The sequence below is a fragment of the Hyla sarda genome, chromosome 4 (genome assembly GCF_029499605.1).
Source record: "Hyla sarda isolate aHylSar1 chromosome 4, aHylSar1.hap1, whole genome shotgun sequence".
Classification (NCBI taxonomy): Eukaryota; Metazoa; Chordata; class Amphibia; order Anura; family Hylidae; genus Hyla; species Hyla sarda.
In genome coordinates this window covers 32,350,346-32,417,952 of record NC_079192.1, presented here as the reverse complement: position 1 = coordinate 32,417,952, position 67,607 = coordinate 32,350,346, and the positions used below count along the sequence as shown (strand labels likewise).

Sequence of the window (67,607 nt, the reverse complement as noted above, 5' to 3'; positions counted from 1 at the left end):
AAAAACAGTGTACCATCCTATGTATTTTCGGTTTTAAAAATGTGGCTCTCAAAATAAATTTCAATCGTGGTTTTGGCGAGATTTGGCTCAGTTGAAAAGAAAGGTTGCCCACCACTGGGCTATGTAATGCCCCTGCTACATTACAGCGTCTGATGGGACGGTGCCTGGGCCATCTGAATTTTCAAAGTGTCCTATTGGACCTGATCAAAGATGCATTGAAGATTAAGCCGTCGAAGTGTAATTTGCTTAAGCCCCTGGTACACTACCTAGGTCAAGTTGTCAGTGCCGAGGGAGTCCAGCCCAATTCTGAAAAGGTGGAGGTTGTCAAGAACTGGCCTACCCCCACGGTGAAAGATGTCAGTAGCTTCCTGTGATTTGCCGGCTACTACTGCCGCTTCATTCCCCACTTTGCCCAGATTGCAGAACCCCTCACAGCTCTCCTACAGGGTACGGCGAATCTACAGTGGAAGACTACCTGTTGAGTGGGCCAAAGAGCAAGAGACAGCGTTCCGAGCTCTTAAATGTCTGCTGACAGAACCACCCATCCTGACGTATCCAGCCGTTCAGGCTATATACTGATGCCTGTTTCGAAGGTCTGGGAGCTGTCCTGTCCCAAGTGCAAGAAGAGTAAGAGCATTTGATAGCCTATGCCAGTCGTAACCTGTGAGGAGCAGAAAAAAAGATGCAAACTACAGCTCCTTCAAGCTGGAACTTCTCGCCCTCGTATGGGCCGTAACTGAAAAGTTTAAGGACTACTTTGCTGCCACGCCATTGACTGTCTACACAGATAATAACCCGTTGGCCCATCTGAATACTGCCAAGTTGGGTACCATCAAGCAGCGTAGGGCCTCAAGATTGGCCAATTACAGTTTCACCAAGTACAGGAGCGGCAAGTCAAATGTCAACACCGATGTACTGTCTCAGATGACCCCCGGCGAAGAACCACCTGTCGAAGACGAGTGGGAAGACGTGGAGATGCCCTCATTTTACCAGAAGTTTGTGAATCAGAATGTTGTGACTGCCCTTGAGGACGGCGAACCCAGGTCCGAGAAGGTCCAAGAAGACATATACACCTGAAAGACTTCAAGACGAAAGTCGAGTCATGGGGGATCTGTTGGACTACTTCCTGGTGAAAAAGGTACCAACCCGTCTACACCAGGCCCAGTGTGACTACGGGTTGAAACGTTTGTGGTGACAGAGGAAGCGGCTGTTCATGCATAAGGGACTGTTGTACCAAAATTCTTTGGATCCGGTCTTTGGTGATCGACTTCATCTGGTTCCCCGAAGAGACGCGGTGATGGTCCTCATATCATGATCAGTCGGGTCACTTTGGAGTCCACAAGACCGAGGCTACTGTCAGGCGAAGATTTTACTGGATTGGAATGCGGAGCGACATTGAGAAATGGTGCAGTGAGTTTGGAGTCTGCAACATCACCATGAATGTATGCAAGGACGCAAGAGCACCCCTCCATTCCATCCAGAGTGAAAAGCCTAATCAGTTGGTCGTGCTAGACCATGTGAAGTTGTCTCCTATCCGGTCCGGGTACACTTTTGCTCTCACCATGGTGGATCACTACTCCAAATGGGTTGTTGTGGTACCCGTTAAAGACCTCACAGCCAAGACAGCCCAGGTGTTCTACTCCAATTGGGTGCAAACCCTTGGTTGCCCCTAGTCTGTCCTAACGGACCGTGGAACAGCCTTCGAGGCCCAACTCTGGGCTCTGTGAGCGCATCAATCAAGTCTTCATCCACATGTTGTGAGCAGCTTCTGTATCAAAGCATGAAGAGTTGCCCACGATTGTTGCCCGAATTGTTGGAGATTTATAACAACATGGTTTATTGTTCTACAGGGTACACCCCTTTCTATCTGATGATGGGGCGGCATGGGCAGCTGCCGAAAGACCGGACATTTGGGCTTCAGGCCCCATTCAATAACTCCCCGCAAGCCTCCATGGAGTGGGTCTCTGACCATCAAAGAAGGGCACAAGAAGCAAAAGAGATTGTTGGCAAAAAGATGGGCGAGGCTCAGTGAAGACAACAGTAAGATTATAACCGTCATGCCCCTGCCAAACCCCTCCAGCTAGGTGACAAAACCTGGCTGCGGAAGTTCCCGAGAACTCATAAACTGGACTCTATCTGGGAGACAGAACCATACACATTGACGGCCATACCCTATCCAGACTCTGACGTGTTCGAGGAACAAAAACTCGGGTACGAGACGCAAGTTGTCCATCGTAAGAGAATTAAGCTTTGTCACAAAAAAGACCTACCTGTGCTCCCCGTACCTTCTCCACCAGCAGTCAGACCTACACGGGAGTACGTGTCAGAAGAGGGGATCCATACATCCATGGATGTTCCAATGTTCTCTCCTAGCCAACCTGTAATCTTCTGTATCGCGCCAACCCCAAAAGCGGTGCAACCAAAATTAGTCGCCACACCAGCCCCCGTCCTGTCACCGTTGGCGCCAGTCTATTCTCCAGTTTCCAGACGACCTGTCTCACAAATGTCTCTGCCAACAAGTCCAAGTCCTGCCAATCCAGAACAGCTATCTACTCTAGAATTCGACAAAAGAGAACCTGCTCCAAATCAAGTTGTATCGAGAGCTCCCGAAGAAGTAGGCATTCCTGATTCTCAAGAAGTGGTGCTGCGTAAGTCCCAATGGTCCACTCAAGGCCAAATCTAGGCCAGGTATAAAGATTCAAGTACCACCTAAAGTTAATTGTCACACATAGTTAACTAATACTACATAATGTACATATGTCTATATCTACATTAGGGCTGCAGCATTTACAGAAAAACCAGTCCACAAATGTCTATAACGTCTAATATTTTCTTGTGTCCATGTGCCCAGGATACTTTACTGGCTAGAAGGTATTCCTGTTAACTAACAGCACACATACAGTAAAAAGGTAACATAGGTATATAGAGTTCTGGGGGAAATGGTGTCCAACCGAGAGACCCCAGTAGCCAAGGCATTGGGTAAAAAGCCTCCGGCAGCCCAATCCGAAGAAATCATGTATATTGTCATGTATATTGTCCTTTGAACGAGTTACTACAGCAGTTACAAGGCTACAAAACCTTTACATGTTTATGAGCGTGTATGGACATTTTATACTACATGGACTCTTTGTCTTCATCCACTCACTAATTGCAGACCTGGAATATGGACGTTGTTTGTAATGCCCCAGGAACTGTCTGTGGCCCCTGTGGTCATTCTGGTTCTCCGCCCTCAAGGACTGGGCATCGAGGATGACTCCGTTAAAGAGGGGGAGTTTGTGGTGGCCCAGTACGGGATGGTGTTTCTCCACACCTCTCTTGCCCTGTCAGGCAGTGTCCCTTCATATCCCCAGGGCCCCCTCCAGTGTTACCCACAGTGTACATATGTTATACATAAAAAATTTACTGTTTCTTTAATAGCTGTTACCATGTGATTGTTACCCAGGAGGCGCTAGTGACCAGGTGACCCCCCAAGTGACCTGTGGGCTCCTTGCACAGCCCCCTATTAAACCAGGGGAGGGGCTGCAATCTCTTCCAACATTCCTGCTCCTGCTGAGGTCCAGTACAGTCGTCTCAGAGAGTGTGTCCGGAGCATTGGAGGCCTCAAGCCTAAAGTCTGCAGCCACAAGTCAGCTCAAGTAAGCTAAATTTATCGTCTTGTCAGTCATCAGTCAAGTCAATTGCCTAGTCACCGTGGCCTGCACTAAAGTGTCTCTACCTACTGCAAGTCCCAGCAAGCCTGCGAGGTCCCCCAGTGTCACTGTTCACGTCCTTGGGATATTGGCTTTACTGTATAGACTGTATCACCGGTCTACCCTCAGTAAAGCTACTCTTTGTCCGTAACTTGGCATCGGTGTCTTCATTGTCCCCGTGCCTAGCCCAGGACCAGCGGTATTACCTTCGGGTGGTTAAAGGGGTACTCCGCCCCTGGCATCTTATCCCCTATCCAAAGGATAGGGGATAAGATGTGAGATCGCCGGGGTCCCGCTGCTGGGGACCCCGGGGATCGCCGCTGCGGCACCCCGCCATCATTACTGCACAGAACGAGTTCGCTCTGTGCGTAATGACGGGCGATACAGGGGCCGGAGCAGCGTGACGTCATGGCTCCGCCCCTCATGACATCGCGGCCCGTCCCCTTAATGCAAGTCTATGGCAGGGGGCGTGACGACCGCCACAACCCCTCCCATAGACTTGTATTGACGGGGCGGGCCGTTACGTCACGAGGGGCGGAGCCGTGACGTAACGATGCTCCGGCCCCTGTATTGCCCGTCATTACGTGCAGAGCGATCTCGCTCTGTGCAGTAATGATGGCGGGGTGCCACAGCAGCGATCCCCGGGGTCCCCAGCAGCGGCACCGCGGCGATCTGACATCTTATCCCCTATCCTTTGGATAGGGCATAAGACGTCTAGGGGCGGAGTTCCCCTTTAAGACTAAACCACACCCTGGCGTCACGGCAAGAAAGGGTTGATAACCTCTGCCCCTTGGGTTATAACATCTGCCCTGCATTGCACCCCGCTGACACCACACAGTGTTTGCCAAACCGAGTGCCTCCAGCTGTTGCAACACGACAACCTCCAGCATGCCCGGACAGCCGAAGGCTGTCCGGGCATGCTGAGAGTTGTCGTGTTGCAACAGCTGGAGGCACCCTGGTTGGCAAAGATTGGTCTAGAGAGAAGAATACTACCATGGTAGAACATTGTAGCCCACGGCTGTGGGTGCAACCCTGCCGGGGAGACTCACAGGTGTGGCTGCCAAAGTCTACGGCAGAGACAGCAGCCTGGATGGTGTGTATGGCATCAGACTGTGCCCTCTGCCAAGAAAGACCCTCAAAAACCAAGCCTACTGCCCCTACAAGAGACTGAAACCATCAACCTGTCGCCTCACATAGGAATACTATTACCAAAATGCTTGTGTGCCTCTCCGAGAGTAACGTTGCCTTATTCCCCTTAAACCACAAATTTGAAACCCCCCTCCAAAAAAAAAAAATTCAGCTATTTTTTTCTTTCCAAAAACAGCGCCACCCCTGCCCTCAGGTTGTGTGTGGTATTACATCTACAATGGAAATGAGCTGCAATACCATACACAACTCTCTGAGACTAACATTGTCTTATTCTTTCTAAATTCCTTCGGTGGGGGGTGCCACACACGCCTAACGCAGTCCTAAATTTTTTTACCCACTGTATAAATGATCCATGCAGAAAAAATAAAAAATAAATAAAACAACTATGTAAACCACAAAATTGAAAACCAAATAAATAAATAAATAAAACAACTATGTAAACCACAAATTTCAAAACCAAAAACAAATCAGCTATTTTTTTCTTTCCAAAAACAGCGCCACCCTTGCCCTCAGGTTGTGTGTGGTATTACAACTACAATGGAAATGAGCTGCAATTACCATACACAACTCTCTGAGACTAATGTTGCCTTATTCTTTCTAAATTCCTTCGGTGGGGGGTGCCACATACGCCTAACGCAGTCCTAATTTTTTTTTTACCCACTGTATGAATGATCCATGCAAAAAAAAAAAAAAGCAACGATGTCAACAAAAAAATTGAACAAAATAACAATAAATGAAATTCAGCTATTTTTTCTTTCCAAAAACAGTGCCACCCCTGCCCTCAGGTTGTGTGTGGTATTACAACTTCAATGAAAATGAGCTGCAATACCATACACAACCTAAGGACAAGTGGGGCGCTGTTTCTAGAATGCAGCTATGTATTTTTATTTATTTTTTTTAATCCTGCTTTTTGTAATGGATTGTAAAACCCAGTGTTTCCCGACCAGGGCGCCTCTGGCTGTTGCAAAACTACAACTCCCAGCATGCCTTTGGCTGTCCGGGCATGCTGGGAATTGTAGTTTTGCAACAGCAGCAGGAAAACTGGTTAGGGAACAGTGGTATAACCTGTAAAATAGTGTATAAAAATAGAAATACCCTTTAAAGGGGTACTCCGGTGAAATCCTTTTTTCTTTTAAATCAACCGGTGGCAGAAAGTTAAACATATTTGTAAATTACTTCTATTAAAAAATCTTAATCCTTCCTGTACTTATTAGCTGCTGAATACTACAGAGGAAATTCTTTTCTTTTTGGAATGCTCTCTGATGACATCACAAGCACAGTTCTCTCTGCTGACGTTATTATAATAATAATAAGTCTTTATTTATTGTTGTCCTTAGTGGGATTTGAACCCAAGTCCCCAGCACTGCAAGGCAGCAGAGCTAACCACTGAGCCACCATGCTGCCCTTAGCATACATCTGCTATGCACGGTTGCTAAAATGGACAGAGATGTCAGCAGAGAGCACTGTGCTCGTGATGTCATCAGTGTTCCAAAAAGAAAGGAATTTCCTCTGTAGCATTCAGCAGCTAATAAGTACTGGAAGGATTAAGATTTTTTAATAGAAGTAATTTACAAATATGTTTAACTTTCTGCCACCAGTTGATTTAAAAGAAAAAAGGTTTTCACCGGAGTACCCCTTTAACCCCTTAAGGACACAGGACATAAATGTACGTCCTGGTGAGGTGGTACTTAACGCACCAGGACGTACATTTACGTCCTAAGCATAACCGCGGGCATCGGAGCGATGCCCGTGTCATGCGCGGCTGATCCCGGCTGCTGATCGCAGCCAGGGACCCGCCGGCAATGGCCGACGCCCGCGATCTCGCGGGCGTACGCCATTAACCCCTCAGGTGCCGGGATCAATACAGATCCCGGCATCTGCGGCAGTGCGCGATTTAAATGAACGATCGGATCGCCTGCAGCGCTGCTGCGCGGATCCGATCATTCAGAACGCCGCACGGAGGTCCCCTCTCCTTCCTCCGTGCGGCTCCCGGCATCTCCTGCTCTGGTCTGTGATCGAGCAGACCAGAGCAGAAGATCACCGAAAACACTGATCTGTTCTATGTCCTATACATAGAACAGATCAGTATTAGCAATCATGGTATTGCTATGAATAGTCCTCTATGGGGACTATTCAAGTGTAAAAAAAAATGTAAAAAAATGTAAAAGTTAAAGTAAAAAAAAAGGGAAAAATCCCCTCCCCCAATAAAAAAGTAAAATGTCCGTTTTTTCCTATTTTACCCCCAAAAAGCATAAAAAACATTTTTTATAGACATATTTGGTATCGCCGCGTGGGTAAATGTCCGAACTATTAAAATAAAATGTTAATGATCCCGTACGGTGAACGGCGTGAACGAAAAAAAATAAAAAAAAGTCCAAAATTCCTACTTTTTTAATACATTTTATTTAAAAAAAAATTATAAAAAATGTATTAAAAGTTTTTTATATGCAAATGTGGTATCAAAAAAAAGTACAGATCATGGTGCAAAAAATGAGCCCCCATACCGCCGCTTATACGAAAAAATAAAAAAGTTATAGGTCATCAAAATAAAGGGATTATAAACGTACTAATTTGGTTAAAAAGTTTGTGATTTTTTTTAAGCGCAACAATAATATAAAAGTATATAATAATGGGTATCATTTTAATCGTATTGACCCTCAGAATAAAGAACACATGTCATTTTTACCATAAATTGTACGGCGTGAAAACGAAACCTTCCAAAATTAGCAAAATTTCGTTTTTTGTTTTAATTTCCCCACAAAAATAGTGTTTTTTGGTTGAGCCATACATTTTATGATATAATGAGTGATGTCATTACAAAGGACAACTGGTCGCGCAAAAAACAAGCCCTCATACTAGTCTGTGGATGAAAATATAAAAGAGTTATGATTTTTAGAAGGCGAGGAGGAAAAAATGAAAACGTAAAAATTTAATTGTCTGAGTCCTTAAAGGGGTAGTCCAGTGGTGAAAAACTTATCCCCTATCCTAAGGATAGGGGATAAGTTTGAGATCGCGGGGGGTCCGACCGCTGGGGCCCCCTGCGATCTCTCTGTACGGGGCCCCGGCTCTCTGCCGAGATAGCGGGTGTCGACCCCCACACGAAGCGGCGGCCGACACGCCCCCTCAATACATCTCAATGGCAGAGCCGGAGATTGCCGAAGGCAGCGCTTCGGCTCTGCCATAGAGTTGTATTGAGGGGGCGTGTCGGCCGCCGCTTCGTGTGGAGGTCGACACGCCCCCTTCCCGCGGGCTGTCGGGGCTCCGTACAGGAGATCGCGGGGGGCCCCAGGGGTCGGACCCCCGCGATCTGCAACTTATCCCCTATCCTTAAGATAGGGGATAAGTTGTAAACCACTGAATCACCACTGGACTACTCCTTTAAGGCCAAAATGGGCTGAGTCCTTAAGGGGTTAAATACTCTTTATGCCAGCCATGCCCCAGTTACTCACCAATTACAGTAGGTGGCGCCTCATAGTCTTCCATTCATTGCCTTCCGTCCGTCTGCTTCTGACATTGGTTTTGGTATAGGGAGTCCTATGTGCCCTTTATGTAAAGGTACCTGATTCTGTCCCTTAAATCCCCAATGTGAACAAGGATCAATCACTTGCAGTACCAAATTTCACCACTAAAGTTGTGGGCAACAATTTCCATAGATTTCAATGCAACAGTGCCCCCAGCTGTTAGCTAGGTGCCAAAAGAATTTAAGTATTTACCAGATATGGAAATGCTTTTATACTATGTGGTTGTTTTGGTTTTTGATTGTTTTTTATATTTTTTATATCTAGATCCTTTTATAATTGCAGGGAAGGTTATGTGCCCAGGTAGCTATGATCTGATACAGCAGGCTCTTACATGAACTGGATGGACAGGTCTGACCAGGAAAAAAAAACACCCAAAACGCACCATATCCAAGGGGGAGGAGGCGGAATGGGGGCAGAGACGGGCCTGGCATAAAGGCGGGCACCAGAGACAACTCCCCATACAGGGGACTGCAGAGACTGGATGCGATTGTAGCAAACCCTCAGGTCTGGATAGGGTTTCATCCTATTCACTGACAGCAAGCAGAGATCTTGTCAGGGCTGAACAGCAGAGGCACGAAGTATACTAGTCTAAGTCGGTGTTTCTCAACCAGTGTGCCTCCAGCTGTTGCAAAACCACAATTCCCAGCATGCCCGGACAGCCTTTGGCTGTCCGGGCATGCTGGGAGTTGTAGTTTTGCAACAGCTGGAGGCACATTGGTAGAGAAACACTGGTCTCAGTGCCCATGCACATGACTGCATTGCAGATCTATTAAGAGTTTTTAAAAAACAGCGCCACACCTGTTCTCAGGTTGTGTATGGTATTACAACTTGGCTTCATTCATTTCAATAGAACCGAGCTGCAATACCGCACGCAACCTGAGGACAGGGGTGGCGCTGTTTCTGGAGGAAAGCAACCAGGTTTTTTATTTTTATTTTTCCTAATGCTGGATAACTCCTTTAATGGAGATATTATATTATCAGTCCTTCTGAGGCACAAATTCCCTTTCAGGGTTGGGGAAAAGCTGGGTGACAATCAGTATAGCAACCTTTTTAAGTCCCCACAAGTTGTCGTTCAGTTCCCAGAATGGTATGCTGCAATACAAGAGAGAAGGATATTGCTGCATGCTGTGGTAAAAAGAAAAGAAAAATACCATTCAGGGTTGTGGAAAAGCTGGGTGACAACCAATATGGCAACCTTTTTTAAGCTTCATCAATAGTTGTTGTTCAGCCTTATGGGTTCCCAGAATTGTATGGAGCAATGCAAGACTGAGGGATATTGCTGCATATTGCGGTAAAAAATGTCATTCAGGGTTGTGAAAAAGCTGGGTGACATCAAAGTTGTCATCCAGCTTACTTTAAGAATGTTAAGCAGCAATACAAGAGTTAGGGGTAAAATTACCATTCAGGGTTTTGGAAAAGCTAAGTGACCACCAAGATGGACACCCCAGGAGAGAGAGAGATATCGCTGCATTCTGTGGTAAAAATTCCCATTCAGGGTTGTGGAAAAGCTGAATGACAACCAATATGGCAACTTTTTAAGCTCCCAAAATAGTTGTTCAGCCTTATGTGTTCCCAGAATACTATTCAGCATTACAAGACTGAGGGATATCGCTGCCTACTATGGTAAAAATTCCCTTTCAGGGTTGTAGAAAAGCTAGATGACAACCAATATGGCCATCAGAGATTGTGACCCAGCTTTCTAAGATCTCAGAATGTTAAGCAGCAATACAAGAGCAAGAGGTATCAATGCATATTGAGGTAAAAATTACCATTCAGGGTTGTGGAAAAGCTGGGTCAAAACTAATGTGGCAACCATTTAAAGCTCCCACAAGTTGACGTTCAGTTCCCAGAATATTATGCTGGAATAAAGGAAAGAACATCGCTGCATGCCGTAGTAAAAATGACCATTCAGAGTTGTGGAAAAGCTGTGTAAAAAAACAATATAGTCATCAGAGGTTGTTACCCTGCTTTTTTTGGGTCTCAGAATGTTAAGCGGGAATAGAAGAGTTAGGGTTATTAATGCACATTGAAGTAAGATTACCAGTCAGGGTTGTGGAAAAGCTGGGTGACCACCAACATCTTTAACGTTCCCCCAGTGGTTGTTACACAACTTTCCAGTGCTGAAGCTGTTTATGTTGCAGGACAAGAGACAGGACCGTATACGGCAGTGGTCTCCAACCTGCGGACTTCCAGATGTTGCAAAACTACAACTCCCAGCATGCCCAATAGCTCTGAATCAAAACAAATGGCGCCCTACGCTCCCCGCCACAGTATAAGTCAGCATCCCGACCTATATATAATGGAAAAGCTGTAATGTGCTGCCATATCGGTTTTCACCCAGCTTTCCCATACTCCTGATTGGTAAAGGATGCCGCAATACAGTCTAAGATGGATCATACTTTGGCTGTATCACCATTCAGAAGTATGGGAAAGCTGTATGATTGACAATACTGCCGCCATTAAAGGGGTTTATATGGGGTTCAAAAAGCAGAGCTAATTTCTTAAAAAATAAATAAATAAAACAGCGCCACCCTTGTCCTCAGGATGTGTGTGGTATTGCAGCTCAGTTTCATTGAGGTGAATTGAGCCAAGTTGTAATACCACACACAACCTGAGGACAGGGGTGGTGCTGTTTTTGAAAAAATCAACTGTGTTTTTGAACCCTGATAACCCTAGTAATTTGGTACTAAGTTATTGGTTATATCACTGCCTTTTAGGAATGAGGAAAAGCTGGGTAGAAGGTGTAATGAACCGCCATATTGGCTGAAACACAGATTTCCTAGGTGCAAATACAACAAAAAACAACATCTGCAGAGTCTTTATGATGACGTCTTAATTATATTACTCGCCTGCCATTTTGTCGGAGTCCCGTAATGCATCATGAAACATCCCAATGGACTTCGGTAAAATGGCGCCTGTAAAAAAAAAAAAATATAGAACAGAGCGGAGAGTGGACCTCTAGTGTCTGGTAATAGTTCTGGGCGGGAGGTATGTCTTAGTGCTCCAAGATGGCGGCGCCCATAGGTGTAAAGTGACAGTGAGGGTGACAGTGAGGATCCGGTGCAGGTAGAGGATGTGTGAGTGGGGATGGGAGTGATGGCGCCCTCCTCTGGGTGTGAGGACATATGACAGGGCGGGCAGTACATTGTATCCTCTGGAGATGATGTAAAAACTCTGATCGGCTGCACTGAGCTGTGTCCTGAGGACATCATATCCAGAACACCAGTACTGCCCCCTAGGACAGGGACAGGGGATGTAAAGTGCCCCCAGTACAGGATCATCCAGTCCCAGTGCCCCGAGTACAGGATGATCCGGCCCCAGTGCCCCCAGTACAGGATCATCCAGCCCCAGTGCCCCCAGTACAGGATCATCTGCCCCCAGTACAGGATCATCCAGTCCCAGTGCCCCCAGTACAGGATCATCCAGCCCCAATGCCCCGAGTACAGGATGATCCAGCCCCAGTGCCCCCAGTACAGGATCGTCAAGTCCCAGTGCCCCCAGTACAGGAACATCCTGCCCCAGTGCCCCGAGTACAGGATGATCCGGCCCCAGTCCAGGATCATCCAGCCCCAGTGCCCCCAGTACAGGATCATCCAGCCCCAGTGCCCCCAGTACAGGATCATCCAGCCCCAGTGCCCCCAGTACAGGATCATCCAGCCCCAGTGCCCCCAGTACAGGATCATCCAGCCCCAGTACAGGATCATCCAGCCCCAGTGCCCCCAGTACAGGATCATCCAGCCCCAGTGCCCCCAGTACAGGATCATCCAGCCCCAGTGCCCCCAGTACAGGATCATCCAGCCCCAGTGCCCTGAGTACAGGATGATCCGGCCCCAGTCCAGGATCATCCAGCCCCAGTGCCCCCAGTACAGGATCATCCAGCCCCAGTGCCCCCAGTACAGGATCATCCAGCCCCAGTGCCCCCAGTACAGGATCATCCAGCCCCAGTGCCCCCAGTACAGGATCATCCAGCCCCAGTGCCCCCAGTACAGGATCATCCAGCCCCAGTGCCCCCAGTACAGGATCATCCAGCCCCAGTGCCCCCAGTACAGGATCATCCATCCCCAGTGCCCCCAGTACAGGATCATCCAGCCCCAGTGCCCCCAGTACAGGATCATCCAGCCTCAGTCCCCCCCAGTACATGATCATCCAGTCCCCCCAGTACAGGATCATCCAGCTCCAGTGCCCCCAGAACAGGATCATCCAGCCCCAGTGTCCCCAGTACAGGATCCTCCAGCTCCAGTGCCCCCAGTATGGGACCATCCAGCCCTAGTCCCCCCAGTACAGGATCATCCAGCCCCAGTGCCCCCAGTACAGGATCATCCAGCCCCAGTGCACCCAGTACAGGATCATCCAGCCTGAGTCCCCCAGTATAGAATTATCCAGCTCCAGTGCCCCCAGTGCAGGATCATCCAGCTCCAGTGCCCCCAGTACAGGATCATCCAGCCCCAGTGTCTCGCAGTACAGGATCATCCATCCCCAGTGCCCCCAATACATGATCATCCAGTCCCAGTGCCCCCAGTATGGGATCATCCAGCCCCAGTGTCTCCCAGTATAGGATCATCCAGCTCCAGTGCCCCCAGTATGGGATCATCCAGCCCCAGTACAGGATCATCCAGCTCCAGTGCCCCCAGTATGGGATCATCCAGCCCCAGTCCCCTCCAGTACAGGATCATCCAGCCCCCCCCCCCCAGTACAGGATCATCCAGCCCCCCCCCCCCCAGTACAGGATCATCCAGCCCCAGTGCCCCCAGTACGAGATCACCCAGACCAAATGCCCCCAGTACAGGATCATCCAGCCCCAGTGCCCCCAGTACAGGATCATCCAGCCCCAGGGCCCCCAGTATGGGATCATCCAGCCCCAGTCCCCTCCAGTACAGAATCATCCAGCCCCAGTACAGGATCATCCAGCCCCCCCCCCCCCCCCCAGTACAGGATCATCCAGCCCCAGTGCCCCCAGTACAGGATCATCCAGTTCCAGTGCCCCCAGTATGGGATCATCCAGCCCCAGTACAGGATCATCCAGCTCCAGTGCCCCAGTATAGGATCATCCAGCCCCAGTGCCCCCAGTATGGGATCATCCAGCCCCAGTCCCCTCTAGTACAGGATCATCCAGCTCCCCCCCAGTACAGGATCATCCAGTCCCCCCCAGTACAGGATCATCCAGCCCCAGTGCCCCCAGTACAGGATAATCCAGTTCCAGTGCCCCCAGTATGGGATCATCCAGCCCCAGTGCCCCCAGTATGGGATCATCCAGCCCCAGTCCCCCCCAGTACAGGATCATCCAGTCCCAGTGCCCCCAGTACAGGATTATCCAGCCCCAGTGCCCCCAGTACAGGATCATCCAGCCCCAGTGCCCTCAGTACAGGATTATCCAGCCCCAGTGCCCCCAGTACCAGATCATCCAGACCCAGTGCCCCCAGTACAGGATCATCCAGTTCCAGTGCCCCCAGTATGGGATCATCCAGCCCCAGTACAGGATCATCCAGCCCCAGTGCCCCCAGTACAGGATCATCCAGCCCCAGTGCCCCCAGTACAGGATCATCCAGCCCCAGTGCCCCCAGTACGGGATCATCCAGACCCAGTGCCCCCAGTACAGGATCATCCAGCCCCAGTGCCCCCAGTATGGGATCATCCAGCCCCAGTGCCCCCAGTACGGGATCATCCAGACCCAGTGCCCCCAGTACAGGATCATCCAGTTCCAGTGCCCCCAGTATGGGATCATCCAGCCCCAGTACAGGATCATCCAGCCCCAGTGCCCCCAGTACAGGATCATCCAGCCCCAGTGCCCCCAGTACAGGATCATCCAGCCCCAGTGCCCCCAGTACAGGATCATCCAGCCCCAGTGCACCCAGTATAGGATCATCCAGCCCCAGTGCCCCCAGTACATGATCATCCAGCCCCAGTGTCCCCAGTACAGGATCATCCAGCCCCAGTGTCCCCAGTACAGGATCATCCAGTCCCAGTACAGGATCATCCAGTCCCAGTGCAGGATCATCCAGCCCCAGTGCCCCCAGTACAGGATCATCAAGCCCCAGTGCCCCCAGTACAGGATCATCCAGCCCCAGTGCCCACAGTACAGGATCATCCAGCCCCAGTGTATCCCAGTACAGGATCATCCAGCCCCAGTGCCCACAGTACAGGATCATCCAGCCCCAGTGTATCCCAGTACAGGATCATCCAGTCCCAGTGTCCCCAGTACAGGATCATCCAGCCCTAGTGCCCCCAGTACAGGATCATCCCCAGTGTATCCCAGTACAGGATCATCCATCCCCAGTGCCCCCAGTACAGGATCATCCAGCCCCAGTCCCCCCCAGTACAGGATCATCCGGCCCCAGTGGAGTGTAATGTTATGTCTGGTTGTCATCCCCCTTGTCAGTATCTCTGCTGCTGTTGATTCTGTAATCCCATCCTGACCTAATACGTCTCCCAGTTGTGTCCATCATAGACCAGTAGACAATCCTTAGTGGATGCCCCAGCAGCACAATACTCTCTGATGATCTGTTACAATGTGTCAGCGCAGGTAGACGACATTAGTCTGAAGTCCAACCAGTTTACGTTACAAAGGTTTTTTTTTAATCACATATGAGAAGTATTGTGTTCGTCCGCGTTGACTGACAGCAGAGATATTGAAAGCTGTGAGGAATGGAAACACACAGGGTTAATTCAGAACATTACCCATAATCCTGTCTCCTATTAACCCATGGATGACCTTCTTGTTGCAGTTGATCATAGAAGATGAGGAGCCTGCGCTTGTTGATCACCGCCCAGAAGCTATGTGCCCGACTCCGACAAATGCCAGCGGTGGAACCACATGGAGCGAGAGTGAGTGTGAACACACACCTGTGTCTGAGACCCCGCACTGTCATCATTCTGATACTGAAAAATTCCTTTATTCCGTCAATAATGGAAGTGATCGCTGCCAGATTATTAAAGGGGTATTCCATGAAAAAAAAAAAAAATCTTCATCAACTGACTCCAGATAGTTGAACAGATTTGTAAATTACTTCTATAAAAAAATCTTAATCCTACCAGTACTTATCAGCTGCTGAAGTTGAGTTGTTCTTTTCTGTCTGACCACAGTGCTCTCTGCTGACACCTCTGTCTGTCTCAGGTACTGTCCAGAGTAGGAGTAAATCCCCATAGCAAACCTCTCCTGCTCAGGACAGTTCCTGGAACAGACAGAGGTGTCAGTAGAGAGCACTGTGGTCAGACAGAAAAGAACAACTCAACTTCAGCAGCTGTTAAAAGGAAGGATAGGGGATAAGATGTCTGATTGCGGGGGGCCCGCTGCTGGGGCCCCCCACAATCTCCCTGCAGCAGCCCGCATTCTGTGTGTAGCTGCGTCTGATGTTTCGGAAACTGCCGGGCTTCCGAGACGGGGACGTGACGTCACACCACGCCCCCTCCATTCATTTCTATGGGAGGGGGCGTGACGGCAGCCGTTGGCTGTCCGGGCATGCTGGGAGTTGCAGTTTTGCAACAGCTGGAGGCACCCTGGTTGGAAATCACTGCTGTAGTAGTTTTACAACAGCTGGAGGCACCCCGGTTGGGGAAACACTGTCATACCGTATGGCTTTATTCTATGTACACTCATCTCCCCATATGTTGTTGCAGTCGCAGCTGCTCCGTGCAGTCCACACCTCGTCTTCACCCGGCCCCCCGAAGTCCGACCCGCCGAAAACTGTGGCTCCATTCGAAGATGCGTTTGCCAAGGATCAGAGGGATAAAGCCTCGTTCGTCCAGGTCCTGGACATGTTCTGTGGGCGCGATGTGCGGAGGAGGGGGCACGTTGAGATGATCGAGGCCGCGCTCCGGTGGATGCCTCACTTTGGAGTGGAGAAAGACATTGAGGTTTACAACAAACTGCTGGATGTCTTCCCCAAGGAGGTCTTCATCCCACGAAACTTCATCCAGACCATGTTCCTCCATTACCCCCGGCAGCAGGAGTGTGCAATAAGGGTCCTGGATCAAATGGAGTACTATGGTAGGTGTATTTTATTTTTCTGTGGAAACTGTGTCTTAACCCCTTCATGACCCAGCCCATTTTCACCTTCATGACCTGGGCATTTTTTGAAAATCTGAACACTGTCACTTTAAACATTAATAACTCTGGAATGCTTTTACTTATCATTCTGATTCCGAGATTGTTTTTTCGTGACATATTCTACTTTATGTTATTGGTAAAATTTCACTGATATTTGCATCCTTTCTTGGTAAAAAATCTAAAAATTTCATGAAAATTTTGAAAATTTAGCATTTTTCTAACTTTGAAAGTCTCTGCTTGAAAGGAAAATGGATATTCCAAATAAATTACATATTGATTCACATATACAATATGTCTACTTTGTGTTTGCATAAAAAAATTGACAAGTTTTTACTTTTGGAAGACACCAGAGGGCTTCAAAGTTCCGCAGCAATTTTCCAATTTTTCTCAAGATTTTCAAAATCGTAATTTTTCAGGGCCCAGTTCAGGTTGGAAGCGGATTTTAAGGGTCTTCATATTAGAAATACCCCATAAATTACCCCATTATAAAAACTGTACCCCCCAAAGTATTCAAAATGACATTCAGTAAGTGTTTTAACCCTTTAGGTGTTTCACAGGAATAGCAGCAAAGTGAAGGAGAAAATTCTAAATCTTCATTATTTACACTCGCATTTTCTTGTAGACCCAATTTTTTAATTTTTACAAGGGGTAAAAGGAGAGAAATCACCCTAAAATTTGTAACCCAATTTCTCTCGAGTAAGGAAATACCTCATATGCGTATGTAAAGTGTTCAGCGGGCGCAGTAGAGGGCTCAGAAGGGAAGGAGCGACAAATGGTTTTTGGAGAGTGAGTTTTGCTGAAAGGGTTTTTGGGGGGCATGTCCCATTTAGGAAGCCCCTATGGTGCCAGAACAGTGGACCCCCCCCACATGTGACCCCATTTTGGAAACTATATCCCTCATGGAATTTAATAAGGGGTGCAGTGAGCATTTACACCCCACTGGCGTTTGACAGATATTTGAATCAGTGGACTGTGCAAATCAAAAATTTTATTTTTCATTTTCACAGACCACTGTTCCAAAAATCTGTCATACACCAGTGGGGTGTAAATGCTCACTGCACCCCTTATTACATTCCGTGAGGGGTGTAGTTTCCAAAATGGGGTCACATATGGATATTTATTGTTTTGCGTTTGTCAGAACCGCTGTAACAATCAGCCACCCCTGTGCAAATCGCCTCAAATGTACATGGTGCACTCTCCCTTCTGGGCCTTGTTGTGCGCCCCCAGAGCACTTTGCGCCCACATATGGGGTATCTCCGTACTAGGGAGAAATTGCATTACAAATTTAGAGGGTCTTTTTTCCCTTTTACCTCTGGTGAAAATGAAAAGTATAGGGCAACACCAGCTTGTCAGTGTAAAAAAATTATTTTTTTACACTAACATGCTGGTGTAGACCCCAACTTCACCTTTTCATAAGGGGTTAAAGAAGAAAAAGCCCCCCAAAATTTGTAAGGCAATTTCTCCCGAGTACGGCGATACCCCATATGTGTCCCAAAACTGTTGCCTTGAAATACGACAGGGCTCCAAAGTGAGAGAGTGCCATGCGCATTTGAGGCCTGAATTAGGGATTTGCATAGGGGTGGACATAGGGGTATTCTATGCCAATGATTCCCAAACAGGGTGCCTCCAGCTGTTGCAAAACTCCCAGCATGCCTGGACAGTCAATGGGAGTTATTATTTTGCAACAGCTGGAGGCTCCGTTTTGGAAACAGTAGCGTACCAGACGTTTTTCATTTTTTGGGGAGGGGGGCTGTGTAGGGGTATGTGTATATGTAGTGTTTTTTACTTTTTATTTTAGGTTAGTGTTAGTGTAGTGTAGTGTTTTTAGGGTACAGTCACATGGGCAGAGGTTCACAGCAAGTTTGCCGCTGGAAGTTTGAGCTGCAGCGCAAAATTTGCGCCATCTCAAACTTGCAGCACTCACTGTAAACCTCCGCCCATGTGAGTGTACCCTGTACATTCACATTGGGGGGAGGGGGGCAAACATCCAGCTGTTGCAAACTCAGAGCATGCCCTTTGGCTGTCCGTGCATGCTGGGAGTTGTAGTTTTGCAACAGCTGGAGGAACACTGGTTTGGAAACACTAAGTTAAGTAATAAACTTTCAAGTGTTTTGCAACCAAACTTAGTGTTTCCAAACCAGTGTGCCTCCAGCTGTTGCAAAACTACAACTCCCAGCATGCATGGTCTGTCAGTGCATGCTGGGAGTTATAGTTTTGCAACAATTGCAACAGCTGGAGGCACTGAGGTAGGAAACGGACAATGTTTCCCAACTAGTGTGCCTCCAGTTGTTGCAAAACTACAACTCCCAGCATGCCCAGACTGCCCAGGCATGCTGGAAGTTGTAGTTCGGCAATATCTGAAGGATCAGATGTTGCCAAACTACAACTTCCAGCATGCTTGGGCAGTCTGGGCATGCTGGGAGTTGTAGTTTTGCAACATCTGGAGGTCCACAGTTTGGAGACCACTGTAAAATGGTCTCCAATCTGTGCTCTTCCAGATGTTAGAGAACTACAACTCCCAGCATGCCTGGACAGACTGAGCATGCTGAGATTTGTAGTTTTGCAACATCTGGAAGAGCACAGATTGGAGACCATTATACAGTGGTCTCCAAACTGTGGGCCTCCAGATGTTGCAAAACTACAACTCCCAGCATGCCCAGAAAGCCAAAGGCTGTCTGGGCATGCTGGGAGTTGCAGTTTTGAAACTCTCAGAGGCAGCAGTGAGATCGCTTTACGGCGATCTCACTGCTGCCAATGAAGATGCCGCACTGCTGCCGGAAACTCACCTCCGGGACGCAGCACCGCCGGGACCGCCTGGAGGACGTCGCTCGCGCCGGGACCGCTCGGGACACCGCTCGGACGGGTAAGTGACGCCGGGGGACGGGTCAGGGACACTTAGCAGAGCGGTGTGTGTCCCGATCCCCGTGATCCGGACTCACACACCGCGCTGCTAAGTATTTTCATAGCGAAACGCTGCTATCAGCTAGTCAGATTTGACCAGCTGATAGCAGCGATCGCTGGGGGGGGTGGGGGATGAAACCCCCCGTGGTCGCATGGTAAGATGGCTGGCTATCAGTGATAGCCACCATCTTACCGGGCGCTGCGGGATGCCGCGAGTAGCGGCAAAAATGTTCATGACGTACCTGTATGTCATGGGTCGGGAACACCTTGCCACCCATGACGTACAGGTATGTCATAGGTCGGGAAGGGGTTAAAGGGGTACTCCACTGGAAAAAAAAAATGTAATTAACTGGCTCCGGAAAGTTAAACAGATTTGTAAATTACTTCTATTAAAAAATCTTAATCCTTCCAGTACTTATCAGCTGCTGTATGCTCCAGAGAAAATTCTTTTTTTTTTGGAACACAGAGCTCTCTGCCGACATCATGACCACAGTGCTCTCTGCTGACATCTTTGTCCATTTTAAGAACTGTCCAGAGTAGGAGAAAATCCCCTATAGCAAACATATGCTGCTCTGGACAGTTCCTAAAATGGACAGAGATGTCAGCAGAGAGCACTGTGGTCATGATGTCAGCAGAGAGCACTGTACTTGTGATGTCAGCAGAGAGCTCGGTGTTCCAAAAAGAAAACCATTTCCTCTGTAGTATTCAGCAGCTAATAAGTACTGGAAGGATTAAGATTTTTTAATAGAAGTAATTTACAAATCTGTTTAACTTTCTGGCACCAGTTAATTAAAAAAAAAAAGTTTTCCAGCGGAGTACCACTTTAAAAAAAGCTTTTGACATGTCCTAGAGATTCATCAGTATTCCCGCTTTTTGGGTCTGAGACCCCAACCAATCAGGAGAAGTGTGCGGCAGTGCAGTTCACTCCCAGCTTGAAGTGATCTTTGTCTCTCTGCCCAATAGACTTATAATGGAGAAACAAAACAGAGCGCGCAGAGAGCCAGGGAGTGAAAAGCCCTACTGAGCACTTCTTCCCTCTCGTTCTCCTGATCGGTGGGGGTGTCAGATCAAAACTTTTGACATGTCTCTAGGACGTGTCAAAAGTTATTTTTTACTTATGTTTTCTCAAGTTATAGGATAAACTATGCGACATGGAGTCTGCTCCTCCCACCACAGGGTGATATAGACAGGAGGGAGGAGCTATGTGACATGGAGTCTGCTCCTCCCACCACAGGGTGATATAGACAGGAGGGAGGAGCTATGTGATATGGAGTCTGCTCCTCCACCACAGGGTGATATAGACAGGAGGGAGGAGCTATGTGACATGGAGTCTGCTCCTCCCACCACAGGGCGATACAGACAGGAGGGAGGAGCTATGTGACATGGAGTCTGCTCCTCCCACCACAGGGCGATACAGACAGGAGGGAGGAGCTATGTGACATGGAGTCTGCTCCTCCCACCACAGGGTGATATAGACAGGAGGGAGGAGCTATGTGATATGGAGTCTGCTCCTCCCACCACAGGGTGATATAGACAGGAGGGAGAAGCTATGTGACATGGAGTCTGCTCCTCCCACCACAGGGTGATATAGACAGGAGAGAGGAGCTATGTGATATGGAGTCTGCTCCTCCCACCACAGGGTGATATAGACAGGAGGGAGGAGCTATGTGATATGGAGTCTGCTCCTCCCACCACAGGGTGATATAGACAGGAGGGAGGAGCTATGTGATATGGAGTCTGCTCCTCCCACCACAGGGTGATATAGACAGGAGGGAGGAGCTATGTGACATCAAGTCTGCTCCTCCCACCACAGGATGATATAGACAGGAGGGAGGAGCTATGTGACATGGAGTCTGCTCCTCCCACCACAGGCTGATATAGACAGGAGGGAGGAGCTATGTGATATGGAGTCTGCTCCTCCCACCACAGGGTGATATAGACAGGAGGGAGGAGCTATGTGACATGGAGTCTGCTCCTCCCACCACAGGGTGATATAGACAGGAGGGAGGAGCTATGTGACATGGAGTCTGCTCCTCCCACCACAGGGTGATATAGACAGGAGGGAGGAGCTATGTGATATGGAGTCTGCTCCTCCACCACAGGGTGATGTAGACAGGAGGGAGGAGCTATGTGACATGGAGTCTGCTCCTCCCACCACAGGGCGATACAGACAGGAGGGAGGAGCTATGTGACATGGAGTCTGCTCCTCCCACCACAGGGCGATACAGACAGGAGGGAGGAGCTATGTGACATGGAGTCTGCTCCTCCCACCACAGGGTGATATAGACAGGAGGGAGGAGCTATGTGATATGGAGTCTGCTCCTCCCACCACAGGGTGATATAGACAGGAGGGAGGAGCTATGTGACAAGGAGTCTACTCCTCCCGTTATGTGTTGACCTATACAGTAGAGTTATACTGCTTAACCCTTATTGCTAACAGACAGTAAGGCTGCGTCCACACCAGCAAACACATACATCCGAAACCTTATCCTTATCTGTTGGCCAATGGACACACTGGCCCTCATTTACTATTGCAAACCTGACATGTCTTGTCGGGTTGTGCGCCAGAAATTCTGTCTGCGCCAGAACTTCAGTATTTTTCTTCCGTCAAAAAAACAAGAAAAAATGGATACAGTAAATTTAACATTGAAGTCTATGGAAAACGGATGAGCCTTTAATGTCATCCGTTTGCATCAGTTTTTTCAATCAGTTTTTTGATCCGTTTTTACTTCTGAGCATGCTCAGAACAAAAAAAAATTGTTTTATTTGGTTTATTAACTGAACAATAACGGATCCAAATGGAAACACATGAATAACATCCGTTATTGTCCGTTTTTTTTTGTTTTTTTATTTTGACGGGAGAAGAAGGGGACGGGTCTAGACGGCCGTGTGAACGCAGCCTTATATGGATGCAGCTCAACAGTTTTTCGTCTTTCCAGGGGTCACTCCTAACAGGCACACCTACTTCCTGTTGGCCCAAACATTTGGGAAGCTCAGCCACCCCGTGAAGAAGTACCAGCGGATGATGTATTGGTTTCCCCGGTTTAAGCATATCAACCCTTACCCTGTGCCCGTTGACCTAGAAGCTGATCCTGTCGCCCTGTCAAAAGTTTGCCTGGCGCGGATAGCTGCGGACAGAGATGCCCAAGTGACCGTGTACCAGGTGACTATGTGCAAAGTCATTTATAAATAAAGTCCTAGCAGAAGAAGATCTCCAGGAGGCCATTTTCACGTAGATTAAAACAATGAAAACAGTTTTTTAATATCTTACTTCTGTGCTAATATGGAAAGGAAATGCAGAAAATGCGGGGGTTCTGACCTCCGAGCGCTACTGAGATCCTGGAATTGTGCAAATTATGCGAAGATGCCAAAGGTACATAGAAACTTTTTTATTGAATAAAAGAAACAACTGGACAGCGCGTTTCGGCGGTTTCTCATGCTTCCTCAGGTCCATAAAGATAATTTTATGGACCTAAACCTGTTCTGGTTTTCCTGTATATTGGACGGCCAGTTCACAGGAAAACCAGAACAGGCTACCATAAAATTATCTTTATGGACCTGAGGAAGGCGTGAGAACACGCCGAAACGCGTTGTCCAGTTGTTTCTTTTATTCAATAAAAAAAGTTCCTGTGTACCTTTGACATCTTCGCATAATTCGCACAATTCCACTATCTCAGTAGCGCTCGGAGGTCAGAGGTCATTTCCTTTCCATATCGTCTTTTCCGTACCCTGTTTGGGGCAACGGACAAGGGGGCACCGAGCAGCAAGCTGAAACATCACACCTCCTACCGGAAACACCTTCAGAGCTGCGCCTTATTCCATACACCGCTCCCATAGAGAGCGCCCCGTATCCCCTCCTTTTTTTTTCCCCTCTCCTACTCTTCTGTGCTGAGATATCACCCCTTGAAATTGCAGGCCAAAAGCCTGAGGCTGCACTACTGAGGCATTCTGATGTCCACACAGTACTGACAGTATTCAAGTCAGTAAAGATGTACATATTGGGGGAGATTTATCAAAACCTGTCGAGAGGAAAAGTTGCCCAGTTGCCCATAGCAACCAATCAGATGACTACTTTCATTTTACATAGGCCTTTTCAAAAATGAAAGTAGCGATCTGATTGGTTGCTATGGGCAACTCAGCTACTATTCCTCTCCACAGGTTTTGAGTAAATCTCCCCCATTGATCTTAGTTGGTGATCTGGAGCCATACAAGGTCTCCCTGACTGGAATCAGAAGGGGGGATATGATGCCTCGAGAATCTTTCAGTAGTGCAGCCTCAGGCTTAAGGGCCTGTCAATTCACGTGACTGTATCTCAGCCTAGGAACAAGATATTAAAAAGCGGCTTTCATATCTTTAATGTTTATTTAGGGACCCTGATCCTAGACATGAAGACGAGGCCCCTTTACATGATTTACACGGGGCCATCCTTATAATGGTAGCCACATAATCCTACAGCGGACTGAAGCCTTAGAGGAGTCAATCTGGCACCGTTCTGGCGTAGGGCCAATTTTTATATAGAGCATGTAAAAGTTTAACCCCTAGAGGACACAGAACGTAAATGTACCTCATGGCCGCCCATTATTTAGCGCTCCGTGACGTACGTTTACGCCCTGCGGTGTTTAGAGTTCAATCAGGATCTGGCCTTGCTTCATAGATGGCGAGTACCGGCTGCTGTCAGCAGCCAGGGCCTCACTGCTGACAGCAGACATCAGCTAACCCTTTAGATGCCCTGATCAATATATATATATACTATATGGACAGTAGTATTGGACACTAGTACATTACATCTACAGGGTGCCTCCAGCTGTTGCAAAACTACAACTCCCAGCATGCCCGGACAGCCGTTGGCTGTCCGGGCATGCTGGGAGTTGTAGTTTTCGCAACAGCCGGAGGCATGCTGGTTGGGGAATACTGGTATAGACTGTATTGGAGAGGGACTGTGCATGGGCAGCCACTTATTCGCTTATTTATAGAATAAAATGGCTACCAAGCAATTGGATAATTACAGATCTGACGTGTAAATATGGTTTTTCCACAGTTGCCGTCTTCCGAGGTTTGTGAAGATGGGACGGTCCAGGAGCACCAGCCTCTTGTGGGTATGTACCTCTGCATGAGAGACCCTTATAGGGTACATAGAGGGGCGCATTATAGGGATAGATCTCCATAGAGCCTGTACTGTATAGGTAATACAAGGGATTAAAAAATCCTTTGGATACGGCATAAGTGTCTGAACGATGGGGGTCCGACCACTGGGACCCCCCCTAACGATCTCCTGTACGAGGCCTGGATCTTACCTCAGGGTCCCCAACCAGACCATTAAAAGGGTACTCCGGTGGAAAACTTTTTGGATAGGGGATAAGATGCCAGGGGCGGAGTACCCCTTTAAAGGGATGGAAACACAGAGCAAATTTCTTCCAAAAGTAGCACCACCCCTGTCCTCGGGTTGTGTGTGGCATTACAACTTGACTTCAATCACCTCATTGGAACTGAGCTGCAATACCTACACGCAACCTGAGAATAGGGGTGGCGCTGTTTTTGAAAGAAATTAGCTCTTGTGTTTCTATCCCTGGATTAACCCTTTGACTTTCCTCTCTCAGGTATCCAGTCTCCGGATCAGATTGCTCTCCTGGCCGAACATGATCCCAAATACCCTGTAATAGTGGAGGGTCCGTTCCCGCTCTGGCTGAAGAAGATCTGTGTCCAGTACTACGTCCTCCGCGCAGAGCCAGCCGCTAGAAAGAAGGTGGGTACCCTGCGCCAGCTGTAGTGCCATCCGGGCTCCTCGCTGGTAAGGAGGGGGGATAGTAATCCGTCTGTTCATTGCTCAGGAGGAATTAGACCCCGAGAGATGTTTCTATTACCCCCTACAACTTGACCTGGATCTGGAGCGAGACCTCGGGGATGACCACAGCTTCAATGTGGATGAAGGTACGAATGGTGGAGGCCGAAAGGCGAAATGTTGTGGCTGCTTCTGCCTCCTTTCTGTCAGTGTATTGCAAACAGTGTGCCTCCAGCTGTTGCAAAACTACAGCTCCCAGCATTTCCGCCTCATTACACCTTCTACCCAGCTTTGCCTAATTACTGAAAGAAAGTGATCTAACCCGTAACTTAGTACCAACTTATCAGGGATATCCAGAAAAATACAGTCACTTTCTTCCAAAAATAGCGCCACCCCTGTCCTCAGGTTGTGTGTGGTATTACAGCTTGGCTCCATTCACTTCAACAGAACTGAGCTGCAATATCGTACACAACCTGAGGACAGATGGTGGCGCTGTTTTTGAAAGAAATCAGCTCTGATCCATCCTCGACTGTATTTGCTGCATAATTTTACCAATCAGGAGATTTGGAAAGCCAAGCAATATACATTTGTTTCGATTGTGCACTATTACGTTTGGTTAAATTGGTGTAGAGACACCCTTTAAAGAATGGCACCCGCTGCCACTGTATATGTTGGCATCTCATTCTCGGCGGGATATGGGTATATACCTATAACAACACAGTATTATCTCACACCAGTGTTTCTTAACAAGTGTGCCTCCAGCTGTTGCAAAACTACAACTTCCAGCATGGCCGGACAGCCTGCGGCTGTCCGGCCATGCTGGAAGTTGTAGTTTTGCAACAGCTGGAGACACACTCTTTGGAAAACAGTGCTCTGGGTTATGTAGAAGCTGTAATGTGCTGCCATATTCATTGGCTTTCCCAAACTCCTGATTGGTAAATTATGCCGCCGTACAGTCAAGGATGGATCATACTGTGGCTGTAGACCCATTCATGAGTATGGGAAAGCTGGATGATTGACAATATGTCCGCCATTAAAGGGGTTAAGAAAAAACAGAGCCGAATTCTTCCAAAACAGTGCCACCCATGTCTTAGAGGTTGTGTGTGGTATTACAGCTCGGTTCTGTTGAAGTGAATGGAGCCAAGCTGTAATACCACACACAACCTGAGGACAGGGGTGTCACTGTTTTTGGAAGAAAACAACTGTGTTTTTCCAACCCTGGTACTAAGTAATGGGTTATATGACTGTCTTTCTGGAAATGGGAAAAGCTGGGTTGAAGGTGTAATGAGCCGGGCATGCTGGGAGTTGTAGTTTTGCAACAACTGGAGACACACTTGCGCACTAGGTCCTAATATAGGTTTTCCTAGGCAGACTGACTTAAAGGAGTACTCCGGTGGAAAAAAAATGTATTTATTTATTTATTTAGTTTTTTAATCAACTGGTGCCAGAAACTTAAACAGATTTGTAAATTACTTCTATTAAAAAATCTTAATCCTTCCAGTACTTATCAGCTGCTGTATATTACAGAGGAAGTTGAGTTGTTCTTTTTTGTCTGACCACAGTGCTCTCTGCTTCCATGTTAGGAACTGTCCAGAGCAGGAGCAAATCCCCATAGCAAATCTATCCTGCTCTGGACAGTTCCTGACATGGACAGAGGTGTCAGCAGAGAGCACTGTGGTCAGACTGGAAAGCATTACACAACTTCCTCTGTAGTATTCAGCAGCTTATAAGTACTGGAAGGATTAAGATTTTTAAACAGAAGCAATTTACAAATCTGTTTAACTTTCTGGCACCAGTTGATTTAAAAAAATAGTTTTCCACCGGAGTACCCCTTTAAGTACCATCTTGGCGTCTCCCATTATGTTTTTCTCTTGTTTGCAGTGGAGGAAGGTCCAGTCTACGCTATGTGCATGGCAGGATCTGGAGATGAGAGAATGTTGGGGAAATGGATCCAGTGTCTTCAAGAAGCCAACCCGGTCCTCGGCCAGCTGCCGGTCCTTTTCCGACTGACCTCTGGCCCGCAGGAAGTGAGTCTTCCTGCGCAAGAAGAGGCCAAATCGGCCAAGGAAGAGGCAAGACAGTCACCCACAGAGGAGGAAGAGGAGATGAGGCAGCATCGGAGGATGGAGCAGTAGTCGACCCCATACGCTCAGGTCCGGTTTCATGTCTCCAGGGACAATAACTGGACCATAATAGGACTGGTAGAGGAATCATGGAGACAATGACATTTAAAGGGAACTCATCCCTGGGTCCGGTTCTTTCATATTGGGGGAATTCGATAGACTCTGTAACAACAATGAGAAATAAAATCAATGACCGGTGTCCCAAAGTGGCAAAAAACATAAAAAAAAAAAAACATGTCCCCTCAGTGAGTCTTCAACCACTCAGCACAACCCAGAGTAGTCACATGACACATAGGGGGTAAATTGAAACTGAAAACTAACACACCTCTTCTGTCCCCCTGATTGCAATCGCAACACCCCTATAGTAGTGTTTCCCAACCAGGGTGCCTCCAGCTGTTACAAAACTACAACTCCCAGCATGGCTGTCCGGGCATGCTGGGAGTTGTAGTTTTGCAACAGCTGGAGGCACACTGGTTGAGAAACACTGCCCTATAGTTATGCCTATACATTTAGGCACCCCCATGGGATGTAAAACTGTCGCCATGTTGGAATTCTTTCAGAAACAGATCGCCGTTTGTTTTGTGGATCTTAGTCCTGTACTTCCAGAAGTTGCAATGCACTACAATTCCCAGAATGCATTGGTTTCCGTCAGCTTTTCATCACAGTTCCCTGCTAAAGCTGCAGCAGAACATTGCATTTTTACAACAGACTATCAGGGAGGTTGCAGCACCTGCTATTTATTCCCTGTCTGCTCCTTTGCCTGTGGCATAGCTCAGCATGAGGCAGCATGCTATACACACAATAAAGTTTTTTTTTTTTTTTTTTTTTTTTGTAAATCAACTGGTTCCAGAACAGATTTGTAAATTACTTCTGTTTAAAAATCTTAATCCTTCAAGTACTTATCAGCTGCTGTATGCTCCATAGGAAGTTCTTTTCCTTTTGAATTTCTTTTCAGTCTGACCACAGTGCTCTCTGCTGACACCTCTGTTCATGTCAGGAACTGTCCAGAGCAGGAGAGGTTTGCTATGAGGAATTGCTCCTGCTCTGGACAGTTCCTGACATGGACAGAGGTGTCAGCAGAGAGCACTGTGGTCAGACTGAACAGAAATCCAAAAAGAAAAGAAAACTTCCTGTGGAGCATTCAGCAGCTGATAAGTACTGGAAGGATTAAGATTTTTAAACAGAAGTAATTTACAAATCTGTTTAACTTTCTGGAACCAGTTGAAAAACGTTTTCCACTGGAGTACCCCTTTAATTGAATAATACGAAGGAGGATCACACCATACTGGACTACCTCAATGAATGTCAATGGAAACCATGTGCAGTGCTGTAGCCTCACATGTCCGCAGCCCCTGTCTATATGGCCTATAAGGGATATGGATGTCATAGAATGGGTGGGCTGCGTTCAGTAGACCCCTGTATGAGTCTATGGGGGAGATTTATCAAAACCTGTGCAAAGGAAAAGGTGCCCAGTTGCCCATAGCAACCAATCAGATCGCTTCTTTCATTTTGCAGAGGCCTTGTTAAAAATGAAAGGAGCAAGCTGATTGGTTGCTATGGGCAACTGGGCAACTTTTCCTTTTTGATAAATCTCCCCCCATGTGAGGAGCCACCAATAAGCCGGTGTTCTGGTTGTATCAGATCCAGAGGATAGGGCTTCCTTCTTTATTCACCTTGTAGTACAGGGTGAACTAAACAGGGGCAGCATTAGGGGTCCCACAATACAGTGGTCCCTCAACATACGATGGTAATCCATTCCAAACGGACCATCGTTTGTTGAAACCATCGTATGTTGAGTGATCCGTGCAATGTAAAGTATAGGACAGTGATCTCCAACCTTCGGACCTCCAGATGTTGCAAAACTACAACACCCAGCATGCCCGGACAGCCAACGGCTGTCCGGGCATGCTGGGAGTTGTAGTTTTGCAACATCTGGAGATCCGCAGGTTGAAGACCATTGGTATTGGACGTTATACTCACGTGTCCCCGCTGCTCTGGACCGTCACCGCTGCCCTGCATGTCGCCTTCCATCGCTGTCGCCGCGTCCCTGAGGTGTCCCCGATGCTCCGGCAAGGCCTTTGCTTCCCCGGCATCCTCGCTCTCCGTCGCCGCCATCACGTCGATACGCGCGCCGCTCCTATTGGCTGACAGGACGGCGTGCGCAGCGACGTGATGACGACCATGGAGAGCGCCGACGATGCAGGGGATCCCGAAGAGGACGCGACGGAGCCCCGAGGACAGGTAAGTGATCGTCAGCGGACCCCACGGGGCACCGTAAACGGCTATCCGGTGTCAGCTGAAGCAGTCTGCGCTGCCGGATAGCCGTTTATGCGATGGCCCCGACATACAAAAGCATCGTATGTTGATGCTGCCTCTGAGAGGCCATCGTATGTTGAAATGATCGTATGTCGGGGCCATCGTAGGTCGGGGGGGTCACTGTACATCGTAATATAATTACAATAAAGATCTCAGGGGCTCCCAGCAGTTGGACACCCACCAATCGGGATAAGTTTTAGTCGACGGAATACTCCTTTAATTATAAACCATTAAAGCACTCTAGACCACCAGGAGTATGATAGGCGTACAGTCACCATCCCATTCAAGGCTATGTGCACACAAGGTATTTAGTGCCACATTTCAGTCAGTATTTTAACCAGAACCAGATACATTTATATATCTATTTATGAAACCGAATATTTTAGTGGGAAACGTACAATTTGAAGAAAAAAAAAAAAAAGAAATACTAAACACAAATGCGGAGGTGGAGGTTTGGATTTCTCTCTGCGCGATAAAACTGACATGAAAACGTTATTCTTCTGATCAGTACGATTACAGTAATGTTACATTTTATATGTTTTGTGTTATGTTTTACCACTTTTAAAAATAATAACACAGATTTAATCCAGCGAGGTCATCAGCGCCTGGACTGAACGGAGGACAACATTCCAGTGCAGAATAAGATAGAGGAGGAGGAGGAGAGGGGCATTAAAATGATTCCTCTTTATTCCAAAACTAATTCAGTAAACCTTGTGGCAGAGAAAAAACAACAATGACGCTCTTGTCCTCAAATCCTGTCTTCACATCCTGTCCCCATATCCCAACCTCATACCCCGTCCTCATATCACGACCTCCTATCTCATCCTCATATCTCATCCTAATTTCCCGACCTCATATCTCATCCTCATATCCCGACCTCATATGTCATCATATCCCAACCTCATACCCCGTCCTCATATCACGACCTCCTATCTCATCCTCATATCTCATCCTAATTTCCCGTCCTCATATCACGACCTCCTATCTCATCCTCATATCTCATCCTAATTTCCCGACCTCATATCTCATCCTTATATCCCGACCTCATATCTCATCATATCCCAACCTCATACCCCGTCCTCATATCTCGTCATATCTTGTCCTCATATCACGACCTCCTATCTCATCCTCATATCCCGACCTCATATCTCATCATATCCCAACCTCATACCCCGTCCTCATATCTCGTCATATCTTGTCCTCATATCCCGACCTTATATCTCATCCTCATTTCCCGACCTCATATCTCATCATATCCCAACCTCATACCCCGTCCTCATATCCCATCCCCATATCTCATCCTCATTTCCCGACCTCATATCTCATCATATCCCAACCTCATACCCCGTCCTCATATCCCATCCCCATATCTCATCCTCATTTCTCGACCTCATATCTCATCATATCCCAACCTCATACCCCGTCCTCAAATCTTGTCATATCTCATCCTCATATCCCAACCTCATACCCCGTCCTCATATCACAACCTCATATCTCATCTTCATATCTCGTCATATCTTGTCCTCATATCCCATCCCCATATCTCATCCTCATATCCCAACCTCATACCCCATCCTCATATCTCGTCCTCATATCCCATCCCCATGTCTCATCCTCATTTCCCGACCTCATATCTCATCCTCATATCCCGACCTCATATCTCATCATATCCCAACCTCATACCCCGTCCTCATATCTTGTCCTCATATCCCATCCCCATATCTCATCCTCATATCCCGACCTCATATCTCATCCTCCTATCCCGACCTCATATCTCATCCTCATATCCCGACCTCATATCTCATCCTCCTATCCCGACCTCATATCTCATCATATCCCAACCTCATACTCTGTCCTCATATCTCGTCATATCTTGTCCTCATATCCTGACCTCATATCTCATCCTCATATGCCGGACCTCATTTCCCGACCTTATATCTCATCCTCATATCCCGACATCATGTCCCGTCCTCATATCATATCCTCATATTCTGACCTCATAACTCATCCTCATATCCGGTCCTTGTATTTCATTCTCATATCCCGTCCTCATATCTCATCCTCATATTCTGTCCTCATATGTCATTCTCATATCCTGACTTCACATCCCGACTTCATATCCTGACCTCATATCCTGTCCTCCTATCTCGACCTCATATCTTGTCTTCATATCCGTACCCCTATCCCTGCAAGGAAGTTAAATTGCGCTGCTGAGCTTGCTTCAAAACTGGTAAGAATTGGCGATCACAACTATGTCCAGCATTAACCCTTTAGATTCCACTATCAAAGTTGATTGCGGGACCTAAAATGGATAAATTACAGTTGCCTGTAAGTTAAAGGAGTACTCCAGAATAGGAAAATTGTACTCCATACTGCCAGCAGTAAAAAAAATAGAGAGATACATACCTTCCTTCGCTCCCCCGGTGCCTACGGTAACCCACTCCGGTCTCCGCCGCGATCCTCTTCCTGGTTGCCGCTTGTCGGGGGGTCATACTGCACCGGCCGCAGCGAAGTCCTGACTCGGCCAGCGATAGGCTGAGCGTCAGTGTGACTTTTTCGGCCCCGGGGAGGAAAACGTCACACTGCCGCTCAGCCTATCGCTGGCCGAGTCAGGACTGCGCTGCGGCCGGCGATTGGCTGAGTGCAGTATGACTCGCCGGCAACCAGGAAGAGGATCGCGGCGGAGACCGGAATGGATTACCGGAGGCGCGAAGGGAGGTATGTACCTCTTTATTTTTTTACTACTGGCAGTATGGAGTACAATTTTCCTTTTCTGGAGTTCTCCTTTAAGGGGCTGATTGGGATCCCTGCAGTGCGATGAGCGGTGGCCTCATATACAGGCAGCCTCGGCAGACTGTACTAATGGAATGCTGAAAACACTGATCAATGCTGTGCTATAGTACAGCATTGTTTAGTGTATGCAATCCAAAGATTACATGTAATAATTCCCTATGGAGACTGAAAAATAGTAAATAAAATATGAGTATATAAGTGTTAATTGTGAACAAACCCCTCCCCTAATAAAAATTTGAAAACCCACTTTTCCCATTTTTTTAAATAAAATAATATAAACAACAAAAAAAAATGTGGTACTGTTGTGTGCGTAAATGTCTGAACTATTAAAATATAATGTTCATTAAACCGCACAGTTAATTGCGTCCATGTAAAAAAACTATTCAGTCAGAAATGTGTATTTTTCATCACTTTACATACTAGAAAAAAAAGCCAACAAAAAGTCCCATGAATATAAAAAATGGTACCAACAAAAACCACAGATCCTGGGGCAAAAAAATGACCCTCATACAGCCCTGTATACGTAAAAATAAACGCGTTATAAGGGTCAGAAGAGGACAATTCAAAAATGTTTCTTTCCAAAAAGTTAGTTTTTATTTATTTTTTAAATAGTAGTAAAACGAAATCAAACCTATACATATCAGGTATTGTTGTAATTTTATGGACCTACAGAATAAAGAGAAGGTGTCTAGAGATGAGTGAACTTACAGTAAATTCGATTCGTCACAAACTTCTCGGCTCGGCAGTTGATGACTTTTCCTGCATAAATTAGTTCAGCTTTCAGGTGCTCCGGTGGCTGGAAAAGGTGGATACAGTCCTAGGAAAGAGTCTCTTAGGACTGTATCCACCTTTTCCAGCCCACGGGAGCACCGGAAAGCCGAACTAATTTACGCCGGATAAGTCAACTGCCGAGCCGAGAAGTTCGTGACGAATCGAATTTACTGTAAGTTCGCTCATCTCGAAAGGTGTCATTTCTACCGAAAAGTTCACTGTGCAGAAGCGGAAGTTACAAAATTGTGGTTTTTTTTCAATTTTGCCCCACAAATAATATATATATATATATATATATATATGTATATTATTTTTATTTTTTTTTTGGTTTCACCATAGATTTTGTGGTAAAATGAGTGATCGCATTACAAAGTACAATTGGTGGCGCAAAAACCAAGCCTTATATGCAGTGTTTCCCAACCAGGGTGCCTCCAGCTGCTGCAAAACTACAACTCCCAGCATGCCCGGACAGCCAAAGGCTGTCCGGGCATGCTGGGAGTTGTAGTTTTGTAACAGCTGGAGGCACTTTGTTTGGGAAACACTAGGGGAGATTTATCAAAACCTGTGTAAAGGAAGAGTTGCCCATAGCAACCAATCAGATCGCTTCTTTCATTTTGCAGCTGCCTTGTTAAACATGAAAGAAGCGATCTGATTGGTTGCTATGGGCAACTTTTCCTTTACACAGGTTTTGATAAATCTTAAGGGAAACTTTTCTTTTAGTAGAGAAGAAAAAGAAAGCACAAATACAGCGTTGTCCGTGTGAATAAAGTTTATTGATGCTCGGCGGTGACGTCATCATTGGTAAAGATGGCGGCCCCTGGGATCGAGACTCCCGGTTCGGAGGAAGAAGAAGAAGACGATTACGGGAAGAAGGTTCGGGGGAGGCCCCGGCTGAATGACACGGACCGGGTAAGGCGGCGGCTGGAGTCCCGGAAGAAGTATGACTGCCGGCGGGTGTACCTGGGGGAGGCGCACGGAGCCTGGGTGCTGCGGAGGGACCGAGGGGACGGCGGCGGAGAGGCCTGGAGCGATGCCCGGCTGGCTGCCCACCTGCTGGCTCTGGAGACGGGATGCCAAGGGTGAGACTGGCCGCTATTACTTTGTCACATCGTGGGGGCATGCTGGGAGTTGTAGTGTACGGCGGCTGGAGGTCACGTGACCTCATACACTCCATCACCTTCTCTGTATATAAGGTCTCCTGCACCCTCTGTGATGTCATGTATCATAGTGGGTATAGTGAGGATGTCCTCCAACCAGGCTCATCTAATGGGGGCACTATAGTGACACCTCCAGTCCTTAGGGGGCGCCGTACCTGTGGGGATGTCCGGTCCTTAGGGGGCGCCGTACCTGTGGGGATGTGCGGTCCTTAGGGGGCGCCGTACCTGCGGGGATGTCTGGTCCTTAGGGGGCGCCGTACCTGTGGGGATGTCCGGTCCTTAGGGGGCGCCGTACCTGTGGGGATGCCCGGCCCTTAGGGGGCGCCGTACCTGTGGGGAAGTCCGGCCCTTAGGGGGCGCCGTACCTGTGGGGATGTCTGGTCCTTAGGGGGCGCCGTACCTGTGGGGATGTCTGGTCCTTAGGGGGCGCCGTACCTGTGGGGATGTCCGGTCCTTAGGGGGCGCCGTACCTGTGGGGATGTCCGGTCCTTAGGGGGCGCCGTACCTGTGGGGATGCCCGGCCCTTAGGGGGCGCCGTACCTGTGGGGATGCCCGGCCCTTAGGGGGCGCCGTACCTGTGGGGATGCCCGGCCCTTAGGGGGCGCCGTACCTGTGGGGATGTCTGGTCCTTAGGGGGCGCCGTACCTGCGGGGATGTCTGGTCCTTAGGGGGCGCTGTACCTGTGGGGAAGTCCGGCCCTTAGGGGGCGCCGTACCTGTGGGGATGTCCGGTCCTTGGAGGGCCGTACCTGTGGGGATGTCCAGTCCTTGGGGGGTCGTACCTGTGGGGATGTCCGGTCCTTAGGGGGGGCCGTACCTGTGGGGATGCCCGGTCCTTAGGGGGGCGCCGTACCTGTGGGGAAGTCCGGCCCTTAGGGGGCGCTGTGCCGTACCTGTGGGGATGTCTGGTCCTTAGGGGGCGCCGTACCGTACCTGTGGGGATGTCTGGTCCTCAGGGGGCGCCGTACCTGTGGGGATGTCTGGTCCTTAGGGGGCGCCGTACCTGTGGGGATGTCCGGTCCTTAGGGGGCGCCGTACCTGTGGGGATGTCCTGTCCTTAGGGGGCGCCGTACCTGTGGGGATGTCCTGTCCTTAGGGGGCGCCGTACCTGTGGGGATGTCCTGTCCTTAGGGAGCGCCGTACCTGTGGGGATGTCCTGTCCTTAGGGGGCGCCGTACCTGTGGGGATGTCCTGTCCTTAGGGGGCGCCGTACCTGTGGGGATGTCCGGTCCTTAGGGGGCGCCGTACCTGTGGGGATGTCCGGTCCTTAGGGGGCGCCGTACCTGTGGGGATGTCCGGTCCTTAGGGGGCGCCGTACCTGTGGGGATGTCCTGTCCTTAGGGGGCGCCGTACCTGTGGGGATGTCCTGACCTTAGGGGGCGCCATACCTGTGGGGATGTCCTGACCTTAGGGGGCGCCGTACCTGTGGGGATGTCCTGACCTTAGGGGGCGCCGTACCTGTGGGGATGCCCGGCCCTTAGGGAGCACCGTACCTGTGCCGTACCTGTGGGGATGGCCGGTCCTTAGGGGGCGCCGTACCTGTGGGGATGGCCGGTCCTTAGGGGGCGCCGTACCTGTGGGGATGCCCGGTCCTTAGGGGGCGCCGTACCTGTGGGGATGCCCGGTCCTTAGGGGGCGCCGTACCTGTGGGGAAGTCCGGCCCTTAGGGGGCGCCGTACCTGTGCCGTACCTGTGGGGATGTCTGGTCCTTAGGGGGCGCCGTACCTGTGGGGATGTCTGGTCCTTAGGGAGCGCTGTACCTGTGGGGAAGTCCGGCCCTTAGGGGGCGCCGTACCTGTGCCGTACCTGTGGGGATGTCCGGTCCTTAGGGGGGGCCGTACCTGTGGGGATGTCCGGTCCTTTAGGGGGCGCCGTACCTGTGGGGATGTCCGGCCCTTAGGGGGCGCCGTACCTGTGGGGATGTCCGGCCCTTAGGGGGCGCCGTACCTGTGGGGATGTCCGGTCCTTAGGGGGCGCCGTACCTGTGGGCATGTCCGGTCCTTAGGGGGCGCCGTACCTGTGGGCATGTCCGGTCCTTAGGGGGCGCCGTACCTGTGGGCATGTCCGGTCCTTAGGGGGCGCCGTACCTGTGGGCATGTCCGGTCCTTAGGGGGCGCCGTACCTGTGGGCATGTCCGGTCCTTAGGGGGCGCCGTACCTGTGGGCATGTCCGGTCCTTAGGGGGCGCCGTACCTGTGGGCATGTCCGGTCCTTAGGGGGCGCCGTACCTGTGGGCATGTCCGGTCCTTAGGGGGCGCCGTACCTGCTGGATCGATGACTGTAGTGCACCTACCAGTACAGTGATATCTCTGGATACCGGATCTATAATGCAGTATATAATAGTCCAGTATTAACCCTATAATGCCGTATATAATAGTCCAGTATTAACCCTATAATGCAGGATCAGTGACATCACTTCCGCTGTGTATCCTCTTATTTTGTATGTTCACACACTGTAGTCCTGCTGCAGAAAATCATCAGTGTATGACAGTGTTTCCCAACCAGGGTGCCTCCAGCTGTTGCAAAAACTACAACTCCTAGCATGCCCGGACAGCCAAAGGCTGTCCGGGCATGCTGGGAGTTGTAGTTTTGCAACAGCTGGAGGCACCCTGGTTGGGAAACATTGGTGTATGATCTTACCCTCTTGGTCGTATATTAGTACAATAATGTAATCCTATATTGTAGGATTGGTGACGTTACTTACTGTGTATCTTCTTGTGTTGCAGGAAGCCTGAGGGTGATGTCCAGCCAAACCCACCTCACCGGACAAGTACGTGATTATTAACCCCTTACCTGTACTTCTGAAACTACAGCTCCCAGCATGCCTTCTAGGACATTCTGAGATCTGTAGTGTATTCACCTACCGTCCTCGTCTAGGATTACATTGGGTTTATGGTAGAGGTTGGTGGAAGAATCCGGTTGACAGGCGCCCCCTTCACCCTGGACTGCTGTGGCACCATCTGGGGGGGATGGGGTGCGGTGCCCACACGGGCAGACAATCCGCTCACAGTCTCTTGTTTTTGCAGGACAGAAGCGCTGTGTGAACAATCTGCTTACCTTAATGACCTGGTATTATGACCACAAGAGCCGCTGCCCTCATGAGCCTGCCCTCTCCGAGCTGGACACCAGCCAACTCCTCTACACCACAGCAGTGTGGCAATGCCAGGCTGGGCACCATTTCTTTCAAGACCTTCGGTGCCCCTTGAAGTCACTAAATCATAAACGTAAGACACACACTATGCAACTACAGGTCACCTCTCTTTCTTGTGGTGCCCACAGGAAACTAGCTCCCCATGCCCTTATATTCTGGGCAAGTAGAGCTGCAGTTTAAAGGGTACCTTTCATTAAAAAAAACTTTTGATATATTATAGATTAATGTATGCAGAATACATTTCCAATAGCATGTTATTAAAAAATATGCTTCTTTCTGTTTAATTTTCCACTTTGAAAAAATGACCACTGGGGGTCTCCCTACCAGTCCTGGCCGCAAGCCCTTTTTTTTTAAATAGATTTCAGACTCATGCTGGAGTCCTAAATCTGAGACTGCAGCTGGGACACAAACAAGCTCAGCACTGCTCCCTGCCATGCTGAAGTCCTAAATCTGAGACTGCAGCCGGGACATAGACAAGCTCAGCAATGCTCCCTGCCAGGGAGCAGTGCTGAGCTTGTCTGTGTCCCGGTTTCAGTCTAAGATTTAGGACTCCAGCATGGCAGGGAGCAGTGCTGAACTTGTCTGTGTCCCGGTTACAGTCTCAGATTTAGGACTCCAGCATGAGTCTGAAATCTATAAAAAGGGCTTGCTTCCAGGACCGGTAGGGAGCCCCCTAGTGGTAATTTTTTCAAAGTGGAAAATTTAATAGAAAGAAGCATATTTTTTAATAACATGCTATTGGAAAGTTATTCTGCATACATTAATCTATAATATATCAAAAGTTTTTTTTTATGAAAGGTGCCATTTAAAGAATGGGGGGGGGGATGCATGAGTGGATTGTACCAGCATCACTCCATCATGTTTTCTTTATTCACAGTGTGTGACGATGACATAAGCTCCGACGATTCCTCCTCCAGACCTACACCGGTGATCCAGGTGTCGGAGATGTGTGAGGAGACAGACCAGCCGGTCCATGCCCTGTACTCCGAGAGTGTGACAGAGGGAGAAGAGCAGTGCACGGAGGAGACGGAGACTGTGGTGTGTGTCCCCGTGGGGCCCGGAGCTGAAGGTCTCTTTGAGGGAGTGACCCAGGAAGCACTGGGGCGGGTGGTAGCTGCTGCCAATTGCCCCTCGCAGGTCATCATTATCGCTGGGCCTGGATACGAGGCATTGGCAGCAGAAGGGATCCAGCTAGATGTCGGTGGAGAAGGCAGTGGAGATGACGGTGGATGTACCACCTTGGAAGCTGTGTCTGCATTCACCCAGACTGAGCCCGGGGACCAGGATATAAACAGCAGCGAGGGGGTCCTGACAGGTAACTTGATATGTGACGCTGCCACCATTCACAATAAATCCCAGTAAATAAGTGACAAGCCCCCTGGTCCTGTGTAGAACAAGACCCTTCACAGTCTGCAAGGAAACAGACAGGTGTCACAGCTCAGAAGTCCTTATTGTAACAATTCACATACAGCAATAAGTTCCACTTGCAGCATTGGGTATAACAGAAAATGTAATGTCCCTCACATCAGGTTCTTTTCATAGACCTAAACCTCAGAGCTTGTCACCCAAAAGCTAGCACGTTCAGTCCCAAAAGTCAATCTTTTTTGGTGCAGTGTATCAGTGTCTAGCATGATCTGCTTAGAGGACCTATCATCAACTACACTTTCCCTAATCCCCCTCCCCTAATCTGTCCCTGACTCTATCTCTATCCTTTTTTTTTTTTTTAAATTCAAAACCCCCTGTAAATACCTATTTTATTCCATCTTCGGTAGCTCAGTTTGGAGCTGTGAGCGAGGGGGAGTAAGTGGGCGTGGCCCGGCAGGCACAACATCATCTGATGCCTGCCAGGGCCAGCTTCTGCCCTTCTTCCTGTATGTATGATAATCACAGTTTATAATATATGCCAATAATATATATATAATATATGCCTCCAGGGCAAACCCGATGTCCTGTATGCAGAAAAGCACTCCACTGACTCGGGGCCAGCACGCGCAGACTCTCCTTGTCAGGGGCGGAGCCTAAAGACGCTGCTGGCCAGCCGAGTCAGGAGCGTGCCCTGCACTGGTGCGAGCGCAGCGCTCACTCCCGCCTGTCTGATTGACAGTCACGTGCTCAGGCATCGTCGGTGATTTTGGACTCTTGGCGTGAGTCCGAAATCACTGAAAACACTTGCGGCCAGGGACTGCTAGGGAGAACCCTAGTGGCCATATTTTCAAATTGAAAATAGACACAGAATTAAACATTTTTTTTTCTTCCAATTAGAATTTTTTTTTTTTTATAGTTAATAAACTATAACATATCAAAAAAAATTTAAAGGAGCAGTCCAGTATTGTAAAACTTATCCCCTATCCTCAGGATAGGGAATAAGTTTTAGATCGCGGGGGGTCTGACCGCTGGGACCCCCAACCGCATGAATCTGCAGCAGACACGCCCCCTCAATACAGAGGAGGAGATTGACGAAGGCAGCGCTCTGACTCTCCCATAGAGTTGTATTGAGGGAGTGTGTTGGCTGCCGCTTCGTGCGGTGGTCGACCCACCCTTTTGCCGCAGACTGCCGGGGCCCCGTACGGGAGATCGCGAGGGGGTCCCAGCGGTCGCACTCCCTGTAATCTGAAACTTCTAAGCTTTACAATACTGGAGACCTCCTTTTAAGAGCAATTTCGGTTTGCCTGCAGCTGTTGCAAAGCTACAACTTCCAGCATGCCCGGACAGCCGTTGGCTGTCCGGGCATGCTGGGAGCTGTAGCTTTGCAACAGCTGGAGCCACACTGATTGAATAACATGGACTGATACAGTAGAACTCCTCTTTTTATACAGTAGAACACACTTCAGTCACTCCTGAAACTTATACCAGTGTTTCCTGACCAGTGTTCCCCCAGCTGTTGCAAAACTACAACTCCCAGCATGCTGGGAGATGTAGTTTTGCAAAAGCTGGAGGGACACTGTTTGGAGAACACGTCCTTAAACAGTAGAACACACTTTACGTCCGGATCCTTTAGTCACTCCCGGGAACTCCAGTTTGTCATCTATACACTTATACTAGTGTTTCCCAACCTGTGTGCCTTCAGTTGTTGCAAAACTACAACTCCCAGCATGCTAGGAGATGTAGTTTAGCAAAAGCTGGAGGCACACTGGTTGGAAAACACGTACTTAAAGGGGTATTCCAGGAAAAAACTTTTTATTTTTTTTTAATTTTTTTCAGATCAACTGGCTCCAGAAAGTTAAACAGATTTGTTAATTATTTCTATAAAATAAAATCTTAATCCTTCCAATATTTATCAGCTGCTGAAGTTGAGTTGTTCTTTTCTGTCTGACAACAGTGCTCTCTGCTGACATCTCTGTCTGTCTCGGGAACTGTCCGGAGCATAAGAGGTTTGCTATGGGGATTTGCTCCTACTAGTCATCAGAGAGCAGTTAGACAAAAAAGAACAACTCAACTTCAGCAGCTCATAAGTACTGGAAGGATTAAGATTTTTTTTAATAAAGTGATTTACAAATCTGTTGAACTTTTTGGAGCCAGTTGATATACAAATTATTTTATTTTTTTCCTGGATAACCCCTTTAAACCGTGGCATACACTTTACGCCAGAACCTTTAGTCACCTCCGGAACTCCAGTTTGTCATCTATATACACTTATACTAGTGTTTCCCAACCTGTGTGCCTTCAGCTGTTGCAAGACTGCAACTCCCAGCATGCCGGGAGTTTCAGTTTTGCAACAGCTGAAGCCACACTGGTTGGAGAACATGGACTAATACAGTAGAACACACTTTACGTCCAGAACCTTCAGTCACTCCTGAAACTCCAGTTTTGTCATCTATACACTTATACCAGTGTTTCCCAACCTGTGTGCCTCCAGCTGTTGCAGAACAACTGTCTGGGCATGCTGGGAGTTGTAGTTTGGCAACAGCTGGAGGCACCCTGATTGGAAAACACAAACTTATACAGTAGAGCACCTTTCTCATTTCTGCTGAAAACCTTCATTTGGAAACAATAAGAAACACATCCCTAATAATTAAGCTGAGCTCCAATAATGCAGGAATGGGGATGTTTTCCCTACATCACATGACTGTACTTTGTGTGTCCCCTGGTTCATGGCGACAGATATGTGACATAACAGCGTGTGTTTCTTTTAGTGCAGGCAGTTTTGTATGTAGGGTAGGCTCTCAGTGAGTTTGTCCCTCTGTACTTCCACCTAGAGGAGAACACGCTGTACACCCTACAGGCGGAGCAGTCCGAGCTGGACGAAGCCCATGGTGTCCTACTCGCCTCCCCGTTAGCCAATACGGATTCTATGGAAGAACCGATTGAGCGGGTGATCCTGGAGACTGGAAGGTACCAAGTGGAACCCGTGCAGCACACGGTCAAGGAACCTGAGAGGTGAGCAGGGGTGTCCTCCAAAAATACGGGAAACTCCGCTTTGGACAAAGGGGTTGGTCATGTACATTTCACATAAATCCTGACCTTTCTCCTAGGAGAGTTCTCAGACAAGTGAAAAAAACTCTGACCCGTCCCGTATCTCAATGTGACCTGAGCTCAGCGCTCTCAGCCATTCTTAGTGCTAATTGCTGTGAGGGGTTAGGATTGGGGGTCGGTCGGGATTTAGGATTGAGGGTCGGTCGGGGTTTAGGATTGAGGGTCGGTCGGGGTTTAGGATTGAGGGTCGGTCGGGGTTTAGGATTGAGGGTCGGTCGGGGTTTAGGATTGAGGGTCGGTCGGGGTTTAGGATTGAGGGTCGGTCGGGGTTTAGGATTGAGGGTCGGTCGGGGTTTAGGATTGAGGGTCGGTCGGGGTTTAGGATTGAGGGTCGGTCGGGGTTTAGGATTGAGGGTCGGTCGGGGTTTAGGATTGAGGGTTAGGGATAGGGGTTAGTATTTTGGTTAGGGATAGGGGTTAGTATTTTGGTTAGGGATAGGGGTTAGTATTTTGGTTAGGGATAGGGGTTAGTATATTTTGGTTAGGGATAGGGGTTAGTATATTTTGGTTAGGGATAGGGGTTAGTATATTTTGGTTAGGGATAGGGGTTAGTATATTTTGGTTAGGGATAGGGGTTAGTATATTTTGGTTAGGGATAGGGGTTAGTATATTTTGGTTAGGGATAGGGGTTAGTATATTTTGGTTAGGGATAGGGGTTAGTATATTTTGGTTAGGGATTGAGAGGGAGGCGCCTGTAAAGCGGAAGTGTGTGTCCCCTGTGCAGAGGGTCACATTCCGCTACAGGGACTCGGTTTTCTTCATTACACCGGCACTAGGACCGCTTGGAAATGCGCTGTCTCCATAGACAATGTATTTCCAAGCTTATTCCGCAGAAAGATTAGAGTTGTCAGTATTTTCTGTGGAGGCCGAAGTTGGGATTTCAGTGGCAAGTGTCTGCCATGTGCATGATGCAGCAAAATCCCATTGAAAACAATGGGACTCGGCTGCAACAGCGTTTCCGAGCTGAATTTTTCCACCCGATTCCACTTGGGAAATTCTGCGGTGTGAACATGGCCTTACAGGGGCTAGAGCTCAGTGCAGTTCACTGCCTGCCATGTTGACCCTTCTGGACTTTGCCATGTGCATTGTCATATGTTAGGCTAGGTTCACCTCTGCTTTGTCTTTTCCATTGTCCTGCTCCCTCTTTGGAACAAAACAATAAACAGTGGTTTCATTGAATACCGGATACCAATGGCTCCCAACAGACCCCATTGACGTTTACCCCCCCCCCCCTCCTCCGGCTCTGAGCCATTTATAAACATTGTTATGGAAAGGTCTGAGGCGCTGAGCTCTCTCCATACCTGTCTCTCCACAGTTAGGCTATATTCACACGGCAGAATTTCCAAATGCGGATTTCACATCATATTAAAACCCAAGCGACTTCAATGCAATTCCGCACTCCGATTCACACTTCAAAATTTCTGCATACCGATTTCACACGAAATCCGCACAAACCAGAAACCACCCAAATGAATGCGGACTCTGAATTGGTGCGTGTGTGGAAATTCTGCCATGTGATTATAGCTTTAGTGGTCAAAGATGCTCACATGCACTTACCTGCTGGTACAGGGTAATGCAGTGTTTCCCAACCAGGGTGCCTCTAGCTGTTGCAAAACTACAACTCCCAGATGGCTGTCCGAGCATTATGGGAGTTGTAGTTTTGGAGGCTCGCTGGATTAAATGACCCTGATTCCAAATTATACTAGAAAATCTACATTTCTCGATCGTTCTTCATTGGGGGTCACCTTACTGATGGGTATATGCTCTTGCCACTAGGAGGCGCTGACACTAGGAAAAAAAAAAGCCTGCTCCACCCTGGCAGGATATACCCGCCCACTGGATGTGAGGTAATCAGTTTTAGCTAGTGTCAGTAGGAGACAAGACACAGGTCTGGGAGCACCTCAGACCTGGTCTATTTTATTATTTTCTAGTTTAGTCTAGTTAGGTTCTTTTTTCCTTTTGTTATTTTTCTAGGCTGGGCGACAGGAGCATGGCGCTACCTGATCACCCACATGTGACAAAGGGGCATGGTGCATAAGAGTATGGGCCATCAACCCCTTATCGCCAGCGGCCATGGCAGTAGTACCCTGGGTCCAGGTCCCCCACTTGCCCCTGCCCGCCTCGCTATGGCAGCCTGGCTTGATGCAGCGTGGCCTAATGCTGTCTGAAGACTTCAGGAGCCGTGGGCGAGTATGTACTACATCCCCCCCCTTCCCCCTCTCCCTCTTCCTTGATCATCCAGGGTCCTCTTTCTCTGATGTGCCCAGCTCCTCAGCCGCCATTACACATGGCTGTGTTGGCCCGGACCCCTTATGGCCTCTAGTGCCATTCTGGAGGGGACAGTCTGGTGGACTCAGTTTCCGGGCCTTGGTTGTTTCTGGCCCGGGATCTCGTCCATGGGTGAGCGGGTTCGGTCTCTCTGGTCTGTTTCCCTTTCTCTGGTGGTTGTTTTTCCGACCCTAGGGGACTGCTTTGGTACGTCCCATCAATATTGGTGTCCCCAATGAAGAGCGACCGAGAAAAGGAGATTTTTTTACTCTCCATAAAATCTCTTTCTCCTAGACTTCATTGGGGGACACTGCACCCACCCATTTCTTCATTTTTTGGCCAGATTCTTTTCAGTTATTTTTTATTTTATTTTATTCTTTCTAGGGTCCTTCAGACATGTTCTTTGTTGGCTTCTCCTACTGCTTTGTGACTAAACTGATTACCTCACTTCCAGTGGGCGGGTATATCCTGCCAGGGAGGAGCGGCCTTTTTTTTTCTAGTGTCAGCGCCTCCTAGTGGCAAGATCATATACCCATCAGTATAGGTGTCCCCCAATGAAGGCTACGAGAAAGGGATTTTACAGTGAGTATAAAAGAAATTTCCTTATGAAAATGTAGTCCTTTGATGCACTCTTCTGACCCCCCCTGTTCTGCTTAACTTTGACTCACAGGAAGAGGAACCGTCGTGCTCCAGTGTTAGATGCTGATGGGGTGCCGGAGATGTTTCACTGTCCGTACGAGGGGTGCACACAGGTCTATACCTCTCTGAACAGCTTCCAGGTATGTACCATACAGGTATAGTCTCCTCTAAGAGGTGTGGAATTATCCTCCTCTGGTTCTGATCTATGCTAGACCTGACATACACTGCTATCTTATAGACATCTCATCTACACCAGTGATTCTGTGATCTGATAGATTTTAGCACATAGCTATCTGGACATATTGGGAATGATCAATTAAAGGAAATCTGTCATCAGAATCACCCGCACTAAACCTGTTACACAGGCTTGTAGTGCGGGTGATCCTGATTAAAACGCTTCTTACCTGGTTAAAAATGGTTGAGCGCTTCTTAAGATATCTATATTTTTAGTTTTCTGTTATTCCCTGGCTTGGGACTCAGTGGGAGGAGTTATCATCTGGGACTCGGCCACACGTCTTTCTAGCTGGGCGGAGCTGCCGCCCGGCTCATGAATATTCATGACCTTATCCTCATGCGCGGCCCTCCCCACCAGACCTAGAAAAAGGAGTTAGACTACGAGGATAAGTTCATGAATATTCATGAGCCGGGCGGCAGCTCCGCCCAGCTAGAATGAAGTGTGGCCGAGTCCCAGATGATAACACCTCCCACTGAGTCCCAAGCCAGGGAATAACAGAAAACTAAAAATATAGAACCACTGAACCTTTTATAACCAGGTAAGAAGCGTTTTAATCAGGATCACCCGCACTACAAGCCTGTGTAACAGGTTTAGTGCGGGTGATTCTGATGACAGATTTCCTTTAAACTACCAGAAATCTTGTGCAGCTTGCCACAAAAAACTGGCTTGCATGACTTGCATCAGATTTTTTTTCGGCAGAAGGATGTGTCTTACCAATAAAGGTAAAGTATGGCCTAAAGGAAGCCAGATAATACTTAGTTTAACTCCTTAACGACTCAGGATGTATATTTACGCCCTGCGCCGGCTTCTGCGATATAACGCGGGGTCACGCGGTGACCCCGCATCATATTGTGTTGTTCCTGACGGCTATCAACGGCCGGGACCCGCGGCTAATACCGGACATTGACGATCGTTGACCGCCACGTCTGAAGTGAAACCGAAAGCATCCCGGCAGCTCAGCCGGGCTGTTCGGGACTACCGCGGTGAAATTGCGGCGTCCCAAACAGCTTGCAGGACACCAGGAGGATCCCTACCTGCCTCCTGCGTGTCCGATTGCCGAATGACTGCTCCGTGCCGAAGATCCAGGCAGGAGCAGTCGAGTGGCGATAACACTGATCAATGCCATGTTAATGCATGGCAGTGATCAGTGTAGGAAATCAGTGTGTGCAGTGTTATAGCCCCCTATGGGGGTTTTAACATTGCAAAAAATAGGTGTTAATGAATGTGATTTAACCCCTTCTTTAATAAAAGTCAGAATCACCTCCCTTTTCCCATAAAAAAAACTAACTAAAAACTATGTAAATAAAAATAAAAACGTGGTATCGCCGGTTGCGTAAATGTCCAAACTATAAAATAGATCATTAATTTAACTGCACGGTCAATGGCATACACGTAAAAAAAAAAAAATTCCGAAGTCCAAAATAGCGTATTTTGGTCACATTTTATGCCATTAAAAAATAAATAAAAAGCGTTTAAAAAGTCTGATCAAAACAAAAATGGTACCGATAAAAACTTAAGATAACAGTGCAAAAAATGAGCCCTCATACATCCCCATATGCGGAAAAATAGTTATAGGGGTCAGAAGGGGACCTTTTTAAACGTATACATTTTTTAATTTTCCAGAAGGACAAAAAAGAAATTCAAAAAGAAAATAATTTCCTCTGTAGCATACAGCTGCTAAAAAGTACTGGAAGGGTAAAGATTAAGGATAAAGAGAAGTCATTTATAAATCTGTTTAACTTTCTGGCATCAGTTCATTTAAAAAAAAAAAATTTAAATAAATGTTTCCACCAGAGTAGCCCTTTAAAGGGGTACTCCGCCCCTAGACATCTTATCCCCTATCCAGGACAGGAGATAAGATGTCAGATCGCCGCGGTCCCGCTGCTGGGAAGCCCTGGGATCCCCGCTGCGGCACCGCGCTCTCATTACAGCACAGAGCGAGTTCGCTCTGCACGTAATGACGGGCAGTACAGGGGCCAGAGCATCGTTTCGTCACGGCTCCGCCCCCTCGTGACGTCAAGGCCCGCCCCTTTCAATACAAGTCTATGGGAGGGGGCGCGGCAGTCGTCACGCCCCCTCCCATAGACTTGCATTAAGGGGACGGGCCGTGATGTCACGAGGGGCGGAGCCATGACGTCACGCTGCTCCGTCCCCCGTATCGCCAGTCATTACGCACAGAGCGAACTCGCTCTGTGCTGTAATGAGAGCGCGGTGCCGCAACGGGACCGCGGCGATCTGACATCTTATCCCCTATCCTTTGGATAGGGGATAAGATGTCTAGGGGCGGAGTACCCCTTTAAGGAGTTGAACACAAATGTGTGTGTGTGTGTGTGCATATGTATGTATGTGTGTGTGTGTGTGTGTGTGTGTGTGTGTGTGTGTATATATATATATATATATATATATATATATATATATATATATATATATGCGCCAATAAATGGTGAGAACATCAAGTACTCTTCGTCCTACATTAAAAAGAGCTCCTACAGCCACATAAGAAATTTAAGATAAACAAAAGCATCAAATAAGCAAAAAGAAAAGGATAGTTCTGGACCTGAAGTTTCCTGGATAGCCCAATGGTTGATGCAGATTTCTTCTCTCTCCTCAGAACCATGTGAATTTAGTTCACAGAAAAGGTAAAACCAAAGTGTGTCCTGAAGCCGGCTGCGGGAAGAAGTTCTACCTGTCTAATCACCTGCGGCGTCACATGATCATACACACTGGTACGATCGGGTGGAGATGCTAGAGGGGAGGGTGGCATTCTCTCTGTCTCATCTTTCCCTCTACTTCCTTCAGGCGTCCGTGAATTCATCTGCGAGACTTGCGGCAAATCGTTTAAAAGGAAAAGTCACCTCGAAGTCCATAGGAGAACACACACTGGGGAGACCCCGCTACAGTAAGGAACATTACTGGATATATAGTGGGGACATGTGACAACCTGCTTTGGGGGAATCACTGGCGTACGTGTCTCATTACTGCAGTCAGTGAGGGTAAAAGGGAATCGGTCACCAGCACTTACCTGCTGGCGAGTGTTTCCTAGAGATGAGCGCACTTATAGTAAATTCAATTCGTCACGAACTTCTCGGCTCGGCAGTTGAGGTCTTATCCTGCATAAATGAGTTCAGGTTTTAGGTGCTCCGGTGGGCTGGAAAAGGTGGAAAGAGTCTCCTAGGACTGTATCTACCTTTTCCAGCCCACCGGAGCACCTAAAACCTGAACTCATTTATGCAGGATAAGACCTCAACTGCCGAGCCGAGAAGTTCGTGACGAATTGAATTTACTATAAGTGCGCTCATATCTAGTGTTTTCCAACCAGGGTGCCATTAACTGATGCAAAAACTACAACACCCAGCATGCCCGGACAGCCGTTGGCTGTCCGGGCATGCTGGGAGTTGTAGTTTTGCAACAGCTGGGGTTATTTGTGGCCCTGTTCCCAAATTATGCTAGAAAATCTAAATATGGAAATGTAGTGCTTTAGTGCACTCTTCTGACCCGTTTTCTGCTCCGCTACTTAGCTTGAAAACTTTTTTTTTTTTTTTAATCAGCTGGTGCCAGAAAGTTAAACAGATTTGTAAATTACTTCTATTTTAAAATCCTAACCCTTCCAGTACTTATCAGCTGCTGTATACTCCACAGGAAGTTCTTTTCTTTTTGAATTTCCTTTCTGTCTGACCACTGTGCTCTCTGCTGACACCTCTGTCCGTATAAGGAATTGTCCAGATCAGGAGAGGTTTGTTATGGGGATTTGCTCCTGCTCTGGACAGTTCCTAAAATGCACAGAGGTGTCAGCAGAGAGCACTGTGGTCAGACAGAAAGGAAATTTAAAAAGAAAAGAAAAGATTAAGACTTTTTAAATAGAAGTCCTTTACAAATCTATTTAAAGAGTACCTGTCATCATCTAAACTTTCCCTGATCCCCCTCCCCATCTGTCCCCTTCTCTAACTATGCCTATCCCTGTGTTTATTGAAGTTAAAAATGCAGTGGAAATACCTTTTTTTATCCCTCTTCATTAGCTCAGGAACACTGACTTTCTGAGGGGTGGAAGGAGGCGGGTCCCGGCAGGCATGATGTCACATGAAGCCTGGCTGGGACTCTGCTTCTGCCAGTCTTCCTGTATGCTGCTCTCCCTCTGCAGCAGTGTTTCCCAACCAGGGCACCTCCAGCTGTTGCAACACTACAGCTCCCAGCATGCCCAGACAGCCAACAGCTGTCCAGACATGCTGGGAGTTGTAGTTTTGCCACAGCTGGAGGCACCCTGGTTGGGAAACACTGCTCTGCAGTGTGCATACAGACTAAGTACAGGTGAGGGATGGCAGCCTCTGTCTCTCTCTCTCCTGTGTCTCTCTGCACTAAAAAGTCAATTCTGAGAACCAGGGGCGGTGGGAGCAATTACAGAGGCAGTGATTAAGATGAATGTCAGGAGGGGGGGGGGCACAGAGCAGGGAGTGCAGTGAGATAATACAATGTATAAGATAACGTGTGGTGAGGGGCAGGGAGAACACAGAGCAGGGGGGAGGGGGATGTGACTGGCTGTTATATGAGAGGCATGTGCAGGCTTGTAGCTCACAGTACTGAACTTCCTGTGGAAGGACCAGAGCCCTTTAGCATTAGTCCTAAAAGCTGTACACTTACTATGAAAAGCATAGGATGCTGCTTGCAGACCAGGCATAGAAGAGTGACCCCTAGTGGCCAAAAGTATAAAATGAAAAAACTGGTATAAATATTAATATTTTTTAATGAAGATATATTACAATATCTCTTCATTAATAATTATGAACAACATATTAAAAGTTTTTGTTGATGACAGGTGCTCTTTAACTTTCTGGCACCAGTACGTCATGAGTCCGCTCACGTACTATAACGCGGGGCCACGGAGTGGTCCTGCATCATAGCGGGTCTGGCCCGGCCTCTATCAACGGTGGGGACCCGTGGCTAATAGCGCGCAGCACTGATCGCGGTGCCGCGCGCTATTAACCCTTTAACTCCAGTGGAAAACAATTTCTTGTCAAATCAACTGGTGCCAGAAAGTTTAACAGATTTGTAAATTACTTCAATTAAAAAAGCTTAATCCTTCCACTACTTATCAGCTGCTGTATGCTCCAGAGGACGTTGTGTAGTTCTTTCCAGTCTGACCACAGTGCTCTCTGCTGACACCTCTGTCCATGTCAGGAACTGTCCTGAGCAGGAGAGGTTTTCTATGGGGATTTACTTCTGCGCTGAATAGTTCCTGACATGGACAGAGGTGTCAGCAGAGAGCACTGTGGTCAGACTAGAAAGAACTACACAACTTCCTCTGGAGCATACAGCAGCTGATTTGAAGAAAATAGCTTTTCACCGGAGTACCCCTTTAAGGGGTTTAGAGTCCTATGACATTTGAGTTAATCATATATTTCCTCTCGAACGGTAGGGTCACACGTAGTGCATCCCCAGCATATTTCACACTGTGGATGCTGTGCTTGTGTGTCTGTTTGGATCCGCTGCTACCAGCAGACACACAGCGATCTGCGAGTCTGTATTGAACTGTGCGCGCATGCGCAGTTTGCTCTCAGACAACACTGCAGTTCTTGGCTAGAGATGAGCGAACTTACAGTAAATTCGATTCGTCATGAACTTCTCGGCTCGGCAGTTGATGACATATCCTGCATAAATTAGTTAAGCTTTCAGGTGCTCCGTTGGGCTGGAAAAGGTGGATACAGTCCTAGGAGACTCTTTCCTAGGACTGTATCCACCTTTTCCAGCCCACCAGGCACCTGAAGGCTGAACTAATTTATGCAGGAAAAGCCATCAACTTCCGAGCCGAGAAGTTTGTGACGAATCGAATTTACTGGAAGTTCGCTCATCTCTACTCTTGACCTAGCTCAGGGAGCCTGGGGAGCAACTGCGATGTCTGTGAGTAAACTGCTACAAGCGGACACACAGGCACGGCAGGGAGCTCACTCTTGTGACAGTCATCAGCGCATCCGCAGTGTGAAATACGCTGCGGATGTGCTGTGTGTTACCCTACCTTCAAGGTACATTCACACAAACAGGATTTCCTGCAAATATCAATGCAACTTAAAGATTGAACACTGCGTTAAATCTGCAGCAGATACCATACACGTGAATGTACCCTAACAGCGCTTTGTCCTACCTAACCTGATCGCTAGTCTTTTGTGCCCACAGGTGTGAGGTTTGCGGCTTCCAGTGCAGGCAGCGGGCGTCTCTGAACTGGCACATGAAGAAGCACGGCTCGGAGATCCAGTACAGCTTCTCCTGTGAACAATGCGGGAAACTCTTTGAGAAACGGGAGAGCGTCAAATTCCACAAGCTGAAGAGTCACCCGGAGGGGAGAGCCACGTGATGGGGACATCCAGGTCACATGTCAGTCTATAAGTACTAGTGGATAGCCTGATGTCCGGAGTCCTAGGTAACACCAGCTGAGCACCAGGACTCCTCCTCTATTTTCCTGGCCCTAGCACAGTAGACCAGGGAATGCCTCACTCTCTTAGTATATATACACTAGTCAGCACTGCTTTCTGTATAGGCGACTACCGGGACCTTTTTATTTTTCCCAAAGATGGTTCAGTATAAAAAGGATATACAGTAGTGCCGCATAATGGTAGTGATTTGTAAAAGTATGTGCCCCCTTTCACATCTGACATCAATACGATTATGCCATATTAAACGATTTCCTGAAACACTGACCTCACCAGGATTTGCAAAGCACAGCTCCTCCTGCAGTGGCCACTAGTGGGGAAATGTAGTATTACACTCGAGTGCACATTCATGGCTAGGTTGAGTAAAGGCGGGAGATGCGCTTATTCTTCAGGCTAAAGAAGCGGGCCCTTGATGTGAGCTTCCCCTTTAGGCTTGGTTAATGAACTATGAATAGCACTTATCCCAAATAAGACAGTACTAATCAATCGGTGCAGATATTGATCTGTTATCTTCTACTTAGGGCCCCTTTTAGATCTGATGAATTAACTTACAACCGCGGTCTAGCTTTTCCGGATAAAGTAACTTTAAGGCCCTGCCAAACTCATTTCAGGAGCTATAGAGATCAATGTACGTTTAACCCCTTAATGCTCCCCATAATACACCTGCGGCTTGGCAGTTGTTAGGGGAGCATGGAGCAGGCTCTGGAGCTGAGCTCGCTCCATACCTGGCAGGCTTTCCTTTGTTGGGATAGGTTTATGTGAGTTTCTTGCAGCGCTTGTTCCTTGGTGGAAAATTTGCAGGAAATTACATTGACCCCAGTCAGGTCTGCTATGGGATTTACATTGCGAAAAACCCGCTGCAGCTCAAACACGCAGCAGGGAACTCGGGGTTAATCCATTCAAGTTAAAGGGGTATTCCAGGAAATTCATTTTTTTTTTTCTGGATACAGAAAGTTAAACAGATTTGTAAGTTACTTCTATAAAAAAAATCTTAATCCTTCCAATAATTATCAGCTGCTGAAGTTGAGTTGTTGTTTTCTGTCTGACAACAGTGCTCTCTGCTGACATCTCTGCTTGTCTCGGGAACTGCACAGAGTAGAAGAGATTTGCTATGGGAATTTGCTTCTACTCTGACGACACCTGTCTCGGGAACTGTCCAGAGAGAACTTAGACAGAAAAGAACAACTCTACTTCAGCAGCTCATAAGTACTGAAAGGATTAAGATTTTTTTTAATAGTAATTTAAAAATCTGTTTAACTTTCTGGAGCCAGTTGAGATATATATATAGATATAGATATCTCTCTCTCTCTTTCTCTCTCCTAGATAATCCTCTCAATGATAATCCTGGGGTTTATTGTTGGACTGTCATGGCAGTCCGGTGCAGAGTGTAATAGGAGACCAATGGAATGACAGCACGCTGCAATATATTAGTATTACAGTGTACTGTGCAAGCAATTGCATCTTCAATTAAACTAAATGTTTAATTAAAACAAAAAATACATTTAAAAAAATAGAAATATATAAAAAATCTTTTTTTTTTGTTTTTTTTTTTTTAAATAATAGTGTTAACTACAAAAAATAAACATATTTGCTATCACAGTGTGTGTAAATGTGTGAGCTATTAAAATATAACATCATGTAAGCCGGAGGGTGAACGCAATAAATGCCCGAAGTTGTTGTTTCTTGTGGGCCCCTCATCTCCCCCCAAAAAAACATTCATTCTAAATAGATCAAAAAGTCCCAAAAATGACAGATTACAGTGCATAAAAAGAGTACAGTGGTCCCTCAACATACGATGGTAATCCGTTCCAAATGAACCATCGTTTGTTGAAACCATCGTATGTTTAGGGATCCGTGCAATGTAAAGTATAGGAAGTTATACTCACCTGTCCCCGCCGCTCCGGACCCGTCACCGCTGCCCTGGATGTCGCCCACCATCGCTGTCGCCGCGTCCCAGTGATGTCCCCGACGCTTCAGACGTCTTTGCTTCCCCAGGTACGTCACTCTCACGTCGCCGCCATCACGTCACTACGCACGCCGCTCCTATTGGATGACGGGACGGCGTGCGCGGCGACGTGATGACGATGATGGAGAGCGCCGACGATGGAGGGGATCCTGAAGAGGACGCTCTGGTGCCCCGAGGACAGGTAGGAAACCGTCACCAGAGCACACGGGACACCGTAATCGGCTATCCGGTGGTATCTGAAGCAGTCTGCGCTGCAGGATAGCCGTTTATGCAATGGCCCCGACATACAAAAGCATCGTATGTTAATGCTGCCTTCAACATGCGATGGCCTCTGAGAGACCATCGCATGTTGAAATTATCGTATGTCGGGGCCATCGTAGGTCGGGGGGTCCACTAATTTAATCGGGGGGGAAAAAAAAAGCTTTAGGTCGCAGAATATCAAGACAGAGTAATTTTAAGAAGTCATTTTTATACTCTTTTTGAGTAGTAAAACATAAACATGGTACTTGACAGCAGAATAAAATTAACATAGAAGTTTTATTGCATTTTATTTTTTCATCAACCCACGTTTTTTTATTTTTTATTTTTTTATTTCTCAGGACATTAGGGTTTAAAACTGTTTTTCCCAACCAGGGTGCCTCCAGATGTTGCAAAACACCTGGAGGAACCCTGGTTGGGAAACACTAATGTAAAATAAAAAGCTGCCATTATAAAGGGCAACTTGCCCCACAAACAGGTATGCATTAACCACAAAAACCTATACTTACCTAGCCCCAGTTCCCTGCAGCTCCGGTTCACCTCTGTCCTGTTCCCTGATCTTCCTTCAAGCATTCAGTGCAGGACCTGCCAGCTCAGCCAATCACTGGCCACAGCAATGTCCTATCTCAGCCACAGCAATGTCCTATGCTTGCGCAGTGAAACGCGTTGCATCTTGGCTGAAAAAAGCTTTTTTTTTTTTATCTGAACCTACGTACATGAAGCCTCTTTGTTCCGGTCAGCGGCAGAGAATTCCCTGCCACCCACGAAGTTCATTGCATTATACAAGTGATTGGCGCAGGCAGGTCCTGGTCAGAAGAGAGATCACATGCCATTTTACAAGTCCACCTCCCCTCATGGTGTAGTTTTTGGTAAACACTGAAGAGGTCAGTGTGCTACATCACGTCCCCCATTTGCCCTTGTGATAGATCGGGTACCCAGCGGTTGCGCTCGCGCCAGTCATGCCCTTCTAAAGATGCCGTTTCTACTCTAATGCATTCCTTATGTAAGAAACACATTTTCAAATTCTTAAAATCTGCGCCTCCCCTTTTCACGTTCCTTGTAGTACACAGTAGGAAGTAGATGTGTCCCCAAAAATGTATCCTTGGTTGCAGTGCCCTTTTTTACTTTCTAGACCAGTGTTTCCCAACCAGGGTGCCTCCAGCTGTTGCAAAACTACAACTCCCAGCATGTCCGGACAGCCAAAGGCTGTCCGGGCATGCTGGGAGTTGTAGTTTTGCAACAGCTGGAGGTACCCCGGTTGGGAATCATTGTTGTAGACTTTTTACCCAAGGGACATTACCCATAATCGTCCCAGTCACTCTTTGCCTGTCTAAGTGTGTGCTCACCGCATTGTTTCTATTAAAAGATACTTTATTTATTGTACGTTATTGGGTGTTTTCTAGCCGGAGCCTTCAGGATGCAATGTATGTAATGCACTAGTATTCAAAGGAAGGGAATTATTGGCGTCTCTGCTGTCACAGGTAGGTTTGTGTATTCTAAAATAGGAGACATAGTTATCTAGAAGGATCAATCTGTCTGAATTTGTCCATTGTAAACAACCACAGCTCAACTTACTAGAGCTTAAAGGGGTACTCCAATGGAAAACTCTCTGCTGACATCTCTGTCCATTTTATGAACTGTCCAGAATAGGAGAAAATCCCCATAGCAAACATACGCTGCTATGGACAGTTCCTAAAATGGACAGAGATGTCGGCAGAGAGCACTGTGGTCGTGATGTCGGCAGAGAGCACTGTGGTCGTGATGTCGGCAGAGAGCACTGGGGTCGTGATGTCGGCAGAGAGCACTGGGGTCGTGATGTCGGCAGAGAGCACTGGGGTCGTGATGTCGGCAGAGAGCACTGGGGTCGTGATGTCGGCAGAGAGCACTGGGGTCGTGATGTCGGCAGAGAGCACTGGGGTCGTGATGTCGGCAGAGAGCACTGGGGTCGTGATGTCGGCAGAGAGCACTGGGGTCGTGATGTTGGCAGAGAGCACTGTGGTCGTGATGTCGGCAGAGAGCACTGGGGTCGTGATGTCGGCAGAGAGCACTGGGGTCGTGATGTCGGCAGAGAGCACTGGGGTCGTGATGTCGGCAGAGAGCACTGGGGTCGTGATGTCGGCAGAGAGCACTGGGGTCGTGATGTCGGCAGAGAGCACTGGGGTCGTGATGTCGGCAGAGAGCACTGGGGTCGTGATGTCGGCAGAGAGCACTGGGGTCGTGATGTCGGCAGAGAGCACTGGGGTCGTGATGTCGGCAGAGAGCACTGGGGTCGTGATGTCGGCAGAGAGCACTGGGGTCGTGATGTCGGCAGAGAGCACTGTGGTCGTGATGTCGGCAGAGAGCTCTATGTTCTAAAAAGAAAAGAATGTAGTATTCAGCAGCTAATAAGTACTGGAAGGATTAAGATTTTTTTGGCCACACACCCCTCCCTTGTGATGTCACGCAAAAAAAAAAATGTTTTCCAGCGGAGTACCCCTTTAAGATCTGTACAACATTGTGGAGGAATTTTAGACCAAAACATCCTGACAAATGTTTTAGTTGATCGGTGTTTCTGGGATCTTGCCTGCCCAGCCCTCTTCAGTCTTGCTAATGCGTTCTCATAGGGTTAAAGGGAAGCTGACAGCAGCATCATCCGCGCTGAGCTGGGAACATGGAAGAAGCGCAGGGGACTACAAGGTAGGTTACATGTTTCAGATCCCTTGTGCTGAAGTCCTAATATGTAAATCAGCTTCTTGATGCACTCGGACTGTTCCGCAGCCCCTCTGTGCACTCTTCTGCCCACTTACATCCGTCCTGTGCTACACCCCCCCTTTATAAATATTCCTATTCCCTTTCTATAGTATGTAGCGAATACGTCCTCGTCATCCCGTATGGCCCGTACCACAAGCGCACATTCCCCGCTTCACAGATGAAACCGCACAAATGCTACTGTGCTACTTGCTGAAGAAAGGGATTATAAATATATATGAAGGGCCTATGCGAGTGAGTAGAACAGTGGTTCCCAACCAGGGTGCCTCCAGCTGTTGCAAAACTACAACTCCCAGCATGCCCAGACAGCCTTTGGCTGTCCGGGCATGCTGGGAGTTGTAGTTTTGCAACAGCTGGAGGCATCCTGGTTGGGAACCACTGGAGTAGAATAATGCACCAAGGGGCTGGGGAACACCCTGTATAGGGATTAGATGTATAGGGGCAGAGTACCCCTTTAAAGGGGTTTACCAGGAAAAAACTTTTTATTTATTTTTATGTCAACTACAAACAAATTTGTAAATTACTTCTATTAAAAAATCTTAAAGGAGTACTCTAGTGCAGAGTATTCCTGCTCCGTCCTCCCCGGGCTGCAAAATAAATGAAAATGAACCATCACTCACCTCCCTGGGTTCCCGCGGAGCGCCTCTACAGCTGATCGGTCCTCCGGTCCATCTCCTTCATACTTCCGGGTGTAACGAAGCGTCACATGGCGCTCAGCCTATCGCTGGCCGAGGCAGAACATCGCGGCGGCCGGCGATAAGCTGAGCGCCATGTGACGCTTTGTTACACCCGGAAGTATGAAGGAGATGGACCGGAGGACCGATCAGCTGTAGAGGCGCTCCGCGGGAACCCAGGGAGGTGAGTGATGGTTCATTTTCATTTATTTTGCAGCTCGGGCAGGACGGAGCAGGAATACTCTGCACTAGAGTACTCCTTTAATCCTTTCAGTACTTATGAGCTGCTGAAGTGGAGTTGTTCTTTTCTGTCTATCAACGGTGCTCTCTGCTGACATCTTTGCTTGTCTCGGGAACTGCACAGAGCAGAATAGGTTTGCTATGGGGATTTGCTTTTACTCTGGACAGTTCCCGAGACAGGTGTCATCAGAGAGCACTTAGACAGAAAAGAACTCAACTTCAGCAGCTCATTAGTACTGAAAGGATTATGATTTTTTAATATAAGCAATTTACAAATCTGTTTAACTTTCTGGAGCCAGTTGATATATAAAAAATAAAATAAAATTGCACAGTGCATGGCATCAAAGGGGAGGATTACCAAATGCAAGAATTATATTTTGTCTTTATTTCAAATTACATCCCAGAAAAACAGACTTTGGATGTCCGGCCGCACTGGGATTTGTAGTTTTGCAACAGCTCCCAGTATGGTCGGACAAACATAGGATGTTTTTCTGGGATGTAATTTGAAATAAAGACCAAATACAATTCGTACCTGACCTAGGTCCTCTGTGATTGGGTGTAGTGGTTGCTAGCATAGTTTCCCTCCCTCCGGTGCCCCCACAGGTGAAATGAAGCATTACATTGCGCTCACTGAAATAAGTAGGCTGTCCGTGATGTGGTGGGTCCTCCAGAATTAAAGGGGTTATCCACCATAAGGTGATTTTAGTACATACCTGCCAGGCTATCTTTTTGTGAACTTGGTATTTCGTGTTGAATTTGGTTATCAAACTACACATCCCATAGTTCCATGCTTGTAAGTTTGAGGTCACTTTCCTCCCTCCCTCCCACCCAACGCAGCACAAATGAACTGCATCCATTCAGTGTTTTCTAATCAGGGTGCCTCCAGCTATTGCAAAATAATCTCTCTCCCACCCAGTGGTCGCTCCACCCATTGAAGCAGACAGGCTCCCTTTGCTCAACTGACTAGTGATGTCAGGTCTTGGCCGCATTGTAACCTGGGAAATCCCGAGGCATGAGTCATCTTGTATGCTGTTAAAAATAAGTATTGGGGTGAAAATCACATAAGAATTGTGAGAAAACCATCACACACAGGTACAGACACTATATTATGGACTACACTAACTTTACAGCCCCTGTAGCATAGTCAAATAATTTTATATATTTTTTTTAACCTGGAAGAAAACCCCTTTAAAGACGACTCTCCTTGTGTGCCCACTTCCGCATTATCTATACTAAATATGGAATGATACAGAGAAGATTATCATGGCCTCCATTCAAGGACAACAGGCAAATCCGTACAGGAGACTCTTATTCTAGCTGATCTCCACTAGAGATGAGCGAACTTACAGTAAATTCGATTCATCACGAACTTCTCGGCTCGGCGGTTGCTGACTTTTCCTGCATAAATTATTTCAGTTTTCAGGTGCTCCGGTTTGCTGGAAAAGGTGGATACATTCCTAGGAAAGTCTCTCCTAGGACTGTATCCACCTTTTCCAGCCCACGGGAGCACCTGAAAGCTGAACTAATTTATGCAGGAAAAGTCATCAACTGCCGAGCCGAGAAGTTTGTGACGAATCGAATTTACTGTAAGTTCACTCATCTCTAATCTCCACTATGGCTAATAGAAAAGGCTCCAGATACACAGTATAGGATTTCACCTCCTTTTAAGGTTTATATTAAAATGAATGCTTTTTCCTATGCCCACCAAACACATATTGTAATTTTACACATCAACCATTAGGGGGCGCTGGGACTCAACAATAAAGATGGCCGTGTCTGCATTGAATCGATGACATACAAAGAGTCAGATAACAAAAGACAAAGACGGAGCGGTGCCGTTCTTGTTCTTCATCCTTTCCTATCTGTGAAGCGTTGCGGTATTAGGACACCATGTTTTATAATGACGGTATAAATCCCATAGAACATGTGTACTGCTTTATTGTACTGAAGGATATGCCATGATGTTACTGCTATATACAATTGTTTATTCCTGTATATAGTGAGGCGCGAGACACAAAAGGGTCGTATATCTCTGTGACGTTGCTGGCTAATACTATATTACTATTAGCCTAGGTTCACGCTACGGAAATTCCGCCTTGAAATTGCAGGTAGAAATTGCGCTTGCTAAAATGTTTAGTGTAGTGAATGGGTTTCCGTTCACAAATTCACACTTCGGAATTTGTGAACGGAAAATTCGCTTGGAAATTTCCGCCTGAAGAATGGCGTTGCTCATTTTTCAGGCGGAAATACTCGCGGAACACGTTGCTGTCTATTGGAGACTGCAGTGTCCGCACGGTCTTAGTGCCCACTGATTCAGTCAGCGCTGGCCGCACTCGAAATCTCCGGGCGGAAATTTTCTGCCTGGAGATTCCGCAGTGTGAACCTAGCCTTAGAGGTGGTAATGATTAGGACCCTTAAAGGGCTACTCCGCCCCTAGACATCCGATCCCCTTTACAAAGGATAGGGGATAAGATGGCTGATCACTGGGGTCCTGCCGCTGAGGACTCGATATTCCTGCTGCACCCGGCGTTCATTTAGAGGGCAGGTGCAGCTCCGGAGGCTCATGACGTCATGGTCACGCCCCCTCAATGCAAGTCAATGGGAGGAGGCGTGATGGTCGTCACGCCTCCTCCCATAGACTTGCATTGAGGGGGCATGGCCGTGATGTTTCGAGTCTCCATCCGGCATCACCAGTCATCCGGCACAGAGCAAAGTTTGCTCCGTGCACCAGATGTCTGTGGTGCCACAGCCCACATCGCAGGGGTCCCGCCACTGGGATCTCCTATCCTTTTGAATAGGGGATAGGATGTCTAGGGGCAGAGTACCTCTGTAAATAACTGACCTCAGTCTAAGGGTCCGTTCACACTATGTAATTCTGCGTGGTGAACTTTAACATCAGTGTGACTGGGTCTTCCGCAAGACCCGTTCACACTGAGCAACTTCAGTGGCGGACAATTCACAACAAAGAACATGTTCATTCTTTGAGCGGAATTCCGCGAGCACTGCATAGTCGTCAATAGTGACGGCGCAGTGCCGCGCAGTCCTACCGCCACAGCCGGTTACCTGGCTGAATCTCCGCTTGCTTAATTCCACGAGCGGAGATTCAGCGACTTATCTGCAGGAAGCCTTTACAAACATACAAAAGGAGATTTATCAAAATCTGTCTAGAGGAAAAGTTGCTGAGTTGCCCAAAGCAACCAATCAGATCACTACTTTAATTTCTGAGAAGGCCTCTAAAAAATGAAAGCAGCGATCTGATTGGTTGCTATGGGCAACTCAGCAACTTTTCCTTTGGATAGGGTTTGATAAATCCCCCCCCCCCAGTTTCTATATGGGTGATTTGGAAGTAGTATTGTGCCAGTACATGGTGGGTCATCCCATCAATCTATCTAAATGCCAAGACTCTAAACCATGGCAGCACATTCTAATAAGCCAGCAGTAGACGTGTTTCCCACTGTGGCCTGGATCTTTTCAATATTGTCCTCTTATTGGTTATTGTGTAGGACCAGATGACCTAAAATTTATATCCAAACAAGGTCATAATGTTTCCATAGACTAAATAGCACAAAAATATGGCTTGGCTTATCAATACCGCTGCAGCTATTTTGCCTGGATGACCTGAGATCATAGTATTCCTCAACCATTGTTGACTTGGGAAGAATGGATAACCCAAGGTGCCATTTTTGGTATGCATTGAAGTGGCTTGGATTGATGCAAGAGCATGGCCCATCCCATTAAAGGAAAACTGTCACCAGTTCCCCCACACTATATCCTGGTTATAGTACGGGTGAACAGGAGACCGATGCGGGGTCTCGGACTGCTATACCTACCTACCTAATTCCTTCTTCCAGCGCTCACTTGAACTTTGAGGCGGGCCCGTCGGCTAGATTTAAATATTCATATCGCCGATCACGGGAGTGCTCAGTAGGCACGAGCGCTTGCGTGACCGGCACTTATGAATATTTAAATCTAGCCAGCCGGACTGCCTCAAAGTGCAAGTGAGCGCTGGAAGAAGCGGGACCTTTGGAGGATGGGGGCGGCGGACTGCAGGTAGGTATAGCAGTCCGAGAACACGCATCGGTCTCCTGTTCACCCGCACTATAACCCGGTGTATCATGACCGTTTTCATTTAACATTGCCTTAGGGCAGTGTGGTTTTTAGGCACCCTCAACAGGTCATGTTTTTAGGATTTTCTTAGTCTATTACAGGTGATATAATGATGGCCATTGCATCAGGCATCACCACAGTTATATCAAATGTGAAGGACAAAAGAAATCCTGAAAACACGACCTGTTTGGGGTACTTAAAGGGGTACTCCACTGCCCCAGGGTTTGGAAAGTTTTGGTCCGAATGCTGGGTGTGGGCTGCGGGGGTTGTGACGTCATGCCACACCCCCTTGTAATGTCACACCATGAGGGCCTCGAGGTGATGTCACGACCCCAGCAGCCCGCACCCAGCATTCGGAACAAAATGTTCCGAACTCTGGGGCAGTGGATTACCCCTTTAAGTACTGCGCTTGGAAAACACTTCATTAGGGGGGGAACAGATAACCCAAAACACACGTAAGATGCTTGATCCAGGTGATTGACAACCTTAGGCCTAAGGCGTGCAGGTACGTGCCTCAGCATGCTGTGAAGGGGCCTCAATTACCTAAAAACGTGGCAGGTACACTGTTAAAGGGGTACTCCGCCCCTAAACTTCTTATCTCCTATCCAAAGGATAGGGGATAAGATGTCTGATCGCGGGGGTCCCGCCGCTGCGTACCCCCGCGATCTCGGCTGCAGCACCCCAGACATCCGGTGAACTTTGCTCCATGCTGGATTACTGGCGATGTGAGGCGGAGGCTCATGATGTCACGGTCCACTCGTGACGTCACAGACCCACCCCCTCAATGCAATTGTGGCCGTGACGTCATGAGCCACTGGCACTGAACCAGACGCTCTAAACGAACACCAGGTGCAGCACGGTAGGACCCCGGCGATCAGACATCTTATCCCCTATCCTTTGGATAGGGGATAAGATGTTTATGGGCGGAGTATCCCTTTAAACCCAGAAACATGGTAGGTCATCTGATCAATCCAAAAGAAGCCTTTGTATCTATCGTATAGGCAAGATGTCGCAAAAACATCCAGCAGATATGTTGTATCCATAGCCTGGACCATAGATGTTCTTCAAATCCAGTGGCCATTGTTGTAGATTGACCATCGTGTCATCCCATTAATCCACATGAAGTAACATGGCTATGGCAGAGATGTTACGCCGGTGACGTGGATCTTGGTGATGTTGACTCCGAGGGTCAGGACAACCCATAAGCAAGAAATGAGATGATGTTCACAGGGCCTCCTACATTTTTCCTTTGTCCATAGAGGGCGCTGTTCACATGTACCTACACGTTCTTGAGTGCCTGTAGAGCCACTTACCCTTGGAGTGGCAGCTGGTCCACTCGATTGTAAGCCCTATTCTCATCGAGTATCTTCCTCCAGAAGAGCCGTGAATTGTAGTGTTTGTATTTCTTTCCTTTATTTATCTCCTAAGCCAAACAAACCTATGGAAAACCTGCGCGCTGCACCATTATCTTCTCCTCAAGACAAAGGGAGGTTGAGGCAGATGCAAAGAGAACTCTGTCCCCCTGAGCTTACAATTCAGTGACCAAAGCACAAGCAGATGGCAGGCCTCGGCAAAATGGAAAAACCTGCTGAGGTCAATATATCACTTAACCACTGAGCCCATGGAGTCGAAAACATTTGATGACGGAGCCAAGAAGAAGAGGTATCTGTAGGATGGCAGTCATTTTACATTAACCCTTTATAGTTACCCATGCACATGCTAATCCATAAATGCCAGTTTTAGCCATCCTTAAAGGCACAACGCCCCACTACCCTCGGACCAGCCGAAATGTCATACAGTACTTGACTCCACTTTAAATAATTAAAGATTTTCAATATATGTTCCAGCTTTTCTATATGGGTTTGAAACTCAATAGCTGCTAGCCTTTAACTACTTCATTACCCGCCCCCTACTGCCACTCCCTATCCGAGCCGTCACTTTAAATAGCAGAGATTGAATAATCAGCTTAAATAATTTAGCGTTATTAATAATGCAAGGAAGACGGAAATGGAGGGGGGAGCGTCGCGACTGAGCTACTCCCAGAATTCATTGCAGCCAAGGGCATTCTTAAAGACTTCTCTCCCCTTCCCACACTGTATCCTCATAGCCTCCCCATATTACTGCTGCCTACCCCCTCCTCAATCTTCATCACCCTCCTGTCTCCTTCAGCTTTCATCTTCTCCTTGTGTCTTCTACCAAGACAATTACTGATCCGTATGCACGTTACTTTGTATCCTAGAGACTGAATAACACATCTGCAAGATACAACCTCAAAGAGTTAACTGCACATCCTTGTAAAGAAGACCTCAATGTCTGGGTTATTCCAGCATGGTCCATATCACTGTATACAGTATATATAACTTATACCAGCTGTACATATATATTATACAGTATATACCAGGTTATACCAGCATGGTCCATATCACTATATACAGGAGATATATAACATATACCAGCTGTACATATATAATTATATACAGTATATATCCAGGTTATACCAGCATGGTCCATATCACTATATACAGGAGATATATAACATATACCAGCTGTACATATATAATTATATACAGTATATACCCAGGTTATACCAGCATGGTCCATATCACTATATACAGGAGATATATAACTTATACCAGCTGTACATATATAATTATATACAGTATATACCCAGGTTATACCAGCATGGTCCATATCACTATATACAGGAGATATATAACTTATACCAGCTGTACATATATAATTATATACAGTATATACCAGGTTATACCAGCATGGTCCATATCACTATATACAGGAGATATATAACTTATACCAGCTGTACATATATAATTATATGAATTCAGGTAGAAGACAGACATGGTGCACATCTACAATCTTGCCCAATGATCTAATTGCTTCTCGGCATAATTTCAAAAACTAACAGGTTGTTAGTATATACGTTTTGATCAAAAAGTACAAAGCCCACTCATCAAGGCCACCTATTTAGAGTGGGTCCCTAACGTCCCTAGCATAAAATGGCATAGCACTGGGCGGCGACCACCACCGCCGCGACACCAGTGCCCACAGGGGGAACAACCCACTGGCAGAGCGGCCCCAATGCCACTCAAACCAGTCTATGGGTCGCACCTCCCCGCAGACACGGCGCCACGGCAGCAACAGACGCCGCACAGCACCACACCAGTGTGAACAGGGTGCTACAGCTCACTTACCATGCTCTCCCAGTCAGACTGGGAGGCTGCTAGGAAAGAAATGGCCCATGTGTAGCTAACTACTACTTATATAGGGTTGGGTTGAGGGGGTGGGGAAGAGTGCAGACACATGTTCAAACAAAAATTATAATATATAATTATATACAGTATATACCCAGGTTATACCAGCATGGTCCATATCACTATATACAGTATATATAACTTATACCAGCTGTACATATATAATTCTATACAGTATATACCCAGGTTATACCAGCACAGTCCATATCAATATATACAGGAGATATATAACTTATACCAGCTGTACATATATAATTATATACAGTATATACCCAGGTTATACCAGCATGGTCCATATTACTATATACAGGAGATATATAACTTATACCAGCTGTACATATATATTATATACAGTATATACTCAGGTTATACCAGCACAGTCCATATCACTATATACAGGAGATATATAACTTATACCAGCTGTACATATATATTATATATACAGTATATACTCAGGTTATACCAGCATGGTCCACATCACTATATACAGGAGATATATAACCCTATCTCCTACATGGTAAGTCTTTGTAGTCAATGTGCACAGTACTCTATTCTCTGCTGTCCAGTTATAGACCGCTCTTATTATGTCAGTCAGGTGTAAGAACATGGGGTGTCATTAGATTTGATGGGACTTTCTTCTCTCAGATTAGTAGAGGAGAAATCAGTTTTCGGCTCCCCTGCGATGAATAATGGATGTCCCCATCTCTGCTCCGCTCTCAATTACCAGCCATTAGCTGTGATCAATAATTAATGACCCTGCTGGTCTTTGGAGGGGGGGCTGTATCTGCTGCACTCAGTCTGATCAATCCATCCATCGATCAAGATTTGGACAGGACTTAACCCTTCATGGCTTCATGACGTCTTGAGTAGAGATGAGCGAATTTTTGAAAAATTAAATTCGGCTGATTTGCTGAATTTTGCAAGAAAATTTGGTTCGGTCCGAATTTATTTGTGGCGAATCTGTATTAAAAACATCTATTTCTGGCCTACAGAGAGCCTCAATAGGGGTGTAGAACACTTTGCCTTGCCGTAACACGCATAGGGAGTGTGCTGGGTTAGTGAAATAATACTGTTATTCAGTATGACATGCAGATTAGAGGCGTCGCTATTAGAATCACTATCGCGGAGCGGCACAATGACACAGCGTGGAGGTGGCAGCAGCAAGAGGAGACCATATAGTGCCTAAATGACACAGCCTGGAGGTGGCAACAGCCTGACGAGACCATAGGGCCTCACAATTGAAAAGATTAAAGATATATTATTTTTACATTTAAATTGAAGATTTCAAATGAACCTTAAAAGTTTTATTTAATGTGCCAGCAGCATGAGGGGACCACATGGCGCTACAGTGACACAGCCTGGAGGTGGCGGCAGCATAAGGAGACCATATAGTGGCTGAATGACACAGCGTGGAGGTGGCAACAGCATGAGGAGAACATATGGTGGCAGTATAAGACAGGCTTGAGGTGGCATCAGCAGCATCAGGAGTCCTGAAAGTGACCTGGTCACATAGTGGGGCGGTGGGTGGCAATACCAGTACGAGGTGACGATGGTGGGTGAAAAAAGGAGAACTTGGCATCAGATGTGTGGCAGGATCAGAATAGTAGCTGAGGCAGGTAAGCAGAAGAAAAGTATCTTTTGTAAAAGTGTTATTGTGCACAAGTATTGAGGATATACATTAGGTAAAATGTAACTTGTAAAAAAAAATTTTTTTAAATCAAACAAAAGGAAAGGTGTGCAAAATACACCATGTGCCACCTACACCACCAAGTATTGATGTGATACAAAGATCTCTAAAAGGTGTAAGGGAACAACATATTGTCCATTGTAGCAGGTGGGGGTAAAAACTTCCCCTGTAAGGCCCTACTCTCGCCCTATTAATTCCCTTCTTGGCAAGTGTTACTCACCCTAAAAAGGGCGGCCCCACACAGGAACCTCTCCCTATTTCCACCTAAAAACCCTGGGAAATGGCAGTGTTTGTAGATGGAAATAGGGAGAGGTTCCTGTGTGGGGCAGCCCTTTTTAGGGCGAGTAACACTTGCCAAGAAGAGAATTAATAATGCGAGAGTAGGGCCGTATAGGGGAAGATTTTACCCCCACCGGTTACAATGGACAATACGTTGTTCCCTTCCACCTTTTAGAGGTCTTTGCATTACATCAATAATTGGTGGTGTAGGTGGCACATGGTGTTTTTTGCACACCTTTACTTTTGTTTGGTTTCCAAAAAATTTTGGGTACATCCTAAGAAAAGTTAAGTTTTAGCTAATGCATATCCTCAATACTTATTTGTGGTCTGATGCGGAGGAATGTTTGTGACTGGGGAGCAGCACCTTAAATCTGTTTGACACTGTCCATATTTGTGAAGTGTTAGTGTGGCACCATGGTCAATCTACTCTGATGCATCAGGAATTGGTGGGTAGAAATCATGGCTGATCCATGCCTGATTCATCTTCACAAAGTGTGGATAGACGAGTTCTTGGGGTTACTATGGCCCCCGCCACACTAAACACCCGCTCTGATGGCACACTACTGGGGGGGGGGGGGGGGGGCATGACAGCTTTTTCAGGGCAAACTTGTCAGGGTCCGGACTAGCGGCTGGTGAAGACACTGGAGGTGGATCCTCTGTGCCAGAGAGGCGATGACGCGGGCCGTACTGGGGAATCGGTTCTAAGCAGTTACTGGTGTTCACCAGAGCCTGCCGCAAAGCAAGATGGACTTGCTACGGCAGTAACTACCAGGTCGTGTTCCCCAGTAGCGACTCGACCACTCTGGCGCGGTACACAAGGACTAGACAGAGCCGAGGTCAGACGTAGCAGAAGGTCAGGGCAGGCAGCGAGGTTTGTAGTCAGGGGCAACAGCAGAAGGTCTGAGTACACAGGCTTGGAACACACTATAACGCTTTCTCAGGGCACAAGGCAA

The 67,607-nt window shown here is 47.5% G+C and overlaps 2 protein-coding genes and 1 non-coding gene across 6 annotated transcripts; all 3 read left to right on the top strand.

Moving 5' to 3' along the window:
- Positions 1-11,338: 11,338 nt before the first annotated feature.
- Positions 11,339-27,445, top strand: ECSIT (ECSIT signaling integrator). Of its 2 annotated transcripts, none has more exons than XM_056570417.1 (8): positions 11,339-11,425; positions 15,082-15,181; positions 15,974-16,343; positions 22,244-22,467; positions 24,343-24,400; positions 24,902-25,047; positions 25,133-25,232; positions 26,965-27,445. In XM_056570417.1, the coding sequence occupies exons 2-8, from the start codon at positions 15,095-15,097 to the stop codon at positions 27,216-27,218; spliced, it is 1,239 nt and encodes a 412-aa protein (XP_056426392.1). In that variant the 5' UTR covers positions 11,339-11,425; positions 15,082-15,094; the 3' UTR covers positions 27,219-27,445. The 2 variants fall into 2 exon arrangements, with proteins under 2 accessions (XP_056426392.1, XP_056426394.1); XM_056570419.1 differs by having other exon boundaries at positions 11,342-11,436.
- A 6,375-nt stretch (positions 27,446-33,820) lies between these two features.
- ZNF653 (zinc finger protein 653) lies at positions 33,821-55,047 on the top strand. Of its 3 annotated transcripts, XR_008892149.1 has the most exons (10): positions 33,821-34,165; positions 36,968-37,011; positions 37,268-37,465; positions 38,270-38,707; positions 41,589-41,769; positions 44,804-44,912; positions 47,619-47,733; positions 47,807-47,906; positions 51,173-54,788; positions 54,900-55,033. XR_008892149.1 is itself a non-coding variant. In XM_056570415.1 (9 exons), the coding sequence occupies exons 1-9, from the start codon at positions 33,894-33,896 to the stop codon at positions 51,348-51,350; spliced, it is 1,635 nt and encodes a 544-aa protein (XP_056426390.1). In that variant the 5' UTR covers positions 33,821-33,893; the 3' UTR covers positions 51,351-55,047. The 3 variants fall into 3 exon arrangements, 2 of the variants coding, with proteins under 2 accessions (XP_056426390.1, XP_056426391.1); XM_056570415.1 differs by having other exon boundaries at positions 51,173-55,047; XM_056570416.1 differs by having other exon boundaries at positions 33,858-33,995; positions 51,173-55,040.
- A 3,477-nt stretch (positions 55,048-58,524) lies between these two features.
- On the top strand, positions 58,525-58,628 carry LOC130268136 (U6 spliceosomal RNA). The gene has a single exon (XR_008843495.1). It is a non-coding gene; the product is annotated as a U6 spliceosomal RNA (small nuclear RNA).
- The last annotated feature ends 8,979 nt before the right edge of the window (positions 58,629-67,607 follow it).

What these genes read in the sequence shown, in the direction of transcription:
- ECSIT (XM_056570417.1), top strand. Translation starts at nt 15,095, where the DNA reads ATGAGGAGCCTGCGCTTGTTGATCACCGCCCAGAAGCTATGTGCCCGA. An exon ending in GGATCAAATGGAGTACTATG is followed by an intron (nt 16,344 to 22,243) that starts GTAGGTGTATTT and finishes TCGTCTTTCCAG; the next exon opens with GGGTCACTCCTAACAGGCAC. An exon ending in CCCAAGTGACCGTGTACCAG is followed by an intron (nt 22,468 to 24,342) that starts GTGACTATGTGC and finishes GTTTTTCCACAG; the next exon opens with TTGCCGTCTTCCGAGGTTTG.
- ZNF653 (XM_056570415.1), top strand. Translation starts at nt 33,894, where the DNA reads ATGGCGGCCCCTGGGATCGAGACTCCCGGTTCGGAGGAAGAAGAAGAA. An exon ending in AAACCCACCTCACCGGACAA is followed by an intron (nt 37,012 to 37,267) that starts GTACGTGATTAT and finishes TTGTTTTTGCAG; the next exon opens with GACAGAAGCGCTGTGTGAAC. An exon ending in CCTCTCTGAACAGCTTCCAG is followed by an intron (nt 44,913 to 47,618) that starts GTATGTACCATA and finishes CTCTCTCCTCAG; the next exon opens with AACCATGTGAATTTAGTTCA.